Genomic DNA, 72,089 nt, shown 5'->3' with positions numbered 1-72,089 from the left:
GGGAAATGCAGGATTCAGTCCCACTGTGAGTCATGACATGGCAGGTAAACGACCTGGACTGGCTGATTCTTTCACTGTGGCAAACTAACTTTAGGGTTCAACTTTGGTCTTTGCCCTGCTGATCACCTGCAAAGTGTGATGACGGTGTTGATCTTCAGACGAGCTGAGAGCAGAGCAGGGGAAGCTGTTGTAACGGTGTCACAAATCATCGATCAGGATCAGTTCAATGAACGGCCGTGGGCTCAGGGTCAGTTTCAAATAAAATTTATTGCATTTACAGTTATTATTATTTAGGTGTTGTTTAATTGATTTGTGGCAGGCCGCTGACTTGAATCAAACGGAAATCATATCGTGGCAGAGTTTCTATCCTTCTATCTCACTGTTGTCCAAAGAATCAATTTAAAGTTGTGATGACTGATGTGTCAGGGTGATGATTCCATCCTAAAACCGAAGTACCGAAGAAATCTGCACCAGAACCAAGCAGAAACAAGCCGAAGTTTAGGGAAGATCAGTGGAACTTCCCTCTGAGGTGAGCAGCAGTGCATCATGGGAACGCGTCCGGCGACAACGGGCCTCTTTCAGCAATCCTCAGCCAGTGTGTGGGTCTGTATCTGTTTGTGTGTTTGCACTCTGATGAATGAAGTGATCGATACGAACACAGAGGCTGCTGACACAGAGAGGAAACGTTGTGGATTAAAAGGATGTTTTCCGGGGTGTTCTGGTGAGTCAGCAAACGCAGCGCCACACTCCGTGATGCCTTCAGTGGATGTTCCTCTCAACTTTTAATTACACTGCATGATGACTGGTTTGATTTCTCAGCTGAACTCATCCCTATAAGACATCTCACAACGTTGTTCCTGCTGCATCTTTATGAGCGTGTTTTCTGATCAAATCTTTCCGGTCGGTCATGTGACTCCGGGGTTGAACTTCAAGAGTCTGTGAAGCCTGACGTAAACGCTCCCACCGACACGCAGAACCAATCTGGACAAGGCTGACATTTAAGTAAGAAAAACCGGTCAATCCTGAGACAACTGTTAAACAGTCAGCTCCCGTACGACTGAGAAGCAGAAATTTACGTGTCCTCTCATCACAGACCTGTTGTCTGTTTGCTGCTGCTGATGCTGATGGCAGTTCACCCCAAAATAAACAATCAATATTTTCCTGATAAATGATGTGACGTCTATCCATCCAGCTTGTTTTGCTGTGAGTTGCAGAGTTTTGGACATATCGGCCTGAAAAAACAAAAATTTTTATTCAAGATTTTGGGGTGAACTATCCCTTTAAGGCTTTGCAGTTCATATAATTAAACACTCACACTGTACTTTATAACCACCACAATGCACTGACTGCTGAATGCAGTTTGTACTTGTGACATTTCTTTGACTCCGAGAAGAAAGCTTTTCCTCGCAGGAGTATTTCCCCCCTCCTCTTTCCACCAGCAGGCTGTATTTTTATCCACATTTGTGTTTTTTGGCCTTTTTACACCCTGACAATTTTTCTTTTAATAATGCATTGACTCTGAGGCTACCTTAGGAGACCTGCCCGGCGCCAAACAACACCTCTTAATTCACATTGTGCTCACACACAAACACAAAGAAGGCTGCAGGGTTTTTAACTGGCCTCTGCCCAAATTAGACAGATTTATCCCTCTCACACATTAGCCGAGATGACCGGCCTGAAAAATCACGTTGCTCAGGCGTTTCTCTGGGGCTTTCTCTCACCGCGCACTCATCTCGGAAAAATTCGGCTGAAACAGCAACTTTGACAGTTAATTAGCCTCGTTAAGGAAATCTCTGAGGCCAAATCTGGAAATAAACATTCTTTGTTAGAGAGCGGGTTTGTTTTCCAACGCAGAGAGCAGACCTGCAGATGCAAATGAGGCTTTGGAAAGAATCATCAGGAAAGTCATCAGCAGTCGCGGTCTCCGTCTCTGTTTTGTGGCATGTAAATCTGATTGGATGACAGAGGAAATGGGTGGGGCTGAGAACAGGTATGGAGCAACAAACTCACTGGTCGTGACTGACAGAATTCTCTACAGAAAATATATGCTACAACACCAACTCCGTGCTGTTTGAATAACAGTCATTCAAAAAGCCAACATTTGGTTCCATTTGCTGTTGGGAAGCCACAATATCCAATACATTAGAGTCAGCTGAAAACTAATTTTCAATACATCTGCACTTCACAAAAAAACTGACCTTTTGTGGTAAAGCCAAATGATGTGGATAAGCTGCCTAAATCCATCTGACATTTCTGAAACACGTCCCTCTTCTTGTCCATCACTCTGTAAGCACAGATTCAGTGATTTACAAGCCTGGAGGCATCTGTGTTAACTTGGCTGCGTTCGTTCGAGAAGCTGTGTTTATTTTAGACAGTTAGGTCACACAGCTGGTGTTTCAATGAGTAAATGAAGCAGGTCTAAATGTCTTTTGTCTTGCAAATCACCAGGTCAACGAGGACAGCAGTGCCCACAATCATGCCACTTTCTCCAGAGGATGTTTCCTGTTCATTTTGGGGATCATCTAGTGCTGCCTTCAAATGAAAGAAGTATCCCTTACCAACGGTCGCCACTGCACGAGCAACCACAAAGCCATTAAGCTGCCAGCAGCAACCATTTCAAAAAGACAGATGTATTTTGTGGTGTAAATCACATCATAAAGGAATCTACAGTGTGTTTCGGGCCACCGTACCTCAAGGCGGTCAGTGTGCAGCACGATGAACCGCGTGGCGTTGACACACTCCAGCTCGATGCTGACCTCTCCTGAGAAGGTGAAGTTGTCCATGTAGACGGCGAGCTGCAGGTCGTAGTGCCGTGGCCTCACCGAACCCGGCAGACGGGAGTTCCTCCATGGTTGGACTGCCTCCTCATCCCCCCTGTCCCCCGTCCTTTCCCCTCTGCTCCCATTCAACTTTGCAGACCCTCCGCTGCCTCGTGAACCGGGCTCTCCTGTCACCCCGTCACGATCTCGTCCGCCACACTCCTCAAAGCGGACGCTGAGCACCACAGCCACTGCCGTGACTATAATCAGGGTGAGGATGGACAGGGCGAAGCCCAGCACCAGCCGTTTGTGCACCGTGATGTGGCGCTCGGTGGTCCGAGGCCGGACCACCACCGACTCTGCCCACTGGTCCGAAAGGCCACGGCCATTCCGCATGGCGCCGGGGCTGCTGTCGTTTAGTCCCATTTATGTAGAAGTGTCACTCTAACAGCGAATAAATGTGCTCAAGGTTCAGGGTCTGGGGTCAGATTTGAACAACATTCATTTAGGCTCAGGTCCTGTGAGTGTTGTGATGGTTGCTGTTGCAGATTGCAGGTCTCAGTCTGTCAAGCCTCCAGTCCGTGATGCTCAAACTACAGCAGTTATGTTCTGAAAAGCTGAACTCTGACCTCGACCGCCGCTGGAATGTTATGAACGTCCTTCAGCTCTGACTCGAGGTGGAAAATCAACACCGGGGCACATCTTACATTTCAGCCAACAGAACTGACAAACCAGAAAAAATGAGATGATCGTGTGCGTTTTGGTTTTGCGGTGAAGAGAAAAAGAAAATCAATGCTGCACGGCTCGATTTCACGTTCTCGTGGAGACTGAAGAGGAGGAGGAGGAGGAAGAGGAGGAGGTATGCTGTTGAGGATGTGTCTATACAGTGAGTGTACCATCCATAGACTTTCACTGGATATCAGCTGGGTAAGATAAACTATACAAGGTTACAGTTTAGCCAGATTTGGTCATAGATCGTGATCTAAAATCACTTCCTCATTTTGATCTTCAGAAACAATCATCTGGTCCACATGCATCCAAGACGGAGATCTCAAATGGAAACTTGAATCAACACAGGAGATTCAAAGCAGCAGGTTATTGTCCCCAGGTTGTTGTAAAGTTAATTTCTTCAGAGTTAAAGCTCTTCCAGACGTGCAGTGAAGCATAAATAAACCCCGATCGGACTATTATAGGATTATTATTATGATACAGTGGGAGATAAAAACGCCTTGCAGAACATTAAGGTCAGAATCAGGAGCCACAGATGCACTATGAGGACCTCTAAGATGATTTTGATTACATTTCAGTTTGGAGTCAGCTGAAGACTTGTGTTCTTCACAGGAAGGTCGAGAGGTTACACAGGTCGGGATTTTTGTAAAGAAATGAACCAAATCTGCATTAAGAACCGAGTAATGTTGACTTTTAACATTTAACGTTGACAAGTTGCCATTTTTTAATCATTTTTCTACGGGAATTAATTGCCATATAATAAAGAATTTATCAAAAGGTGATTTTGTAGAGTTAGTTTTTTTGTTTATACATCAAATCTAATCTGCTCATCAGATTAAATGTTAATGCTGAAAGCTCCTGCACGTTCAAGACTGACAGATTTCGAGTCAAAATGGGATTTTAATGCCGTTTCAGCTGACTTATCCTCCAAAAGGTGCCGTCTAATAAAGGTAATAAGCCTCAGCCCGGTCTCGGTCTATGTCCCCGTCCCGCTCTCTCTCTTGGGGGGGTTAAGTGGATAATTTACGGCCAGCATGTGGGTTTATTTCACCGTGGAGGGGATAATTCACTGGGCTGCTCCACGGGGACTAAACGATCCCAGCTTTACAGCTCGGGAGGCTGATGGATGAAAAATGGATTAAAAATGATCGCCTGCTCCGAAATACGTTGATCGGGAGGAGAACCCAGCAGAAAATGGGAGAAAAGGTGGAGTTTTTTAGCCGTGGAAATCCGTCACTCAGTCCATTCCCTTAATGAGATCTTTCTGGTGGTAATGATGAAGGTTCTCCGATCATTAACGGTCCGTCAGGATGTCTAATGTAGCCGCTAAAGGTCCGCATCAACTCCTCTCATCCTCCGGTAACTTCTCTCCTCTGGCCCCCGTCGGGAGGCGGTGAGCCCCGGGTCCGTTTCCGCCGGCGGTCGGTCTCCCGGGTTCAGGGAAACCTCCCCTTTTTTCCGTGAATTTCCCGGTGTGAACCCGGCGGAGAGCACCTGCCGTGTACCTTCCTCTTTATTACTGAGGGAGGGGGCTGTGGTTACGGGTCGTCATGTCCACCCGGGACTGGCCCGGGATCCGTTACAATAACGACAGAAATCCGGCAGAATAAAAAGTCAGCTGAAACCCAGAGAGAGTTGGCTGTCATAAATCCGTTATTGATCCATTTTATCACCGGGGATCCGTTACAACAAACACCTGGGGTTCATGTTGAAAACGTCACGGATCAGTTCAAAGTGGCTCAGTTTGAACACCGGGAATCCGTTAAAAAGCAGACAAACCGGGGACGCCTCCGGAACACACCGGGGATCAGTTTCAGCACCTTTCAGAAAGCGATCCTTGAAAGCACCGAGAGCGCTCCGTTAAATACACAGCAGACCCCTGGCACAGCCACCCGATCCGTTTCCATAGAGTCCAAAGTAGAAATGAACCGTGTCAGGCGGATTATCCCGGGTTAACGCCGGGCACGAGCCCCTCCGGTGCTCCGCTGTTAAACCGGGTCGTCCTTAACTTTTTAGCCCAGGGAGAGCTGCAGCTCCTCTGCCGCCCCGCTCCCGGCGCTGCTGAGGAGGACGGTGATGATGATGATGATGGTGATGCACGGAAATGAAGATGATGATGATGATGAAGCTCTCCTGTTAGCATCCCTCCATCCGACGAGGAGGAGGAGGAGGAGGAGGATGGTGAGGAAGATTCTCGTGCAGTCCGTCCAGCAGCTCGCGCGGTGCGTTTGTGTTTGAGCACAAGCTGCTGCCGCTCCAGCCGAGAGGCACGCGCTGACGGAGAGGGGCGGGGGGCGGTGGAGGGGAGAGATGGAGTGAGAGAGAGGGAGGAAAAACTGTCTTGCTGAATGAAAGCTACACCCACCCACTCTTTTCTACCCTGTTCTGCTCTCCTCTGTTCTCTCTGGGTGTATTCCAAAACAGACAAAAGAAAATTAATGATGAAAGACAAGTGAGGCACTGAGTCTCTATCTCACACACACTCACACACACACTCACACACACACACACTTATCTCCAGCAGTGGTGGAGAGTGACTGAGTAGAGTCCAGGCTCTCTTTCTTTGGCAGATTTCTCCAAATGACATTTTTTTATGGCCGTAACTACACGGACATTCAGGCTCTGTGCTGCTGTGGGTGATTTCAGGCTCGAGTACGTTGGAGGAAATGTTGGTGAGCTCGCTGTATACTTTCAGGGACTGCGTCTGCATAGCTGAGAGGAAGCATGTGACATGAATTTCAAATCACAACAATACGGCCCAGAAACAACACGTGTGGACACACTATGGCTGTTGTCCCGATGGGAGTCAGGGACGAAGGACGTTTGGTGACCACAGAGCTTCCCGAACCTCAGCCTGTTTTTCCCTCTGTTGTCAGCAAATCATGATGTGTTGAAGATCTGCTCCAGACCTGTTTGAATTCTGAATCCGATTGTGTAAATTTTTCTCATTTCAACAGTAGACCTCTGCTGCTTCTCTGTGAAGCCCATCCTCACTGCAGGCTTCGAGACTCGACAGTGAACATCAGACCAGGTTAAACTGGGAGGTCACAAAGCTCATACGTTCCGCCTCTTAAAACCAGATTTTCAGAGAAAATTTACAGTTTGAGCAGATGGGTGTGAAAGCAGCCTTAAAGCGTCTGAGTCTGCCCTGAAGCTCCAACATTCAGCTGGAGGGACCAGAAGAAAGAAGCGGAGGGGGGCTCCAGCCGAACCTGCACCACCACAATGTCGGATCGTAAAACTGATTTATTTTCCAGCTGTGATTCATGAAGACTCTGCAAGGTTGTCCTGCAGGGTGGGGACAAGCAGTAGGTTTTTGGGGTGTTCTGGGTATCTGCAGGGCTTTATGATGTTGGTCCTGAAGGACAACTGGTCATCCAGTGCCACAGGGTCCTCCAGCTCCGAGTCGGGGACGCCTACAGGACATGCCCTTGTTTATTTGAAGAGTATCTCGCCCTTTAACCACAATTTTTTAATCAGCCTTTTTTAAAATTTAGAATAATTTTGTCATCAGACGCATGCAGGTTAGGTGATTTGGAGAATCTGCCTGTAGATGTGAATTCAATTCAACTCAATGTATTTATGTAGCGCAAATATCACAATAAAAGTTGTCTCATGGGACTTTCTGATTAGAGCAGGACGAGACCAAAGTCTTTAATCAGAAGTCTTTTATTTATCCCCGAGGGAAAATCCTTTAAATTCTTTAATGTGCGTGTATTTAATTAACCTGAGACTGTGAGGACGCGTAACCACATAGAGACCAGGACTCATTCACTTTGAACAAAGAATCAAAGTCAAACTCACAGTCTTTAATGTCCAGGAAACAGTTCAGTCCAAAAGGCAGCACAGGTCCAGAAAGACAAATGAGTCAAGAAAAACACTGGACAGGAAACCACTGAAGAGCAGAGACAAAGAGGAAGCAAAGGGGACGAACAGGACAGCTTAAATACACCACAGTAATGAGACACAGGTGAAACCAATCAGGGCGGGGCATGCTGAGTGGAGGGGAACTAAGCAAAGACAGGAAGTGGAGCTAGAGACTATACAGACTACTGGAGTACCAAAATAAAACAGGAAACAGACGGGAAAATGTAGAGATGGCTGGAGGTTTTACTGACAGCCTGAATCGTCCGCTGAAATGAAGTAAAATTAGTTTGGTAGTGATAATAATGACTGATTATATTCAGAAATGATAAGAAATAATGATAAAAAAATAGAATTTTTTGTGAGAATAAAGTGTTTTTTACGGTTTATTTTTCATTTACAAGCTATACCCTTTATTCAATCAGAGAGGGAGATAGAAACTGACATGTGACACACCGACTGACTTCTACAACCAAACACACACACACACACTCACACACACACACACACACTCACGGCTGATTTCATGTAAGTGAATGGCATCCACAGATTATAGAGTGCAGTGCAGTGAAAGGTATGTCTATAATCTGTGGATGTCACTGTCTCACATGAAAGCAGCAGATCCTGTGTGTGTGTGTGTGTGTGTGTGTGTGTGTGTGTGTGTGTGTCAGCTAAATCCTACATGATCCTGTGATCACAGTATGAGAGAAAATGCTTTTAATGAATACAGAGAGGGAAAAAAAGACGTTTGTGATGTAGGCAGGAAGACACATGACAGTCGGCATGTTGGTTTTAACCAATCACATCCTGCTGTCGTTCACAGCCTGCATGATGTCACAGGAAAGGAGGCGGCACTGGAGACCGACTTCCAGGAGCGAGAAGGTGAACAAACATGGCTCCCAAAGCGGTGTGCATGAAGCAGGACTCCATGAAAAGCATGTCAGTTGTGTGTGTGTCGCTGGTTATTGTTAGCGTGTATTGACGGATTAAACCTGACTAAACTTCACATATGAGATGTTTAAACCAACTGATTCAAAATATTTGGCTTTAAAATTCCACAAAATATGCCGAAGCTGTTTGTTTGATGTTGTATCTGTTGGATGACGTTAACAAACCAGTGAAACACGTTTCCTGCTTGTGTTGTTAAATCGCACCTGGTCGTGTGCCGAAGGTCAGGTGTTCCCCTGCTGTCGCCAAGGTGACACTGACAGACCCGGCTCATCAGCATTCACGCCGCCAGCTGTTTGATTGGCTATTGACACAGCCTGCCGAGCGTTTCATTGGCTATCACATGAGCCATTAATTTTACAACAAACTAGCTTCTTCCCGCCCGTCTGTCTCAGTGTGTGTGTGTTTGTGCGAGTGTGTGCTTTCAGCGGTAAAAGTTTTAAACCAGCTGTTATCTGACACGCACGGTAACAATATGTGTGTGCTCTGTCAGATTTATGTCATGTTCACTGAAGCTAACTGCTAGCTTTTATCTCTCCGCGTCAGATGCTTCAGTGGTCAATGCTTTTGTCCAGCCAGGGGCTGCAGGACGGTGATGTGAGTCATCCTGTCCGTCCATCTAGCAAAACTACTCCACACGGACAAAATTGTATGGACACCCAAACATTTCACCAGCATGCGATTGTTGATTTCTGCTGTTTAGTCTGTACAGAATACTACAGGTCAGCAAAAGGCTGAAAACTACTACTTTTGCCTCCTGTAATGTAAATACCTCAAAACTGTACTTAAATGCAGCATTTGAGTGAATGTACTATAGTTACTTTCCAGGGGCAGAAGCAATGCAATATTAGACTGTCTCTTTAATGGACAAAGTCAAGACACACTCTGTCAAACACACACACACACACAGTCTCTCTCTGACATTGCATGGCCAATTAGAGTCCTATTTCAGCCAACTGGATCAAGGTGGAAGACAGCAGAGAGAGACAGAAAGAGAGACAGAGAGAGACAGACAGAGAGAGACAGAAAGAGAGACAGAGAGAGACAGACAGAGAGAGACAGAGAGAGAGACAGAGAGATCTAAGTGGGCGGCACACTCTTCTGCCTCAGGGTAGATTGGTGTCAAGTGCAGAGAACACACATAGTGGGCAGAAAATGTAATGAATGTGTATCACTTGTTAGGAAGAAAGACTGTGTGTGTGTGCGGTGTCTGTGTGTGTGTGTGTGTGTGTGTGTGTGCACTTGACACCAATCTAGCAGCAGCAGCAGCAGCAGCAGCAGAAGAAGAGAAATAGAAAAGAGAAGTGAGTGTGTTGGAGGGAGAACAGACTTAAAGCTGAACACACACAGATCCAAACATCAATATTTAAAATTCCTTGAAAGCACAAATCCATCCATGATTCATAGTCACCCTGCATGAAAGAGACACAGATGTAGATACAGACTGACGGAGCGTCCTGTGGTCAACACACACACACAAACAGAGGCTCGCTGTGTCTGTGCAGAGCTGGATCACTGACGGCATGTGTGTGTGAGTGTGTGTGTGTTGATGTGAACAGAGTCTGATGAATGCCGAGGTGTAGCTTGGTGCTGCGTCGGCTTTCGCAGGCAGACTTTTAACTACTGTTTGCACTGCTGTGTTTTATTAGAGTCTCTGTTGGCTTTAGCGGCTCAAAGTGCACCACAGCACGTGTTCAACATGGCTTTCTGTCAGCCCACCTCATCACATACTTCACACCTGCCAGGGGAAGATGGAGGAGGGACGCCACCGTTAGCCGTTGGCTTCCAACTGAAAGTCACAATTTGCCAACAGCGGTCACACAAGAGTTTTATGTGGCAGGTCACAGTGAAGTCCACATCCGCAGAGACAGCTGGTCCTGTGGCGGCGTCCGCCATGCTGCACCACCATGTTTCAGCACCTGCTGTAGTTACTTATTATAGTTACAAAGCAATACTTTTGAGAGTCAGTCGGACGAACATCTCAGCTTGTCAGCCCTGCAGCCAGCGAGTCAACTTCACCACAGTGGACTAAAGTCTACGTCCTCGACCAGACCAGCAGCAGGTTGTCCTCAGAGCCCGTCCTCTGGGTCGATGACGTCCGGAGAGACAGCAGATGCTGGTTTCTGCAGACGTTGTGTGAACGGCACGTTGACTCAGAGGAAAGAAGCTGAAGACAAACTTTCTTTGGTCTTTTCTTCTGTTTATCGTTTGTTTTGTTGTCTTCCTTCTCATTTGTCTTCTCCCTCGTTTCTCTCTCACACTTATTTCTCCTCTCTTTTTGTTATCTCCCTGTGTGTGTTGTGTGCTGAAGGCAGCAAACCCAGAGCAGAGACGAGACGAGAGCTGTGACGTGTGTGTGTGTGTGTGTGTGTGACAGCTCACTTTACAAATGTAAAACAGATTGCTTCTCGCCTCTCTTTGATAACTGAATCTGTTCGTCCTGTCATTTATTTCCTCATTTATCTGCACAGCAGCATGTGTATGTGTGTGTGTGTGTGTGTGTGTTAAACATGCAGTAAGTGTTCGTATGTGTGGTTGTCACACTGTTTTCGTGTCATGCATCCATTTATCGGGTGTGTGTACGTGTCGTTTCTCTCACTGTTCTGCTGCTGTCAAACTGGCAGTTAGTGTGTGTGTTTGCATGTTTGTTTGTGTGTGTGTGTGTGCTGCTCTGTGTGACACTGATTGGAAGTGAGAGGTTTTTGATTGCCTCGACCCTCCATGGAATTATTAGCATAGCAGACACACACACACACACACACAGGAGTAATTGAGCATTTCTCTTCTACATTACATATAACAGGATCCAATCCAGGAGCTCGATGCTGCACTAACAAACTGACGCTTCACTGTTTACTCTCCATATTTAAATTTATGCAGATGAGCCAAAGTGAAAGATGAATGAGCTCGTTTGTGTCCCGTCGTCTCCCAGTGAAACCCGTTCCAAACTGGGACTCTGAGTGGTGCCAGTTCTTTAAACCAGCAGCTGCTATTGGGGAGATGTTACATCAGTGTGAGACTGGTGGACTTTCTTTCTGACTCTCTGATCGTTACAAACCACCAAAGATTTACAGGCCGCCTTTAAAAGACCAGTAAAGCGCAGCTCACCTCATCTGTGAAAAGTGCCATGAAGTGAAGCGGCCTGTCCACCGTCCTCTGACCGCGTCCACACACAGAAAGACAGAGCTGAACAACACACAGCACCTCTCAGGTTATCTGGGCAGGAAAAACTGCTTCTGCACATCCCAGCATTAAAGTGAAAACAGGCAGACCTTTAGTGTGAAAGAGATTATCTGAGTGTAGTAATCTGCTTCATCAGGACTGTGTGTGTGTGTGTGTGTGTGTGTGTGTTTGACTGAATCCACGGTGGCTGATAAAAGAGGCCTTAAAGATTATGTCTCAAAAACGAACGTCACTTTATGCAGTGCAGAGACGTGATCAGGAGGAGCAGGAGACGACCTGCTGAGGTGATGAAACATACAAACACCTCAAAGCTCGCTCCTTTTCATGTTGTGTCTCTTTCCACTGAAGCGTAAAACTTTCAGCTGCAGTTAGCTTTAGCTAAGCTAGCAGTTATCAAGACTCCAAACAGGATTAAGAGCTCGCTTATTGCACAAAAGGCACTCTTGCATACGTTTGATTCTCTGGCAACCCGTCAAACCTTGCAGAGAAAATCTTTAGAAAAACAAAACCTTTGTTTGATAAGGACAAATAGCTTGAGGGAGGGAGTAGAGTGCTGAGACTGAAGGACAGGGTGTAATACAGTCCCAGATCACTGCAGACCTGAGTTCATTAGGGTCCAGTCTCTGGCCTGGACTGGGTGCACACAGAACAAACTGGTCCTGGTCTTCTCTTGTGACTGGAGTGGTGAAAAAGGAAAACACCACTGAACTAAACACAGTCCAGAACTAGAAGAAAAGCAGGGTTTGATGAATTAATTGCCACTTAAGGCCTGTAGTACCATTAATCTCCTGTCCTTTGCCCTTAGCAGGAAGTGCAGCTCTCACTGAAGCTTTGCATGGAGGAGCTGAGGTGCCACAGGTGTGTGCCGACCACCTTTATGTTTCTGTTTGGAGGAAACTAAAGGAGACAAACAGACAGTTTGTTCATTATTATAATTTCCTCCTAATGACTGCATGTTTGATGCATCACCATCTGGCACACACACACACACACACACACCGCTGTGATAATGCAGCCATTGAATCTAATGACAACGCGCTGCTTGTCGTAATGAGACTCCAGTTTGTTTCACACGAATCCAGAGCAAAGCATGATGGGAAAACTGGCTCGTTGGCGACAATTAGCTCGTCACCGTGGAAATGACTCAAGTGTTTGTCCTTACGAGCGCGGAGGATGGATGCTCTGAAACAACACTCGGTCGTGGTCCAGCTTCTCCTGGGCTCAGCTGAAAGTAAATGTGATGCTGGGTTGCCAGATAGTAAATAAAGACACCGCCAGGTTGCCAGGTCATCAGTGAAACTCTCCCTCTGAAAATTGGGTGGGAACTCGGCTCGGTGAATCATGTCAAGTGTTCATGTGGGCGTGTGTGTGTGTGTCATGCTCACACAGAGGCACTTGAGCTAAATTGCCCCCCTGGTACCCACAATGCATCTGGAGCTGGCAGGAGTGTCTGAGTGGCTGCCTGTGTGTTTCAGCCTCAGTGAAACACACAGCTGCCTCATCGTTTGTGTGGTAACCAGCAGCCCTGATGCTGGATAAACTACTGGCTGCTGGGGATCACAGTCGCATGGACGTCCTGACACCAGGTCCTCGTGTTACCATGACAACCAGGCGACCACAGCGGCCTCGTGTCAAACGGGCAGAGAGGTTCCTGTGATGAAGATCACGACTTACCGTCAGGTGAACGTCTGTGACATCTCTGTTGGTCGTGGCAACAGAACTCACCTCTGACCACACCTGACAGGTGTGAAACAGGGCTCAGACTTTCAGCTCTTTAAATACCTCTTTAACAAAAATAAACAAGCAAATAAATGAACAGATTGTTATTTTTGGTCTTGTTTGCAATTCCGAGATATGACTTCTTGTCAAACAATTTGTACATCTCATTATCTTCACTCATTACCTTGAGATTTAATCTTATTATTTATGCCCAGACGTTTAAACAACAGCTTCCTGCCCTTTGATTCCGTGTGAACTTCAGGATGTTTCTGACTGTGATGGCTTTGATTGGCAGGTTTTGTAATCTGCCGAGCTGTTTGTCACTTTTCACTTTTGAAATCGTCTCTTTCTGCTCCGTCAGTCAAAGCCATCGACAGCAGCTCCGCTTGCTGTCGCTGCAGCCGTCGCTCGGCTGAAAGAAAGAAGCTCCTACCTGAGCAGGCGCAGGTCATGTGACGCACAGCAGAGCAGCCTCGGCCATATGAAGCGACACAGAGAGAAATGAATACATTAATGCTCAGGGTCGTTTGAACACAGGGAAATTTCAGCAAAACCACACACACACTCTTCTCTCCTTCCTTCAGGCAGTCACGTTGCCTTTCTTGCTTAACCTCTATTATATCCCTGCACACACACACACACACACACACACACACACACACACACACACACACACACACACACTGCCTTGCTGTGAGTGGTAAGGCGTGGGCTGTTCCTTCGGGTTACATCTCTCTGCAAAGATGATGGATGGAGGATATAAAAACCATCCCTGCAGGCCATTTAGACGAGAAATGAACACAGATGCTGATAGATAGATAGATAGATAGATAGATAGATAGATAGATAGATGTTTGTTTCATTTTTTCTACTTTTACACATAATACAGAATATTAAAGATAAAATGTAAAACCCACAACTAGACTTTCCATTTAAAATGTCAGAACTTCATCCCTGCTGCTGCTGCTGTGTTTTCAGCCTGCACAGTACTGATGGAGTCACCATACAGCATACATCAAACATCTGGATGCCCCCTGGTGGCTGGCTGCAGGACAGCTCATAAACTCCTCCCCCTCCATGTTAGCAGATGGGACATGAGCCAAACTAAAAACTCAAAGTACACATCAAGTAAATTTTTCCCAAAGATGTTTTCATTCAGCTGAGGTTGTTCTTATCACACTAATGTCTGCTCAAGTGTTGATTTCTCAGATTAGTTTGGTCCTAATGATTGACAGCTGAGTGCTGCTCCTGATTGGCTCAGGTGTATTGCGTCTCATTTGTTTTCTTTCGATTGAGAGACCCAACTTAAAGCACATTTAGCTGATAATTCCATCAGACTTTTACCAACTCGAATGCAGGACTTTCAGATCGTCTTCACAGCATCAGTACTTTTCCTGAAGTCAAGTCTTGTTCCTCTTTGTGTCTCCCTGCTTTCGTGAAGCTGAGTGAAACAGCTTCAGGACATGTGAAGATGATTTTCCACTGAAGTCGAAACATTTTCCCTCTCAAGCGACATCTTAGCCTCTGACAAATCTTTTTGACCCTCTGTCAGCTCGTGCTGCTCCTAAAATTCATCTCTTTCACGCGTGCTGCTGGCGTGCTGCTCGCGCGTGGCGTGTCGTGTTGTCTACACGTGTTGGGAAGCAGGACGGCCGCTGCTGTAATGTTGTCTAAAGCCTCTCCGGGCAGCTGGAGTGATTTTCACGTTACCTGTGCAGGTGAGAGACTGATCCCATCCAGAGCGACCGTGGAGGTGATGATTACAGCTGTCGCTGGTCCTCCTGTCATTTGCATCCCGTGCTGAGAGACGTCCTTGTGCTCTGAAGTGGATCCCTGAGCTTCGTCCACATGAAAAGATGTTTGTCCTCGTGCTTTTCTTCACCATCTCAGTGTGCGATTTGACTTGTGGATGTCGAACATGTGGTGGCTCTCTCTCGATTTGTTATAAGACAATACCAGTTGATTTTTATATTTCAACTGGAAACCAGTTCCTTCAGTGGAACATCAACTTTACTTGGGAATTCAATAAGAAGAGAAGCCCACAGTGTGCTGTTGGTCTGTTAAGTTCAAAGACGACCCCGTCTGTGACAGATTTCCCATTGGTTAAAATGTCACCCTCAGTGATGAGTGAAATTACAGCGGAGCAAAGTGAAGATTTCATCCGTCATCTCCTGCTGTGACGTTAATCCTGTCTGAACGAGCAGCCAAAGTCATTAATTTAGCGCACACTTAAATTATACTCCAGTCAGTAACCTGGCAATTTCCACGTCGAGTTTCTTTTATCTGACAGCACATGAATGCATCTTTAGCACCAACAGGACGCAGCCCTTCCCTCAGTGAAATAAAGCAGTTTCACTGGAGTAGAAACTACTTCAGCAGAAGTCTACAGTCAGATTTATGGAAATAATGAGATCATAAAATAAATATTGCTGAGTTTTGCTGCAGGATCTGGAGACGAGCCTCACAGTTTATGTTTGAGACGTTCCAGCAGTCCAACGTGGAACAGTTAATGCAGCAAATGAACAGCTTTACTCTTTACTGAGAGACTGGTCACCACCGCAGTGTGTGTGTGTGTGTGTGTGTGTGTGTGTGTGTGTGTGTGTGTGTGTGTGTTTCAGAGAGTGAGAGAGACAGATCAGTATTGGATTTTGAGTCGTTTATATTCAGCAGGGGTTCACAGAAACTTACTGCTACAGTACAGCAAACACACACACACACACGCACACACACACACACACACACACACACACACACACACGCACACACAAACACACACACACACTGCCCACCCAGCTCCTATATATAAAATCTATTAGGAGTTATTGTTCATCGGCATGTTTCTGCTGCAGCTTTTGTTGAATAAAAACACCTGATTTGATTCAAAACTTTATTGTCCCACGAGGAAGATTTGGTTTGCAGAAACAGTTTGTGATGAAAAGACAATAAAAACACATAAAAGCAGCAGCAGCAGATGCAGAGCAGCGGGACGTGATCAGAGCTGAGTGGAGGAGAGTCAAACCTGCGGAGTGAAAATCAGGTTTAACAGAGTGCGGCGAGCGTTGAGCTGAGACAGGAAGCCTGCTGAAATAACATTTAAACATGATTTGAGAGGCGGACGCCCTGCTGCAGAGCCCCCTAGGGACCGCAGAGGTCATTACACACAACAATCTGAAAGATGAGAGGCAACGGGATATAAACGTTCTCAGAGACGGCTGCTGCAGCGCCAGCATTAGCACAGTGGAAGCTTTCGCTCGTGCAACTCTCAGTGAGAGGGAAGAACGCAGTCAAAAAGAAAGAGAAAGACAGATTTAAAACACGCTGGAAGGGCGGCTAAATTGAGCAAATGAATCACTTCTAGGATCATGAAGACATTTCTTGGAGTGATGTTATTTTGAGTGCAGGTAGGCACGTTTCATTGTCAGGTTCACACAGAAACGACAACTCAGTGATCATCTACTCATCCTCATGCTGATGGACGGTCAGTGTCCATCAGTCCTCTAAAGCCTTGATGTCAAAAGATGTTATTTAGACCCTTTTTAAAGCTGAAATCTTTACTGTAGCCGCTAAGCTACGGCGGGTGCGTGAGCTTAGCACAAAGTCTGGAGACAGAGGGAAACAGCTGGTCTGGCTCGGTCCAACATCCACCTCCAAGTGCACTGATTAGCATGTTAAATCATCTCTGTCTCAAAGGCAAAGACACAAAGAGGAGAGTCTGAACCGCACAATCGTTTTCTGGTTTCCTTCCCTGTTCCTAACTTACACTCTGAGACGTTTTGACTTTATTTATTAAATTGAAAACATGAAATCATTCAGGTTATTAATGATGCTCTGACTCCAGTGTGTGTGTGTGTGTGTGTGTGTGTGTGTGTGTGTGTGTGTGTGTGTGGAACAGAAACAGTAAATAGTGATGAAGCAGCAGGGTTTAGTTCAGTCAGCTAAATGCTAATCACACGTCCAAACCAAAACTGCACTCATCAATCCTTCCTTCATCCCTCCATCCTCACTTCCTCTCCTCTTTCCTTTCTTCACACTCCCTCTTTCCTTGTTCCTCACAGTCGTCCTCTTCTCTTCTCTTCTCTTCTCTTCTCTTCTCTTCTCTTCTCTTCTCTGCAGCCTCCCTAACTTCTTCCTTCCCTCCTTTTCTACCTTGTACCTTTCCTTTCTTCCCTGCACTTTTCCTCTCTCCTTCCCACCTCTCTCTTCTTTCTTTCCTTATGTTCCTTTTTCTCCTCCTTTCCCACTTCCCTCACTTCCTTCACTCCTTCTCTCTGTGTGCTTCCTCTCATTGTTTTTCCTCCTTTGCTCCTCGGTCTCCTTCTCTATTTTTACTGATCTTCATCTGCCCTCGTTCTTTTCTTTCCATTCTTTCATCCTCCAGCTTTCATAACTCTCTTCTTTTCTTCCACTTCCTTTCTTATTTTTGCTCCTTGACTTTCTTCCTTTCCTTTCATTCCTCATTCCCTCGCTCCTCTCCTTCTGTCTGTTTAGTTTCTACCTCCTTTGCTTTTTCTTTTCTTTCCTTCCTCCCTTCCTTCTCATTATTCACATCCTTTGTATCCCTGTCTTTCCTTATTCTCACCTCCTTCCATGCTTCCCATTTGACTCCCTCCTCCTCTTCTCATCTTTCCGTCCTCCCTTCTCCGTCTCTCTTTCCTTTAATTATTTGCATCCTCCAGCTGACGTTCCTCCATGACATCATGCAAACAACATTTTCTGCTCTCCGTCGTTTCTTTTCCCTCTAACATTCCCTCCATCATCCCCATTTTTCTATCAGACATTTAGTTTGGCATATTTCCCTCCTCCCTGCCTTTTCCCTCAGCCTTTTCCTTCCCTCCTCTCCTTCCTTCCTTCCTTCCCTCCTCTCCAACCTTTGAAGCCAGAAATTGATTTGATCACTAATTGTGCTGAAACAAACAGAAGTTGATTAATTCATGTTTGCGCTCTCTCGTTCTGATAAATGAGTCAGCGTTTGGAAAAACAAACTTGTTAACATGAGAAGAGAGAAGGAGAGAAAGTTAAACTCTTTGCATTGTGAGCAGCGAATGGGATCACTGCCTCGTTTAGCCCTCTGGCTAATTAGAATTCACCGTGTGTGTCCATTTGTTGGTATTCACTGTGTTTGTGTGTGTTTATTTTCACTGTGTGTGTGTGTGTGTGTGTAGTCATTGATCAGGCTGACAAAGACTTATTATGGTGTCACTTTTTGTGACCCCGTTTGACCCCTGTGGCGGCCTGAGTGTGTTTATGTTCGCTGTGTGTGTGTGTGTGTGTTTGTCCTGCTAATGACTTGTCAGCCTCCACCACAAGTGCTAAAGGTGACGCTTCCTCCCTGGAGACACACACACACCCACACACGCACACACACACGCACACACAGTCCACATCCTGCACAAATATCAACACCTGCTGGGGCAGCGAGAAGAATTTCTATTACAGGAAGAAGTTCGCACACAATCCAGGCCAGGAGTTGGACACCTGCAGCTGAGAAAACAGACGTGTGCTCCTGAACACAGCGATCACTTTCACGAGGGGACCAGGAAGCACACACACACCTGAAAGCTTCACTTCATGCTCATAATGAGTCCAAAAAGGTTTGAGCACATTTCACTGTTTGGTTTGGTGTTTTATCTCAAGGAACTGACGCTCCAGTAGATTTCCAACAATTACCACAATGACTTTAACTTATCAATGGAAGCAGTGTGGAGTACAGCCGCCCTGTGCTAACTCACACACACACTCACACACACACACACACACACACACACACAGCTATTGAACATTTTCATGGATCCAGTTCTCACATTACATTCATGCATATTCATTCTGTCCTCTCTGTGAGCTCTGAACAAACTTTTCCCCCTCTGAGAGTCTCTTCACATTAAAATACACGACAAAGCGGAGCCACAAAATTTGTTTAATAACCTTTCTGTTGGCTCCAAACCGAACTGACCCACAAAGCAGCCTGGAAACACCTGACCAGTTTAACTTTTCGCCCTCCAGCAGTTAGATCTAAATAAAACATAATTATTAGAACAAAACGCTGTGTCTTCCATCCAGCCGTTGTTTTAGTGTCGGCCGAGACGTTTCATTTGTTTGCAGCAGCAGAAAGGCGAACTGTGCGATTGACAGAACAGAAAAGAATTGAACTCGTTGGACCTGAACCGAGTCCGATCCTCCGCAGTCTGTTCTGCTGCTTTCCCGTCAGGACCTCCAGCGCTGCGTGACGACCTCCGACCTCCTGACGGCCGACCCCTCTCCACCGCTCTCCTTCTCCCGCTCGCTCGGTGACTTCCACTCCTGTGGGACTAACCTTGTTAAATAAAGCCTCATCCAATAAAACTCCATCCTGCCAGTCTGCTCGGCTTCGCCATAAATCCTTCATCAAACACGGAGGGGAGAGCCGATCGATAACAAACCACCAGCACCGAGGAGGAATCTGAGTGTGTTCTCCTGCCAAGGTCAACGTGCTGTTTATTCTGTGAATTTGATTATCTTTTAACCAACCATTGACTGCTTATCTTATTATTCATATCTGTCTGTTTACGGACTTTATGCGTCTGTGGGTACACATCAGATGTTCACAGCAGTGAATTCTTAAAGCACCACTGCTTTCTTATTCTTGACCAGTTGTCTTCAGACTGGGGTGACTGGAGCCAACGGGCGGGGAAAACAAACATCGGTCAATAAATACGATTTATTTTATTTATGCTGTCATGCTGACTTTTATTTCACTGAAATTCAACTTGAATCTTTTGTACTGAAACCGCCCAGACCACAAACTCGTTAAGAAACTGTTTGCTGAGGTCATAAATCAGGAGAGAAGTGGCCTCATTTTCTCATGAGCTTACGTACAACTGAAACCAGTGGAGTCGCCCCCTGCTGGCCTTTGAGGAGAACGCAGACACTTCTGTCCACTTTCTACACTGCAGTAAAACCAAGCGGAGCTGCTGATCCAACTGAAAAGAACACGATCACCTGAGGGATCCACTGAGAGAAGCTGAGTCAGACATGATGAAGGTAGAAACCCGTGAAACTCTGAGCACGTACTTGTATGTACTTGTACTGTGTCCTCTCCAGTAAAGCTCAAGCTGCTGTAACCTGTAATGCAGTCGTAAAAACTGCCATAAACTTTATTATTATTTAGTAACAGCAGTAGGAATTTCATATGGAAAAAAGTGAAGTAATGCTAATCTAAAGTTGATTTTTCCCGTGACTCAGTGTTTTATTTCTTCAGTTGTCCTGCAGTTTAATACACAGGAGGGCGGAAACAGAAGTTTAGGTTTATTGGTATATAAAGTACAGATTGATGCCATCCCATTAAAGCTGCATGTGAGATTATATGGACAAAAGTTATTTATTACCTGTTCAGTTCATTATTCATGAGAACAGAGAGAGGAAGACGAGCGCCCATAAAACAACAAAATAAAAGTCTCAGTCTAAGATATGAAACATAATAAAAGCCTAAAGCAGTCCACTCATGCAGAACACATTAAAACATAAGTGCAACAGCATCTCGACTCCGGTGCGCGTTCATCTCGCAGACGCAGTGCAGACACGTCATTGGCTGCCGGAATGGAAACCAGCTGGTTCACCGTCTGTGATTGGCTGGTTCAGTGAATCTCAACAGGTGAACTGAAGCCAGAAACAAACGTTCAACACTAAATTTACATTTTCTCCCGAGTTAAGACTCCTCGTCTGGCTGTCACGCCCCCCAGGAGTCGGGTCGCGACCTCCAAAGAGTCAAAACGATCAGTTCGATTAAGATGTTCCACCTGAGCTGAACTGCACAGACGGATTTGAGGAGGCTCAGCCACATTTCCGCCGTACTGTCCCGTCCAGGTTGAGGTGTCTTAAATCGGGATCGAGGTGTTCTGTCCGGGGCGAGACGCTGTGTGAGGGAAAAGCGTCCCGGCTGAGGTCATGTTGTTCCCAAAGCCACTTAGTTTTGATGTTTTTACTGGAGTCTGTCCAGAGATAACAACTTAATCTTGGCAGATAAAGTGAGTTTAGCACCACACGCAGAGGAACAGAGACAAAATGCAGGAAGCGAAGGTGCTGGCGTCAAACCAAGACAACAAATCTCAAAGAGCGTGTGCTCCAGAATCAGCTGCGGGTAATTAAATGTCCCTTCCCTTTGTTTGGCTGCATCCTGTGAGTGCCTATTGGTACGTTTGTTAATTAACTGCTGATTTTTGTACAGCAGACACAAACATAATTACTTACCAATTGTTATCAAAACAGATGAACACAAAAGACAAAGAGAGAAGACCAGAAAGGAAGGAAACAGATGCTGACGGAGGACGAAAAGTTGAGCAAAGTAGAAAAACCGAAAGTAAAAATCGACTCTCACTTTAAAATCCTCCTGTGGCCCTGCTGTCGGTCCGAGTCGGTGACATTCGGCAATATATTTGAATTGATTCTTGTCCAAAAAGCCCTATATTACTCATCGTCATGGAAACGGACACACCCTCATTATGGGATGTTCCACCTCAAATGGACCCAGCAGTATCTGAAGGCCAGGGCGTGTGTGTGTGTGTGTGTGTGTGTGTGTGTGTGTGTGTGTGTGTGTGTGTGTATACTGAAGTTTTTAGCTGTGGTGGATGAGTAAATTAACTCTGTGTGTGTGTGTGTGTGTGTGTGTGTGTGTGTGTGTGTGTTTCCTCAGGCAGCAGACCAGCTCTCTCATCCTCACTTCCTAATGAGATTTAATGCCGACTTGTCCAACTAACACACAATCACACACAATCACACACAATCTCACACACACACACACACACATAGAGTTCATCCCCCACATTTTTAATAATAATAACTTCCTGCCTTTTCCCAGTTGCCCGTCTGACCCAACTGATGAAGTTATTCTGCTGTTTCACACTAACCCTGACTCACCTGAAGGGGGCGCTGCAGGCGGCTGTGGAAAGTTGACAGATGTTTGACAGATAACAGATGTTTGTTGAAATATTTCTAACCCAAACCATTTCATACATGACTGCCGTTTGGTTTTATAAGCATCCAGCACAGCTCACACATCAGCACGTACACATGTTAGCATCGTCACTGGTCACACGTTTGCATTCCATCGTTAGCGTTTAGCTCTGCGGCCTCGTCAGGATGCATTCATGTACGGCATCGAGTGTCGGTCATCTGTGTTTTGGCTGAGCTCAGAGTCTGGCTCACAGTCACTGTAGATGCACACAGAAAAGGGAAGAAAATGAAGCTTGATAATACTCTGTGGTAGAAGTTGGTTAGCCTGAGAGACACTTTCAGAGACCTTCACGCTTTATGTTCGGATGCTTTGGATGTCTGGAGGTTAACATTTAGACCTTGCGGATGTTCCAGACTCTCCTGGTGATATTAAATATGAAACAGCATTGACCAAACTTTGTGGTTCGTGTTGTAATAAACTTAGATATTCAACATTTTGGAGACGTTACACAGTCTGTACATCACAGTACACATTCCTGAACAAAAGCAGATAGTCAGGAAACCTAACAGGAAATGATGAATCTCCTTTAATTTGCCAATCCAGTCCATCGACTTCTCTGCTTTTTCCAAAGAATCTCAAAATCCATGAAATAATTAAAGGGAAAATGGACCCCCAGACTTCACATAATAAACTCAGACTTCTCGGAGCCATCACTCACTCCTCCCCTTCAGCCGTTCACTTCAGATTTTCCTCGAATGCGGTCGAAAATGTTGAAGATGTTAAAGCTTTAAATCAGCTGCTGTGGCGGCTGGTGCGAAACCCCTGCAGTGTCACCAGTTAGACGTCTGAATATTCAGCGTCTGCATTTTCATCCTCTGAGCCGCTGGGTGGAAAGCAGAGAGGAAGTGATGAGAGGAATCCTTCACTTCTGTTTGTTCAGCGTACATTTTGTGTTCTTGTCATGTTAACTTTGTGTTTTACAAAAGACAAAGGACTCATTGTCAGCAGGTATTTTTATGCTCTTTACAGTTTCAATATTTTCATCAAGTGTCTTTAATTAAAGTCAAACATTGCAGTGTTTTAACACCGAAAATGTCACCAAGCACATTTATTTTTTCCTCTGCGTGTTCAGAAAATTGTCAGAAACAAATGCTGAGTTTAAAGTGGAAAGTTTAAAGTAAAAACCTTTTCGTTTAATGCCATCAGGCGAGATCTGGCTGGTGTCCGCTGAACTTTGGGCCAGGATTGGCTTCCAAACTAATCGCACTCACAGACTCCACCTCTTAAAACCAGACTTTCGGTGAGCTCGGAGAAGATTTCCACTGTGAGCAGATTGACCTTTCAACACGCTGAAGGCCAAACATTCAGACACACTTCTGACCGGAGGGGAACTTAACTGGTAAACACACGAGTCCACGAGTTCGTCACGAGCTTTTCAGGAGGACAGCAGGTCTTTGTGCTGCACTCTGACCTGCAGCAGACTGACAGAGTCTGACTGAGGTGAATCATGTGCTGTTTGGATCAGCAGTCTTCAGGAACTTTTCTGAGACAAACACACAAAAAGACAGAAAACAGTTCACACATGCTCAAATCAATGTGTGTCCAAGCCCACTTCTTCACAGGTCTTCACTCTCAACTCACTGTGGTTTGCAATCAAACTGTGCACTCAATGGGGACTATCTTCCTCTGGGGATTAATCCGCATTTGGTGTTCTAGTGAGTATTCATGTCAGCAGGACCGTGTGTGTGTGTGTGTGTGTGTGTGTGTGTGTGATCACAGTAAAATAAACTGCAGTGTGTGTGTTCATGATGATGAAGGAACATGTGATGGTGAATCGATGAGGAAAATCATCACCAGACGTCTCCTTTAACCTGTCGACTGTTGATTCTGTGTGTGATGTGACTGAAGCTGGACACCTCTGACAGGTTGATGAGGATGAGGAAGGATTCACTGCGTCAGGGAAGAGAAACAAAGAGCAGACGTACAGTAAGAGAGGAGGAGGAGGAGGAGGAGAAGAAGAGCCTGACAGCTGAGCTTCAGGGATCTACCCTGAGGAACTGAGTCAGCTACCACACACACACGCACACACACACTCAGAGAGTCCCGGATCACCACAGGGGGTTGACAAAAATCCATCATGACACAACCGTTGACTCAGAATGGGCTTTGAAGCAGAACCGGGCCGTCTGCACACACACACACACACACACACACACAGTGCTGACAGTCCTGACTGCTTCTCCTCTGCTGTCACAAGTTTATCTCGACACAAGTTTCAGAGAGACGAGAGGAAACGGCAGCAGGAAGCACAAAGAGGGAGGCAGAATTAATGAAATGAGGGAGCAGAAGAAGACAAACGCACGGTGGATTATTGATTGAGCTTTAAATTTAAACTTTCTCCTCTCGTAATGTGATCAGGAATTTGTTTCCCTGCAGGTTCAGCCTAACGTGTGGCCTCTTCATAACATCGGCTCCCATTAATTCAGACTACGTGACGTCAGCCCCACCCGACAGGTGGGGGCGTCCAAACTGAGCGTCAGCAGGTGTTGGTTTCATCTCTGGACGACAGCCGACGTCTCAGGACGTCCCGACAGCCAGACGCCATGTTTGTTGACATTCTTGGTCCTAATGACATCACCCAGGCGGTGACAGAAGCTATGATTGGTCGGGGCACAGCGTGTGTGAACTCTTGTTACAGGTGAGGTGAGCAGTGGACTGAGGATCTGAGCAGCGTTCACATGCATGATCTGAATTTGTTGAGGTGTGTTTAAAAAGCTGACATTTCCCCTGTCATGCTGACTCTCTCTCTGTTTACGTTTTCCATATTTATATATATTACGGTATGTATATTAAGTGCTTCAGGTGCCACAGGCTTTACAGCACGGAGATTTTATTTTCAAGCAGGCGGATGAAGTGGCAAAGAAAATAAAAGATGTTGTTAGCGAATGTTCAGCCGATGTCTTCCCACACGCTAAATACTGTGGTGACGTTACGACGCCACATTACAGAAGCACGTTTGAATGCTGAGTGATGCACAGCTTTCCATCCAGATGGTTCAAAGGCGGTTTTTAAGTGTTTTTTAGATGATCTTCTGGGGCCCTCAGCGATCATGAACACAGATGCTGACTCTGTGTTCTCGTTCTGGGCTTTAGCTGCTGCTTCGTATCTTCACCTGATCTGTCCTGGATGGGACTGCAGTGTGACTGAGCGCCGCTCAGCACATGATTAGACTTTGTACAAAAACCAAAGTCTACTCTTTGACCTGCAAATAATGAAAGAAAACTGCAGGCGCCCTGAGTGCTGGATGTAATAAAAAGCCTTTAATATTTCATTTATTTTAGCAGCAGCAGCAGCTGTGATGTCACTGGTAGTCGTTGTGGTGGTGGGAACAGCAGCTCAGGAGGGGTCCAAAAACCAGACGATAAGCAGGAAACCAGTGAAGGAAACATCAGTTTCCGACTTGTTCCAGACATGTCAGTCGGTTTGGGATTGATCATGTGATCTGAAACGTGACGGCGGTTCAGGACTCGTGAGGCGATTTATTTTGTCCTCCTGTTTCTCTTCTTTTGCTCTTCACTGCAGCAGCTTTTAGTTGTTTTGAGCAAACAGCTCAGTGCATAAGAGGTCACGACCACAGCTGTCACACTGCAGAGAGATGCACTGAGTGTGTGTGTGTGTGTGTGTGTGTGTGTGTGTGTGTGTGTGTGTCAGATATAAAACAAAGTGAGTTTAAGGTCACGAAGGTCATTCAAAATTTAAACTCCATTTACAGTGCTGTTGTACTGTCACAGAGAATGTGATCAGGAAACACCCACACACACACAGACACACAGACACACAGACACACACACACACACACACACACACCTTTTAGCTGCTGTTGTATAGAGCAGATATTGGGGCTGACAGCTTAAAAAGGTTTTAGTGTCTGTGGCAATACAGGAAAAAGGTAAACCTTCAGAAACCCACTGGAGCACACACTCTCTCACACACACACACACACACACACACACACACACACACACACAGATCACAGTCTCAGCCGTGTGCCAGCTGTGTTCAACTCTCTGGACGCTTTTCATAGAAACAAAAGTCTGCAGCGTCTTCATGTCCTTTGAGGTCAAACACGAGATGTTTATGGTGTGAGATTCAGATGCTGCTTGCTGCACTGAATGTTCTGTTTTTATGCAAAAAATGAATCCAAATGACTTTTGGATGAGGTAGAAAATGATTTTGCTGGTTTATCGACAGACTGAGGGGGGGGAAAAAAAACCTCCATGAACTCAAGTGACCACTGGAGGGACAAAAACTGATGAAAACATCCAGTCTGTGGGGGCCGATGAGGACTGACCTTCCTCACATTAATACATGGACACAAACAAACTCCAACAGGTTGTGGTTAAACAGGTGTGTGCCAGGTCTCAGCTGATCGTCCCTGCACGAATCAGACCAGCAACAGAAAGTGAAAACAGCATCAGGACACAACTGAAGGAGAATAATTCCGTTTCCTTGGAAACCAGGCGATCGTGACAACTGCAGCAAAGAGGAACTCTGACTTTGTTTTTGTCTCGCCATCATTTGTCTTCACTGAAGCTTCAGATCCTGAAATCCCCAGCGTTTCAGTCGGCCGACTGGAAAGCAGACGAGGCGGGAGGTCAGAGCTGCCTGACTGACAGACGGAGCATCACAAAGTGGAAGCATGAAAAGCACAGGATGTTCTGCTCCGCTGGCTATCACAGCAGTGTCACATGTTTGTAAAAGCAGTCTGCAGCAGCTCTGCGAGGCTGCACGGAGCTAAACGCTAACGTGCTCACATCTCATGAGACACAAGGTGCAGCCGAGGCTCATCAGGTGGACACAAAGATCACCGTGTTGCTCTGAGTGGATTAGCTAGCAGGTTAGCTGTGGCAACAAGAAAAAAACAAAAAACTTCAGTCAAGTAAAGTTTGGGCTTTAGTCAGTGCGGCTTTGGGTGATCACCTTGTTCGTGTTTATCAATTTGTAATCGGTTGTAAGTATTCACAGAAAGTTTCTAACTCCTCGAGCCTCCTCAGTTCTCCTCCTGTCTGTGAAGTTTTAATGAGGACTGCTCAGGAAGTTCTTGGTTCACCATATTTGCTCCCACACAGGCTGGAACTGACAGACTCTTATGTGCTGGTGGGTAAACGAACGTGATGGCTGATGATTTAGTTGGATCGTTCGGCGTAGGCGTCCAGTTCTCAGTAGTTTTTATTGTAGAGGAGAAGAGTCGAGAAAAGAGCCGAGGCCCAGCGACAAGTTAACTGACGGTTAACCCGACCGGAGGAGAGCCTTTAATGATCCATATGGGTTGTGGATAACAGCAAGAAGCTCATTTTGGGGTGAACTGTTCCTTTATAGAAATAAACAAATTGTCAAGTTGCAGGAGGGCAGCGCTGAGCTCCGTGTCCCTGTGAGGGTGGAGAAAACAGGGAAATACTCCTCCTGATGAGCAGGACCAGGAGTCTGAGTCTTCGTTTGGCTAAAGCTTCAGTCGTGTTTGCTGTCTGCAGCAGGACACGCTCAGATTCTTCGAGTTTGTCCAAATAAAACTGTGCTGCTGGAACATTTTCACAAGAATCAGCTCCTTCTATCAGTCGGTGCTTTCACGAGTTTCAGTGAGAATATTTCAGGATTTACTGTATTTGGCCCGCGGTCGTTAACCTGCCTTTTCACTGAGCGTTGTGACTTATAAGATCAGCTGGAGAGATACTCATTAAAGTCATATCAACTCCGGACCCGCCGTGAATCACCGAAGAGATCAGCTCGTCTCTTCAGGGCCGGGAGTCGTGTCCTCTGCAGGACTGTCCTCGACACGAGCTCATGCGAAGACCCTGCACACATATGAGACAAGACCAGGACCAAGACTGGACGTGAGTCTGCAGTGGTTTTGGCCATCTTTTCAGTCACTTTGAATCTTTCTGTGGTTGTTTGGTGCAGAGATTTGACACATTGTTATGAAATTGTAAACCACGTTGTGTTTGTAAGCGGGTCATGATTTCCGGGAAGGGACTTTGCTGTTGTGTTTTTGGCACTTTGAGCACCACAAGTGAAGCGTCAACTCGTTCCACTATGGTGAAGAGAAGGCAGACGTCTGTACAGCAGATATCTCCAAAACTCTGTGAGGGACAAACAGCAGCACAGGGGAGAGGAAGCACATGTGTTTATGACTTGGGGGTGAAATGTCCCTTTAAAGATGAAGCGTGATGCAGCACAGCTCCTGCAGCTCACACACACACACACACACATAAACACACATGTTTCCCACACCTTGAATGAATTAAGTTGTGTGATTTCACTTCTGTTTGTAATCACTGCTTTAAAGAAGAATGAACTGAGCTAACAGTCAGCTGTATAAATGAGTTATTAGCTGAACACACACGTACATGCCCACACACACGCCCACACACACACACACACACACGCACCCACACACACACACACACTCGGTTTAGGGAGGTAATGAATAATTTATGTCATGTGAATGTTGTGGGTTGAACACAGTTAAATGTAAGACCAGCCTGCGGGGAAACATTTCCTGTCTGTCTGTCAGCCTCTCTCTCCCTCCAATTCAAATTCAAATCGACTTCATTTGCATGAACGAGTATGAGACACGACGTGAAAAACAGGAACACGCACAGCGCAAACTCTGTTTAACCAAATGACACATTCAAATTCAATATTCAATAAGACTCAGATCAGGTCAGATGAAAAGGAATTCCAACATATGTGACTGCACGCATGCACGAATATTTGCATATGTAATCACACACACACACACACACACACACAGACTGAACCATATGTTCTTCTGATGAACTTTTCAGCAGGAGTGTGAAATCTCTCTTTGCCGTGCAGTTTGGTCACATCTTAACTGACCTGTCCTGATCACCAGCAGGTGGCGCTAACCCTGTGGCTGATGCAGTGAGCTCCTCGTCCTCCTCGGGTCGTTTTCCCTCCCACGTGCCGACGCTCGCTCCTGACATCACCTGACCTTCCCCCGCCCACCTGCTCACCTGCTCACCTGTCTCCTCATCAGCCCTGCGGTGCATCACTCGCTGTCTGCTCCTATCAGGCTTCCTGTTTCTCCTGCCTGACCGCTGAACGCGCGGTTTTCTCAGCGTTTGTGTGGTGAAAGAAAAACGTGCTTCATGTTGGTTTTGACTGCATCAGCACGGCAGCTAGCCGACCGCACAGAACGGCGCCCGGCGTCCGACCCGTCAGCGTCTCAGTCTCTGCTGTGATGGTTTCTGTCTGAGGCCCTGCAAGCTTCTCCTTCACTTTCTCGGTTACCAGGGCGACGCCACAGCTAAAGTGATTGGCTGCCTGAATAAAGAGCGACGTTAACTCAGCTCAGTCTTCAACCAGAAGTAGCGAAAAGGCAAAGCGCTGTGAAAGAAGACGTCCTGAGGACACGAGTCCCGGGGACGAAGGTTTGTCTCGGCCTGCGTGTCTTTCATGGAAGGAACATCGATTCAGTTCTCTGCAAACGCTCATTTCATGGTGTCTATAATGGATCCTTCCGTTATCCTTCCCTGCTTATGCTTAGGGTCACCGGTTCACCCACCACTCAGGCTCTCATACGCACCTACGGGCACTTCGAAGCTGCTGCATCACCAAACCTGCATGTGTTTGGAATAAAAACTTCCTGTTCTTTCTCAGTCAGACAACCTTGATGAGATTATTGTTGAAGTCGAGTGAAGCTCGGCGGCGCGTTTCCTTCAGCGGCGCTTGGCTGACACCTGAATCTTTTTTGATGAGACTCTCGTCTTCTCTGTGTTTATTGATAATCTCCAGGCCCTGCGGTAAAACCTCCTGCGAGCACAGATTTGTGCCGCAGTCCTTGTACAAGGTCGCCTGCATATAACAGACGTTTTATTTGTCTGTCCCCTGCGGCGAAGTGCAGCGCTGCAGACGACTGCGGGGTTGTCGCCGTCTCATTCGGCTTCATAAATGATGAATCAGGTGGAGCTCGGTGGGCTGACTCGCCCGACGAGAATTTTGCTCATTTGTGGTCAGATGGAGTCAAATGTCTCTGTGAAAGTCTCAGAAATGAGAAGACGCTGCTGTGGACTTTTCAGATGACGCTGTGCCAAGTTCAAATGAAGAGTTTCGAGCAGTTCGATCAACCGACGTGAACGACAACACAACGCGAAGCCTTCATCTGTCCTTCATTTCTTTTCTTTTCACTCGACAAACTCTTTCCCACCAAAACATACAGCTGGAACACAACAAACAAGGAAAAGGAAAACAACACGTCACTGCATGAAACATCAGGTGTACAACTGAAAGGATGAAACGCAGAAATGTAGAAATGAAGACTAAAATGAAAATGAGGTTTTTGCCTCAGTGTAACCTGAGGATCGAGATAAATCATCGAGGAAAAACTTTTATATTCAAATTCAGCTAATGTTTTGGTTTTTTTGCCAGAAGTTTGGTTTGGATTCTTGAGCTTTGATTTAATTCTGTGTTAAATGTGAATGTTTTTTATGGTTCAGTTGTTTGTTTGTAATGAGACCTCCTGGAATGTGCAGCGTTTCTCATTATGTGATCCGCAGACTTTCTTTCCTTCTTTCTGTTGATTTTTATTCAAACCTTCTCAGTTGAACCACTTTCTCCTCACTTTGTCACCTTCTCTTCAAACTGATGCTTTTGAACGTGACTCTCAGTTTAGCAGCAGCTGTGTTCTCTTGTTGTGTTCGAGGGCTCTCCAGCTGGGATGCCTGCATGTTCCTCGTGTTAATAAAGCAAACAAACCCCTGAAATGTAAAGTGTTTTCTGTGCTGATTTGTTTTTTGTCTGTCTGCCTTGACTTTTTGGAACAGAAATAATACAGAGAATAAAAATAAGAATAGTAGTACTGGGCGTCAAGCAGGACCACAGCGGGACGTCCAACCACAATCCACAGCCACCTGTGAGACACGACAGCACAGAGACGTGCAGTCAAGGGACATGAATGTGTGCAGAAGCAGAGGGAGAGAAGCTCGGTGCATCATGGGAAGTCCTCCAGGGCCCATAGGGGCTAATGAAAACCAGCTCTGACTGTAAGTTTGGTCAGAAAGGGAAATTTCATGTCTCTTCATGGGGGTCGTGACACAACGTTACACGCTGGGCTTGCGAGCTGCTCACCTCACGCCAGGCCGAACGCCGTCCGTGCGGTCTGCTCAGGTGTTCGGTTCAGCTCAAACTGATGTCAGTCACTACACATCAAACCCGAGCTGCGACAGACAAACTGCAGCGAGAGCTGAGGAAAGAAAACCCGTCTTCGATTCGCTTCTTCTCTTCTTTCCTTCCTGTCTTGTGCCTCATAAAGACACTCAGCCCACATTTCACTCAGTGTTTTCACAGCTTTGAGTGTGTATTTGTGTTGTGGTGTGTGTGTGTGTGTGTGTGTGTGTTTCCATGTTCGTGATTTTCTAACCAACCACCCAACCAACCGTGTCTCCTTTTAATGCATTCATACACATATGAAAGTGTGTGTGTGAGTGTGTGTTTGATGGTATTTCTGCTTGTTGCATCATAGCTCAGCCACAGGATGGTCTGATGGACACTGAATCCATGAAAAGACCTGTCTGTCTGCGTCTGTCTGTCTGCCTGTCACCCATCACACGTCAGGGTTCTCACGTCCTCGCCAACACCGACCTCAGTATTTTCTTGTCCCTCAGTGTTGTCTGTCAGGCCAACATACTCGCCATTAGCCGCCCTTCCTGCCTCAGGACGTTCAGCACACATGAAAGAGCCGCGCCGTTGTGTCGCCGGTCGCATCCTGAACATTTAAACCCGTGTTTAGCTGTGCCAGGTCCATTTTTAAAACGCGACTGTCCTGAACATTCTGCAGCGAAAACGTCCCCGTGAATGTCAGGTTCAAACCTTCTCCTGCAGCAATCATTTTCTTTGCCGCTCTTACAGAGGACGCCTGCTCTGCGAGTTCAAAGGAACATTTCAATCACCGCCGAGAAGAAATAAGACAGGACACATAAGGAATCGTAACCTCCGCAGAGCAGAGAGCTGCACAGAACCGCTTCCAAAAAAATGTGGATGAGTCATGCAAAAGAAAAAGTTTTTCCTTTGTAAATTTGAAGAAAAATGAGGTTAAATTTAAAGAGGAAGTGAGGGAGGAGAACATTTGTGTGCTTGTTGTCTTTAAAAAGTTCTTGTAGTGGTCTGATCTCCAGGATCTCACTGCTGTTGTCTCTGGTTTTGTGCAGTTTTGTCGCTGCCTCGTTCAGTTATTTTGGTGCATCTTGTTGTGGTTTTTGTCTGGAATAAAGAACGAGAGTAAATGTGTCACATCACTGAAGCCGCTGCTTATCAGCGTGGAGTCTGAGCATCGAGGCTTTCGATCCCCCTGACTCCCAGTGTTTCTCGTCTCTGCTCTGCATTACGTCTGATTACAGCATGTGTTCGAGTGCAACGAGAGCTCGTCATCACCGCCTCACCGCCGCTGTGAAGCTCTTTACATTACAGGTGTATTGCTGAATGATTGCACTAAAGTGCCAGGATCAGTGTCTCGCTCACTCGTGATGTAAATGTTTCCTCCCTGAACATGCAGAAGGTCTCATTCCCGTCACGCATTTGTCCTGACCTTCGATGTCTCATCCAAGGTTAGCGTCTGTATGAGATGATCAGATCTCCTGCCAACGTCGCCTACAGAGCGAGACAGCCTGGGGTGGACCTTCAACCAGAACACATGGGCTCACATCCTGAGTGAAACCAAGCGCCAGCTGATCTTTTCCTAAATTTCGCCAAATTGCGGTGCCATGTTGCTCACGTGTTGGAACGGCGTTGTGGTGGGAAGGTTTTGGGTGTGGCACACGGACTCTAAAGGGTACCTGGAGAGGATGAGGACTGTGCTGAGCCTGGGCCAGGGAGGTTTTAAGGCTTCATCCTGAACCTGCTCCAGTCCAAAGGGAGCGGGTTCACACTGAAACCAAACTTCAAGGTGAGCTTTCAACTTTCAGCAGAGCAGATCATTTAAAGTTTATTGTATTGCTGTTTTATTCATGTTAATGTCACTCTTTGGGAATTCACGCAGCTGCGCATTGTGTTGATTTGCATCTAAATTTGGCACGACTACTTTTAAACACATGACGACAGCCCTGCTGTTGATCTGCAACCTCAATACTCAACCTCAGTTCCTTTAAACAAACAGCAGTTTTCACTTTTTCGTCCCTCACACACACACACACACACACACACACACACACACACTCACACTCTCACACACATTCAGTTTCTTAATAAATTGAAGTGATATTTATATCCCGATGCTTCATTAGATCTGAGAGCTGTCAGTGATGCTCACACACACACACACACACAGTATGCAGAGTTAAAGTGTGAGTGCAGAGAGGTGGAGGGCTGTCACTGTTAACAATGAGACAAACAAGACGGATTGAAGACTGAATCGCCTGAAGGAGGGAGAGAGACGGAGAGGCAGAGGGCTGCAGTAAAAACACAGACTGAAAACACTTCATTTGTCATGTGAATCACAGCCTCCATTCGTCTCTTCTTCCTCCACTCCTCCTCCTCCTCATCTTCATTTTGTCTTCATTATTGAGTGTGTGGGATGTCTGACAGATTGGTGTCAGTTCTGCTCTGTTGAGACACAAACTCCCTCTTTCTCTTCCCGCTCTGAACTCGCACTCCATCGTTCTGTCATGTAAATTTCTACAATACGAAGTGGAACTCCTAAAGATTCTGTCTCGCTCTGATTGTGTTTCTGTGCCCAGCGGCAGCCCTGCAAATCCCCCAGTTTCCTGCCGCCTCACTGTTACTGCTTTCCAAAGTGAGAAGTCAGCAAGAGTTTCTCAAAGTAAGAGCCTCCGGTTTCTTTAAAAAACCTGCTGGACTAAACTGGTTAAACGTGTTCAGGATGAAGAAGTTCAAACTGAAATTCCCCCCCAAGAGAACCAGTCGGCTACGTAGCAGGCGGAAGGTCTGGACCAATCACAACAAGCCATTTTGCGTCGGCCCAAACACAAAGGCAATCGTTCATCAGAAGAAGAAGAAGAAGAATCACTTTATTGACAGTATATATATTTTTACATACACACACTGAATTCGTCTTCTGCATTTGACCCATCCTTAGTTGAACACACACATGCAACACCCAGAAAAGTACATGCAGTGAAACACACACAGGAGCAGTGGGCAGCATCAAGCGCCCGGGGAGCATATTGGGGGGTTAAGTGCCTTGCTCAAGGGCACATCAGCCAGCTAATGGAGGGGGGGGGGCATTTTTCACATCAATCACTCCACCACACCCAAATTTTTCCTGCCTGTCCTGTGGGGGAATCGAACCGGTGACCCTCCGATCACAAGCCGCATCTCCAACCTTTAGGCCACGGCTGCCCCCCAATAATCAATAATCTCTGCGCACATTCATGTTCCTCTCAGTTTTGATTGTGATTTTGGTGCCGTATAAATAAACTGAATTATGCCAATAAGAAATAAATAAACTGATTTATCAACATCCTGCCTTACTCTCTTAAGAGACTCACACAGATTCACAGCAGTTTCCCGCCGTGCAGAACGCAGATGCAGTCATCGTCTAATTTTAGCTTCAGATGCGTCTCCTGTTGAGACCAGACGAACCTGGAAAACACTGCAGGAAACGAGGAGGCAGAGCTGAAAGTGCGTCTGATCGTCTCTTCAGCGTTTGATTTCTGCATTCCAGCAGTCAAACGCTGGTTCCACAAATGTTTACGTCTCTGCTCATCAACAGTGACTTCAAGTATTAAAACAATCCCATCCAGCAGCCTGGTGCTGACATTAAAACGATGGAATCATTTTAAAGATGTGAAAATGTTTAATCCTGACGGGGGGGTCAATCAGTGATTAACTGGAGCAAACTTTCTGCAGATCAACGGGGTTCGTTTACGCGGTCACGATGAGATGAGGCCTCGTGTGCGGCTCCCAGCAGGATCGAGTCCTGAGCCGCTCGTGGACACGATGAGTCCCGACGTGGATGAGCTTCCTGCAACATGTAACTCAGTGTAAAGGTCAACATGAAGGTCAGCTTTCACCCGCACACACTCATCGATCAACTTCCACTCAATCACGCGGATCCATAGAGCGCAGTCACATCGCTGCAGCACGAACACACACACACTGAGCAGAGGGATTGAAACAGCGCTGCGGCGACTCACGTGTGGTTCTTCATCTGCTGGTGATTAATCTGTCGTCCTGATCGATGAAACGTTTTTCTCAGCCGCCGCTTTTAATTCTCACATAATTCGTAAAAATCTGTCGCATTTGTGTTAAAGTGTGTCACGTTAACGGGACAAATTCACACACATTCACTAAAGGCTGCGACCTGAAGGTGTCATCACCTGAGAGACAGAAGTGACGAGACAGAAAAAAGGAAGAGAGGAGGAGAGCGAGACGAGATTCACATTACAGAAACCTGAAAAGTCTGATTTACCTGATAGACCTAAACTAAACACATCAGGGAGCCTCAAACACACACACGCACACACACACACACACACACACACACACACACAGACTGTAGTTTATTTTGCACCAAAGCTGAATCAATCCTCCACTGAAAATAGTCCCCAACAAGCGCACAATTTTATCCTGACAGGAAGTGAAGACGTGTTAAGAGACGAGCCGACACGTTGTTGGTTTTAGTTGTTTCCTGTTATCTCCTGACACAAATAAAAAACATACAGAATAACACCAACCTCAAACTTTTAAGAATCGTTTCTAAATGAGCCACAGGCTGAGGATTTAATGATTAATGATACATTTTAAGAAGGCTCGGAAAAAAATATGTTTTGATGCTAAAACATGTGGACAAATACCTGAAAAACACACAAGAAAACAGGACCTGAGAGAGAGAGAGAGGAGCCCCAGATGCCAGCAAGCCCCTCCTCCTCCTCCTCCTCCTCCTCCTCCTGCTCCACCCGGCTCCCAGTGCCCTGAAGGAGGCAGCAGAAGGACAAATCCAACGCACCATCTGAGCCTGAACAGCCAGGGGGCGCTTCATTTACGCTACAGAGACTCCCTATTTACACAACACCCTGCAGCACACACACACACACACACACACTCAGTGGATTAACATGCCTGTGAGGACTGGACCTGAACCACCTGAAACCTGATGTCCAGGACAGTCCTGTGTTTGAGTCCAGTTTCAAACTGCTTCACAGTTTCGTGGCGAGTCAGTCGCAGTACAGCGAATTGGATTTCTTGCACCGATTAGGTCACAAACCGATGAGTCACTGACCCGACACACATTTCGCCAGCTGCATCTTCACAGTCCGGTCGGGTAAAACAATAAGAAACTGTTTCACACTGAGCGCTAACAGCTACAGATCTGACCAAATGTCACACCGGAGGATCATTTGCAGTAACAAAGCGAGCGCGCTCGGCTGTTGGTGTCCATAAATGACCTTCTGGAATCATCTTGAACATGCAGACCGTCGCCTCACTGAGAAACACGTCACGATGTGGAGGCTAAACGCGCTCAAAGTGCTTTGAATGTGGACCAAACTCTCCAAATTATTTATCGCTTCTCTCCTCTTGTTTTGTGGCTTCGTGAATCTGCTGAATATGTGCTGATGGAGTTTTCTGTGTCGGTGGACCACCTGCGGATGAAGCAATCAGTGTTTCAGGTGTGTGTGTTTCCCCCATCCAAACGACAAAGTAATTAAAAGGAGCTGAAGGAGTCTGCCCTCAAACGGAAGAAAAACACTCTTCATCTCTGTCAGCAGAGGAGGAGGAGGAGGAGATGAAGGAGTAATAGTGGTTTTATCGCTGCCGGGAGATGGGGAACAGAAGAAAAGGTTTGGAAGGTGAAAAAGAAGTTTTTGTAAGTGGAAAGTGAAGCCGGACTGGAGGAGAAGGGATTAAAAGGAGGAGGGGGAGGAGGTTTTATGACTGTGTAAAGGAGAAGAGATGGACGAGAAATACAAGCTTTATCACTGCTGAGGGAGGATTAGGAGAAGAAGGGGAAGAGATGGAGGAGAATAACAGGTTTTTATTACGTCTAGAGGAGTATGATAAGGATAGAGGAGAGAAAATGGAAAAACTGCCTACTGAAAAAAACTGAGAATTAAGGAGCAAGAAGTGGCCGGGATGAGAGGAAATGAAGGAAAGGAAGAGCAGCAAGAGAAGAAAAGAGACATGAAGAGGATGAAGAAGAAGAAGACGAGCAGAAAAACGAGGAACAGCTTGGCCACTTCAGCACATGGAGATGGATTTCTTTCTCTCTGTATATGATCAATCGCCTGATCAATTGTTGTGATTGGAGCTCTGGACAGCACCGAGTGCTCTCATTGGCCAGCTGTCCTGAAGCTCCGAGCCAGATGACCTCACGGGTCGGTCGATTGATCGTCTCGATCGGGGCCCGTCTGTCGGTCAGCTGACGGGTGGATCGGCTATTGATTGGTCGGCCTGGTCACTCGGTCCTGATCAGATCGATGGACCTGAGGCGGAGACAGAGTCCAGAGAGGCCGACGCGGGTTCAGTCCAGCAGACGCCGTGTGTGGACGTACTGACACACGTACTGAGTCGCTCTGGTCTCGACCAAACTGAGCCCACTTTGGCTTCAGTCCGGCTGGCATCCGTCTGTTCTGAACTCGCGTCTGTGCTCGTGAAGAGCTTTGTTCAAAATCACAGAACTTTATTTAAAAGAGACGAGCTGAGCTGCTGTGACACATCAGCTCTGATCGGGTTTCAGTGCTGATCCATCAGATTTACATGAAAACAGTTTGAACTCTGGAACTGAGTCTGTGTAATGAGGCTGCATTTATGATAACACACACACACACACACACACACACACACACACACACACACACACAGATGTATATGTGGCCCTATGAGTGTGTGTGTGTTCTTGTACTTGCTTGCAGTTTCTCCTGCTGTGAGTCTGTCTGCAGACGACACTCACTCGTGTTTTCTCCTAATTATATGTGTTGTATCTGAATGTGTGCGTGTGTGTTGGTGTGTGTGTGAGCGCGTGTCGTGCATCTTATCAAGAGCTCATGAATTATTGAGTTCCATTTAGAACCCTTATCACCGTCCCCATGGCAACCGGCCCCATGGGGCACACACACACACGTGTACACAAACACAAAGTATTACAGTGATATCACATGCAGTACAAACAAAAACACAAACAGGCAGGTACACACACACGCACACAGAATCCTGATGTGTGTGGATGTCGAGTGTTAATGTGTGTTTGTTTGTTTGTTGTTGTTGTACTGGAGCTCCCAGCAGCCTCTGTTTGTCCTCGTCCAAGCTGGACATAATGTATGACTCATGTTTTATTCATGTTCACTAACTGTGTGTGTGTGTGTGTGTGTGTGTTACGCAGCAGCAGAGATCGGGACGTCCTGCGGCTCTCTGCTCAGTGGACTGTGGAAGAATGAGAGACGGGAGGAGCGGCGCCCCCTGGCAGCTGGAGAGGTGAAGTTCAGCTGCGAGAGTTTCAAACTTTTCAGGCCAGTAATAATGTTTGGAATTAAAAGAAAGAAAACTGCCAAAGGCTGGTGGTGCGAGGCTACGGGAGCTGAAGGGCAGATGACAGGAGGACGTCGGCGGTTCAAGAGAAAATGTGACAGTTAGACAGGTAGGTCGACAGGTAACACAAAGTCCAATACAAGCAAAAGCAAACCTCAGCAAAGCTGCTGCTTCGAAATGGCAAAGAGTCTTAGATGGAGCAGAGCCTGGTTCAGTATCCACAGGGCTGACCAGGGAGGCCAGGGACCTGTGAGCACAGGTAACCGACTAGGTGTTGCAGGTGTGGAGCAACGAAGGTGACTTTCATGCAGTCCAACTGTTACTGTTTGTCTGAAGTGGAAGCACAAAGTCGCATCAAGTTAAATCGGTTTCCATCACGGAGTGAAGTTCTCAAACACATGAACGTCACTTCACTTCAGGTGGTGGCTGGTGGAGGAAGCTGCACACGCCAACGAGAACGGCTGCACTGCACACCTGCGCGAATACGACTGGACGCAGCGAGTCAGCTGATGAATGAGCCTGAACTAACACACACCTGTGTGTGTTTCCTCCTGTCAGCTGCTGACTGGGTCCCGTCATGATTTAATACTGCTGTCCTTTTTATTGCACACACGCACACACACACACACACACACACACACACACACACACACACACACACACACACACGCACACACTCCATCTTCATTTTGTCATTCTGTGACTCTGCTCTTTGATTCTTAAATTTGGTCTGTCTTTCCCCTTTGCTGAGCTCAGCAGCTTACTGCACAGATGCACACACACACACACACACACACACACACACACACGCACGCACGCACCACAGTGTAGTGTTCATAAGAGACGCAGTTGGTGGTTTTATAACTCCTCCTAAAAGAGATTTACAGAGTCAGAGAGAGAATTAGAGATGGAATAACTGTTATCTCTCATTTCTCTCTGCTCGTGTGTGTGTGTGAGTGTGTGTGTGTGTGTGAGAGAGTGTGTGTGTGTGTGTGTGTGTGAGTGTAAATGCTGAGAAACCACTCAGTCATGTTTATTCAGCACCATTTGTCAAATCCTGAAATCCTGACTCTTTAAGAAGTGCATAAAACAAAAAACTACTGCAGGAGATCACATGAAAGACAGGAAACAAAAGCCAGGAGACACAATAAACATAAAATACAAATAACACTGGAACATTGTGTGAAGCGCTGAAGGAATAAGTAAAGAGAAAAGAGGACAAAACCAAACCATTAATAAACAAAGCGGCGGAGTAAAGCTGGAAAAGAGAAAGTGTTGAGCCTGATTTCAGATGGTCTCTGCAGAGACGATCTTCATCCTGCCCTCCTCATCGCGACCTGCACAGGGTCAAACTCAAACCGAAGCCCCGGAGCCCGTGAACGTCTGCATGCTAACATGGCTAAAAACACACGCCGCAGTGTCGTACGAAGTCGTGTGATTTTCTCTGTCCTCCGTCAGACCATCAGCTGCCATCAGTCCGTCCACGTTGCGCCTCCTGATTGATGTGGGAGTGTCACATGGTGCACCTGAGAGGCTGACAGCTCACCTGACTGTGGCTCCAATGTTGTCATGGAGGACCTACTGTAAACCACATTTACATAATTAAGATGCCAGGCTGACTGTGGAGGAGCCGTCAGCTTCCACACTGCATCAAACTGTCGAATGTCTCCCACGTTGGACAGGACTGTCATATCACAGCTGAGGAAACGCGGAAGTGATGTGTGTTTACTCCACCTCCTGCTCGCTGAGCGCCTCCAGATTGTCCAGCAGGTGTTCAGGCAGGCTGTGCGTGACACACCTGCAGGTGTGAGACGACGCCTCCACGAACGCCACAGCACCTCAGACCGCAGGATGCTGAAGGCTCGTTTCCTCCGCGTGACGTCGTGACGCTTCGTTAAAACTTCAGCCTCATTCAGTGCTGCTTGAAAGCTGAAGTCTTGAGCGAAGGTGTGTGTGTGAGTGTGTGTGTGCGCACATGTGCGTGTGTGTCTCAGCGCTGAGCAGGCAGATGAAAGCAGGTTAAAGGGTAACTTCTGCAAAAACAACCGTGTCAAATGGATGTACACAACAAGGAGGGAAATCCATGACCCTCCCTCCACCCTAAACAACCTTTATTTACATTTATATTCCCAGTTTATATTGGAGTTAACACCAAAACAAACACATCATTCCTTTAGCCAAACACACACACTCCTCACAGGCTGTGTGTGCACCTCAGCAGAGTAAAACTCATCCTACAGCACAAAACCAAAGAAATCTAACACATCACACACACATCACACACACATCAGAGCCAGCATGAGCCACGCCTGCACATTAAAGCGTGTTACCTGTCAGCTGGTCTGAGTGAAAGTCTCCGAACAACAAAATCATGGAGGTGAAAGGGTTTTGGTCCAAGCTGCTGTGAGAAGCTGCAGGTGTTTCATAAGGAGTGTGACTGACGTCCAGCTGTGGGACATCAGACTGAGCTTCGGTGCTGTCCAGGTCTGAACTGAACCGAGGGATCACATCAGAGGTGGACTGTGGCCCCGTTTGGCCCCACAGGAGACACATGACAAGGTGTGAATTCATGTGAGCTTAGGCTGCATGTTGTGATGCACCAGTCAGGCCTCAAAAACCTGAAGGACGTTTGGCACTCGGCTCCTGGCTGTCGAGTCGAGGGGAAATAAGTCGCGTCTCTGGAAAACGCTTTGATTTCAGAATAAAGAATCACGTAACTGGAGAACATAATCGATGATCAGCTGCAGCTCCGTCATTCATTAACATCAGCTTCTGTTTGGCGCCTCATTTAGTTGTGTGTGTGCGTGTGTTAATTTATGATCTTTAACTGAACTTTAATACCAGTAACCTAAAACAGACACTCACACACACACACACACTCACAGGCCTGACCCTGTTTGGTCAAATTAAAGTCATAAATTGTGTTTCCATTAACGTCCTATTGACTGGATTTTAGTTTATTCCAGCAGAGCGGAGGCTCAATCCTTCAGCTGCTGTTAAACACTCTCCACCCGAGTGACGGAGGGAGACGGAGAGGAAGAGGAGGAGATGAAGGAGTGGGAAGAAAGGAAACTGGACAAAGGAAGAGAAGGAGAGAGACAAAGGAGGGAGAAAGGAAGCAGAAATCTGTGAATATTCTTCCTTCACCTCCATAAATCACCGTCCTCACACACACACACACACACACACACACACACACCCTGCAGTCCAATTATGGGTGTGTTATCAGAGCAGCAGACGAGCTCTTGATCTGGTGACCTCCTTCTTGAAGTTTCCCTCCACACTTTGCTAAACTGTGATGGCGAAGGCATCGAAAACTCTTCAGACGACAGCTTCCTGTCGCCAACCGCCTGAAGAAATGCTGGCTCTGCGCGTTTCTGCAAACCACGGACACTGAAGCTTTCACCTTTGTGAATCCTGATCCTGTTCTTCAGGTGAGGTTTGCAGAGCGAGGAACAGCATGAGGGGCTGAGCAGAATTTGTGTGGTCCGAAATGTTCATTTTTATAAGTTGAGAAAGTTTTGTGCACATGCATGTTAAAAGCATCAGTGGCACATAAAAAATGTCTAAAATATACAACAACAATAATCACAAAAAATCGACTCATAGACTGATTCGTTAAGGCGGCCGATCGGCCTCGACGGGCTCGTGACCTCCAGCGAAGGCAGCGACGTCAGCCTGACATTCAAAGGCGCCACGTGTGCGTCTGAAGTGGTTTAATCCTGGCTTCACCACATGTGTGAGGCTCACCTGCGGGGCCCTGAAACAGGCTCACCTGCGGGGCCCTGAAACAGGCTCACCTGCGGGGCCCTGAAACAGGCTCACCTGCGGAGCCCTGAAACAGGCTCTGACAGCCTTCACGTGGTGATACCAAAACAGTTACACGTAACAACAATAATCCCACCATTCAAAGCTGCACAGACTTGAAGCAAAGGTTTGCAGGTTGGCTGACCCTGAACCTGCTCTCATGTGCTTCCTGTCTCATCGTGAGGAGGGTGAACTGTGGTCATGTGACTGATGTTGCTCCCGGCTTCCTGGAAACCAGCAGCTGAGTTTGCTGGACACGTTTCAACAGGAGCATCACATCCTGAGCTGCTGTCCTCCCTCCTCATCACCGCTGAGCCTGACCTCACCAGGCTGAACGGGAGATTAATGCAAAACTTATTGAAATTAAGATCACTTTGTTTTTTTCATTAAGCAGCTGGTTCCCCTGGTGCTTTAATGAGCAGGTCTCCCTATAGATCCTGCGCTGAAGCCGAACCAACAGCCAGGAGCTCATTGATCACCCGAGCTACGAGCCAGCAGCCCTCTGAATTTACATATTCATTTCTGCTGGCATTTAGCTGCGCAGAGACAGATGGAGGGAGGGAGGAGGGATGGCCGTGGAGTAACGTGACGGAGAGAGCAGAGGTGGAGGAGGGAGAGCATGAAAGAGAAGATGAGACCCAAGTTTAATATCTCACTGAAATTATGTTTAATATGACAGAGGAATTAAAGAGGAAGGACACATTAAAACATTTTCATCTGCTTCATCTGTCTCTCTCTGTATGGCAGTAAATGCCTCAGTGAAGCAGTAATACTACTGTCAGTACTACGACTACTCTAACAGTACAACCAGGGTGCAGTCTGTCTCTGGGCTGAGAGGCGTCTGTCCAGTCGTTTAGACACTTTGAGCTCCTCCTTGTGATGCTAGAGGACGAGGTCCCAAACACCTGGACAAAAAAAGATTCAGTGTTTCTCTCTCTCGTCCAATCAGACGAATTAAGAGGCGGGGCTTCTGTGGTGACAACAGTTTAGAGGAGAAACTCGGATTGTTTTATGACTTCACCAAGCGTAATTACTGAATAAGAAACAGCAGACCTGGAGGCAAATTAAAACTGTTCTGTTGCCAAGCAACTTTAAAAAACTTTTCTGCAACAAGCAGAGCTTCAGTTATGGAGCCTTTAAGGCCTCAGTGGTCGCAGTCACGGCGCCACCTTCTGAGGAGACTGAGGTCCTTTGGAGTGTGCAGGCCCCTCCTAAGGACTTTTTATGACTCTGTGGTAGCCTCTGCTATTCACTACACTGTGGTCTGTTGGGGACCGGGCAGCACAGACCGGGACAGGAAGAGACTGAACAAGCTGGTCAGGAGGGCCAGCTCTGTCCTGGGCTGCCCACTGGACTCCGTGGAGGAGGTGGGTGAGAGGAGGATGTTAGCCAAGCTGACATCCATCATGGACAACACCTCTCACCCTCTGCATCAGACAGTGGAGGCTCTGAGCAGCTCCTTCAGAGGCCGACTGCTACACCCTCAGTGTAGGAAGGAGCTACAGCAGCTCCTTCATCCCCACTGCTGTTAGACTGTACAGCTCAACAGTCTGGTCCTCTTTTCCTCCCTTATGAGGACTTGTATATAGCTGTACATTCATGTTTATTGTAAATTGTTAATTTATTATCTCTGTATTTTCTGCAACTGTTTTTGCACACTTTTTCTGTTCTTGTGAGCTGCCACAACAAGTGAATTTCCCCACTGTGGGATCAATAAAGTTTCATCTTATCTTAAAATGGACAACTTTAATGAGCAGTTGCATCTGAATACCATCACAACAAAACACAACAAGTCACGAGTTAATGTCGTCAAGTGAGAAGTTCAATGTTTCCAGCTGAAACACAGCAGAGTACAAGTACCTCAGAACCGTACTTGAGTAAATGTACCTCCTTTCCATCACTGCGTTCACTCTTCAGCGTCTTTATTACGAGGTTTAGTGCAGAAGTCTGAACGGCGGCAGAACAAAAGGCGAAGATAAAGAACGAGTGAAGTTTGTGAAACTGCTGCAGGAGGTTTCCAGGAAACAGATGGAGGCTTTAAATAAACCCACGAGGGTTTCGTTAGGGAGACACAGGTAATGAATCAGCATCGATAACGATCAGATGGATCAGATGGATCAGATGATTGGATGAATTTTACCTGTGGGGATCAATGAAAGATTTAGTCTCCCTCAGCAACATTCATCAAAGTTCTCTTCAAGTGCACTTTGAAAAAGGTGCTTTAACTTTCACCTGAGGGCTAATTAATAAGCACACACACACACACACACACACACACACACACACACACACACACACACACACTGTTTAGTCTTTCTGCTGACTCATCGCACCAGGCCACTCAGTGAAATCTGATCAAACCACAAACACACACGATCCCGATCGAGTTTTTCACTGTTAAACAGTTAATATACATTATTATCCCACATGCAGAGTGGGATTCATCCAGATTATGAGACCACAACTGATTACCATGTTGGCTTTCGACGATTATGAAAGGAAAATAATCAGTATAAAACAGATAATCAGAAGATAACTGAGATAACTCTGCTCTCTCTGCCGACGAGCCGTCAAACCTTCAGTCTGGAGAATCAAACTGGACTTCCTGGACCGGATTTCTGGTCTCACTGGCACCTCGAGGTGAGCGCTCCACCAGCACAGCTTCCTGTGTGGTTGTCAGTCCGAGAAGCCTCGCGGCGTGGGATTTGACTGGTGCAGCGCAGTGCAGAGGGCACATTTTCAGGGACCTCCGGGCTGCTGATTGGTGGATTTCATTCTTTGAAGACGGTCAGACAGCGTTATGGAGAGGAAAGACACCAAAATTCATTTTTTGGTGTTGAATTTTATGTCATTTATTTTTCATTTCTGCTCTTATTTCAAGCGACTAAGCTCTGAATATCTTTCTTTATTTCTTTTTTTGTTACTGTGTGCCTGATAAAACTGACTGACTCTGCTCTGCTTCAGTAAATCCAACCTTCTTTTCCTCATTTAATGTCAGCAGCAACACGTGTGCCGATGGGAGGAAATTGTTTGGGGAGTTTCTGCATGTAAACGAGCCCAGTCATGCACGACGGCAGCCGTGTGGACGGCTGGATTTATCTTTGCTAATGCGCATATGTGACTAATCATCCTCTTGGGTTTTCTGGTGTTGGACGGCGATGTGTTTGTGCTGTCCATGCTAATGTTCAAGTCAATGTCCCCCCAGCTTATATGTGAACTCTGTGCCTTCAACTCTGTGCTGCATCAGTTGACCCTCAGCCACCAGGGGGCAGTGCAACAAGCTGTAAACACAACACGGACAGTTTGATTCCTCATGAGGTTGTCATGGTGACTGTGACACAGAGGAACAGGATCATCGTATTGTTCTCCACCTCCTGAGGGGAACGTCTCTCCAGCTGCTTAATGAAAAACCAAAACGATCCGAACGGCACCAAAACGCGGCACGGCGGCGAGAAGAAGTGCAGACTGACTGACTGTACAGACTGTACTCACTACGAGGGGCCACTTTGAAGGATTCAAGGATTCAAGGACCAGTGTCACAGTCTGACTGTTTGTTGCTGCACAAATGACTGATTAGTTATTTTTTTTATTATTAGTTTATTAGTTATTCATATGAATCAACAGTTTATATGACATACTGAATATAATTGGATACTCATTTCAGTGTTCAACCAGCCAGCAAGCTGCCATACATTTATTTATCACGGTTATTTAAGGGACAATTTATCATCTCACTAGTAGTTATCAGTCCTGTTGATTAGGACCTGGAACTGGACCTGAACCTAGACCTAGACCTGGACCTAGACCTGGACCTAGACCTGGACCTGGACCTGGACCTGGGTAATACAGACACAGGACCAAAGCTGCAATGTCTCAGAATTCTGACAACAAGATGGAGGCTGATGTCCACCTGAAGCCATTAGTTTCACACCTGCTGCTGAATTTCCCGCCTGGAGTCAGTGGGAACAAAATGAGAGCTGAAATGAGTTTTTGTGTTTCAAGGACTGATGTTGCTTCTCAAACATAAAAAACCCAAATGATTTACTTTCAGAATATTAAAAACCAAAGGTGTCAGCAGCATTGAAACTCGTCGTATTCACACACATTGTGGTTGACAAACAGCCTGTAAAGGTTAAAGTGAAAATGAAAAAAGGAAAGGAAAATGAAGAAAAATCAGCTGAGAGAAACTGAGAGATTCAGTTATACCTGACCTCTTGTCTCCGAGGGTTGCCACGGTAACAAGGACACCTGGTCATGAAAATTGCAGGCTAAACATAGACTGCTGACACACACACACACACACACACACTCGTCTCCCACTCAGGCTCATGTGAACAAAAGCTCAGAGTGAAGCAGCTGAGGTGAAGCTTTCATGATTCCTGAGGGGGAAATAAATAGTCTTTTTGTGTGATACCCATAACTACACACACACACACACACACACACACACACACACATAAACACAACTAATACACACAAATACACGGACACAACACACATAGCAGACAAAAACACACAGACCAGGTCCTGTGGGTTGGTGGTGGAGTGTGAAGGCTGTGATGGTTGAAGCCCTTTTAACATTTAAAGCCCATTTAACAGCTTTTTGACATGAAATAAATCCAAACCAACATGTCCATGATGTTACTGTGACTCCAAGATGTCTACAATTCATGTCACACTAGTCAAAATGTCAGCAGCAGTTCTCACTAAAGCATACACATAAATAAAACAGTCACATAAATTGATTTCTGATACTGATATCCCTGCTTGGAATTATGAATGTGATTTCAGATATCTGAGATGCAGCAGTAACTGGTTGTATTTCCTCTAAAACGTGTTTGAGAACATAAATGAGGAGTGAGAGTTAATCTCATTGAGGACAGTCACAGGATACGAGCCCACCTGTTCGCGCTGCATCTCAACGACGTCTCACATCAGAGATAAGAAAATCTGTGTCTTCATTAAACTTACGACAAATTTCATCACTTTTCATGAGAGTGCAACACTCTGACTGCCTTCCATCTGAAAACGAGAGCCGTAATTCACACTGAGTGATTGTTGTGTCTTTCCTCTCTGTGAGCGTCACCGTCCAGGAAGGACACTTTGTCTCCAGATGTGCAGGTGACAGAAGCTTCTACAGCATTTCTGTCACTTGTTTCTATCTTCTGATTGGTTATTTCAGTCACATGACAGCAGGAAAGAGGAGGTGGTGTTGATCAGTGACCTGATCATGAGTGATCCAATCAGCATACTGTGTAGACAGAAGTATTGGGACAGCTGCCCATCACACCAACAGGGACTTTAATGACGTCTCATTGTAATCACACAGACAGCTTTGCAGCTCTAACAGCTTCCACTCTTCTGTGAAGGCTTTCCACAACATGTTGGAGTGTTTCTGTGGGAATTTGTGTCCATTCATGCAGCAGAGCATTTGTGAGGTCACACACTGATGTTGGACCAAAAGGCCTGGCTCACAATCTCCGTTCCAGTTCATCCCAAAGGTGTTGGATGGGGTTGAGGTCAGGGCTCTGTGTGGGCCAGTCAAGTTCTTCCACACCAAACTCATCCAACCATGTCTTTATGGAGCTTTGCTTTGTGCACTGGGGCACAGTCATGCTGGAATAGAAAAGGGCCTTCAACAAACTGTTGCCACAAAGTTGGAAGCATAGCATTGTCCAAAATGTCTTGGTGTGCTGAAGCATTAAGATTTCCCTTCACTGGGAGTCAGGGGCCGAGCTCAAACCCTGAGGAACAGGTCCATAAAGAGGGGTGTCTGTATACTTTTGTCCATATAGTGTATATCAAACCCAAAAATTAAACATATGTTTCTACCAGAATGGTGAAGGAGTAACTGCATCAAGATCCTCATGACCCAGTGTGAAGCATCAGTATTGTTGCTATGGTTACCTGCAGATTAAAAGCAGTGGTTAAAACTGTTGACCAGACGTCTCCCAGGTGCCTCCACATGTGATTCTACCTGACAGAGAGCCAGATGACACGATGTTCAGTGATATCCACACACACACACACACAGGAGCTTTTCTCCATGACAACAGAACTAAAGTCTAAATCTTTTCAGGTGGCAGGAAACCTGTGACGTTCCTCAGACAGGAAGTGAAGCTCGGAGCTGGTTGATTGACAGACCTCATTCATCTCTGTGATTGTGTTTCAGCTCCGCCATTAAAAAAATTACCTCAGCCTCAGTGTGTGTGCTGGCATCAGTAAGCAAACCTCGCCTTGAGGTATTAACCGAGTCAGGCCTCATTACACACACACACACACACACACACACTCCCTCTTTTTCTTTCTTTCACCTCTCATTCCATCTTTCATTCCTTCTGTCATTTCTTCTTTCTCTCAACCATAAAATTCCATTCCATCTTTTTAGTCTGCAGACTTTCAGGCAGTACAGTCGACACTGAACACAACTCAGCTCGTTCACATGGAAAACAAGCCAAATGCAGAAATTATACATCTTTATTATTCCCACACAGAAACACGACTTCTGCACATATTAAATGTAAATGTGAATATCAAAAACAAATGGAGACAAATGGAGACATTAGGAGCAACCTTCAGGCAGCCCTCACGTCGCCCACGCAGTGTGTGTGTGTGTGTGTGTGTGTGTGTGTGTGTGTGTGTGTGTGTGTGTGTGTGTGAGTGTGTGTGCGTTTCTGGGCAACATTTCATCCAGAAGTCAAAAACTGAGGGCTTCAGCCTGACATTAAAGGATTTGTTCCACTCAGACGAATCAAACACAACTGCAAAACAAAGAGAAAAGTAAAATAATTATGTGCTGAACACAAACGGGAGAGAAGCCCGTCGTGTCTCGGCACACTCGGTGATGCTGAAAACGTTATCGTGTAACTTTGTTCCCGCTCTGCTCAGGAGGTTTTCATTAACGCCAGACCAAGACAAAAACGTCTCAGTGTCTGTGCTGAGGTGACAGAGCCCTGCGGCGGCTGTCGTAATGATGCTGGGAGCAAAGGTGAAGTCAGGTGAGGCTGCAACACTGAACGCACCTGGGCGGATCAACAGCACGCCGGACTCGACGTCTGACGACGAAGGTGTCCTTAACGAAGCACTTACATTATTCTGTTTGTTTGTTTGTTTGTTACTGTACTTCCTGTTAGTGCCATAATGGCAGCAGGAATCCATCAGTCCAGCCTGTCTCTGCTACGTGTCCAAGTCCGAGTCGTGTTGATGGACAAAACATGAAGAGACAACTGCTGAACATCTGGAAAACATTTCTGAATTATTAAATAGTTAACGATCAGGGAGCTGGAAGTGTGGAGCTGTGGCCGTCCAGGTCCGCCATGAAACGTGCTTTAATACTCCCACATTTTGATTATTTTCACAGAGAATACTTGTTGCACTTTTGACAGCTTTATTTCTGTATTTCGAGCTCCGTCTGGGTGTCTAAGCTGCTGTCTCAAACTGATTTTGGTTGTTTACAACACATCCTCAGTGTGCTTATCGCAGTCCCAACACAAAGCTGGTGGCTGCTGGTAGGAGCTGAAAGTAAACCAACTTGTAAATCTGCAGATTCAGCGTCAGGCTTCCTCTTCACCTCCATAATCCGGTGCAATGCCGAGTCCGCCTGCCAGCCTGACTCCAGACCAGTAAATCACTGCACACTCCTCTAAATCAGTCCAGCGATTTCAAGTAAGTCAATCGACCAATCAGACATTTGTGGGTGGGATTAAGAGCCAGCAGGTAAGTTTTGTAAGTCAGCTCAGTGAGATAAAAGCCCTCCAATCACTGGATTCGACAAGCGTTAGCTGGCAGGACGGATACAACGCTCTGATTGGTTAGTAAAGTTTAAATGGACTGAACGTCTATAAAGCTGAGAAACGCGGACAGGAGGAGGTGGGGATGGAGTCTGGGACTGACAGAAGCCTTAACTTCCTTCAGCAGTGTTCACCTTCCTCATCCTCTGAAGAGGAGCTCAAACAAACACACACAGTCACAAATCACGAATCCCGTGATCTTCCTCTCAGCCTCTCTCATTAGCGCCGATGTGCGTCAGCTAGCGTGGCGGCTCGATAGCCAGTAGCCTTTGGTTACAAGTGCAGTCTGAAGGAGCTCATCCATTTAAAACCTATCACACACACACACACACACACACACACACACACACACACACACACACACACAGAATGCATTAAAGAATATATTGGAGGTGTTGATGCTGTTATAAATGCACAACATATCAGAGAGGCCATTAAGAAATGTGGGTCACACACACACACACACACAGGAGGTTATTAATGGCATTCATGAGTAAGACGGACAATCCAAAATGACTACAGCAGGATCTGTGTGTGTGTGTGTGTGTGTGATGGATAGACTCAGGTGTGTGTGAAGCCCTACCTGCCCACTCTATAATAGTTTTTTAGAATGAAATATCATTCCAGCAGTAACACCCTCACTGACTTCACATCCTGACTGAGCTACGCTCCTTTCTGCCCAACCTGAAAGAGTTTTCACCCAAGAACAAGCAGAACCAGCTTGAGAAGACCACAGAAACATAAGACCTGATCCAAAAGTCATGCAGACCCAACAGTCCCAAACAGAGAGAGCACCAAACCGGCTCACATCGTGATGCTGCTCTCATCGAGAGCAATAAGAAGGGACCCTACCCAGGCCAGATCGGACCGAACAACACCTGGACCTGGTCTGACTCGAGTCAAGTCTCATCCACAAAGAGGACACGTGAAGACTCAGCCTCTTTGTGGCTGAGACTCGAGTCAAGTCTCAGAGGACACGTGAAGACCTTTCACACACGTGAACACGTTTGACTACTGAATCATGTGATGGTGATGTTGTTGCGTTATGCTTTAAGTTTTGGATTCAGAGTGTCAGCATGACGGCTGCCAGCTGTCTGCTGACGGAGGACCCGCTTCCTGTTCTTCTTCTCAGCAGTCAGCCGATCTTTCTAAAAGATGATTTTGCGTGATGTGATCTTCTCCTATGAAAACATAAACCTTCAGGCTCTCTTCTTTTTGGTTTGAATCTCTTATTTGCTTTTGCTTTGCGCCTGAAACACACGTCACCTTTGAGAGAAGTGCACTCGTTGTCAGATCCGTGTTGAGTATGATTTTGATGGATCCACGTTAATCACACCTTTATTATTCACACCTGTGCTTTGACGTCTCAAAGGGCCTGATGGTCTTAGCGGAGGAGGAGGAGGAGGAGGTCCAGGTGACAGCTCTCACTGTCCTACATATCCTCTGCAGTAACACGAGTCTGTTTGTGCTCGCTCTTTTGTTCTGCCTAAGCTGCTGCTGCTCTGCTCTGCACTCAGCGTTGCTGCTTATTACTCTTACAACAAGCTTTCACGCCTGCAAGTCTGCTTGTGCTCTTTGTGGAAGGCGATGAAGGATTTGCAGCAGCTGCCAGCTCTCATCAGCTCCATTCTTCGGCTGCCATCGTATTGTCGTACACTCTGAGTCGTGTAACAGACTGTTTTGTCAAAGTCAGAACGTCTTATGTGAAGCATTTTATCCTTTTCGTCTTTGACAAACAGGCCCGGTGCGTGGTGCGTATTGTGGGAAGGTTTAAAGCGCTGTCAGCTTGCTCAATTACTTGGATTAAAATTACACGATCATTTTTAACGTACACAGCCAGTCATTTTTACGTCACTGTCTAGAAGTGTTCAAGAGTTCACATTAACGAAGAAATTCAAATGCAGATTTTCAGTGACCAGTCATGTCTGAATATCCTGATGACACACCAGGCAGAGACAGTTAGCGACCTCCGTCCCCTCCGAGGCAGAGACACACAACGGATCAGGACACAAAAGAGCCATGTGGGAGACAAGCCGTGGCGAGGAAACGCCACCCCGAGTTCATTAAATCTGGTCTCATAATGGCAGGCGGCGATGCTGAGCCAAAAGCTCTGAATGTGTTGAGATGCTGTCACAGACCAGTTTATTCATCCTGCCTTTTGTTGTCATGTTTCTCATAACGCTAATAACTGAACGCAGATAAACCGACTGTGTCGTCATGAACTTACCGGTACATGAGGTGGTTCACTTCACCCTGAACAGCAGTCGGCCGTTTCTCCCTCCGTGCACAAGCAGGATCCTGCGATCCGCCCGACGCCTCCACAGCAGAACCGACGGCAGCCCGCATGCAGCAGCAGATGCACCTGAAGGCCACAGACGAGAAGACGACGCGTTCAGGTGACTGCATGTCGAGTACAGGATCCGTCTTTGTGCTGATCTGAGTGCTGGACCAAATGCTCCTGGGTGTATTTGTATTCAGTATCTTTAGTACGCCGATGATATTGTGTCGGTTGCAGTAAAGGAGATCAGCAGATGAGTTTATGGTCTTGAGCCTCAGAGCAGCCTCGTTATAAATATCTCCGGTTTGTTTTTCATGGAGTTTTTCTGGTGGGAGAAAAATATTGGAGTCTGATTTCTCAACCTTCTCAAAACTTTCAGTTCAGTGCTTGGGTCATGAGGTTTGGTTTGGAGGACGCCCCCCCGAAAGATCTGCAGCGGGGATGGAGCACACAGTCGAGAGGCGCCTCTTCGACATCCTCTCTGTATTTTCACAAACAGTTGCTGACCACAGGCCCCCTTCAGGTGCTGGTTTTACTGGTGACCACCAGGACAAGCCAAGAGCCTGCACTTCAAACCAGCACACCTGCTGGTCTTTAAATGCTGTCAGATCAGTTCAAGGCTGCATCAGAAAAGACACGTTCGAGGCTGAGGTGCAGACGGTTACCAGAGAAGGCAGAACACATGAACTCATCTGTCAGAGAAAAGGTTTGACAATTTAATCTTCGTCACCTTCACACTTTGTGTTTGTCTCCAGCTTTTAGCAGAGCAGCCTGTCACTCGCTGAAAACGCGTCAGCTTCCGTTTGTTGCAGCTGCGTTTGATTACCTGACTGAGCTGAGGTGCGTTCACTTCACCTAAGCAGGGCTGAACAGGATCCTCAGATCAGATTTCTATATTTAGGTTTGGTTTTGTCACAACAGAAAGACAAAGTGTGTGATTACTGAGACAGTAAAGATGACTTGAGTGAATGAACACACGGCCTGAATTTATTCATTTATTTCATTTTTACTCAGGCTGTGCAGTTTGCTTTATTCTCTGGTGTGTACTGCCACCTAATGGCTGCTGGTTCATTCTGAAGCACACTGTGGCCATAAGTATGTGGACACCTGAACAGTACCCCCGCAGGTGACAGAGGACGGACAGCAGCCTCCTCTGGCTGCAGACCCCCCACCACATGTTGACAACCAGGCTGCGAGTCATCAGGAGGCTACGGTGGCCCTGAAAGCTCAACGCATTCGGACCGGGAGGGGTTTCGCAGGGCCACGCCCTCCTCATTCGTCACCTGAGCCACACACCTGTTCCCAGTCAGCTGCTTTCTCCTCAGGCCCGTCTTGTTTCTTGTTTGTCTTCCTGTTTCTACACTGTTTTTCATGAGTCCAGCCTGGTTCTGAGCTGTGCGTCACACTTCAGTGTTCACACGGTCGGAAATCAGGGATCCAAACCGTAAAAAACAACCATAAACACTGACAAGGAGGAATTAGAACAGAACAAAGTGAGACCTGCTGGATATTCAGTCTCTGCAGTTTATTCTGAAACAAAATGAGTACAGATTTTACAACAGAAAGACTCCTCTCACAGCACCTGTCTTCTGTTTAAATCACCTGTCCTGTTTCTTGTTGTGATGGGATGTTTATTGTCTGTGGGAGATGTGAGAACTTAACCCTGAGCTTCATCCACAGTGTGTGAGTTTTATATTCTTATCTTCACTTTGCCTCACACACAGAATCGTTTTCATTGTAGATGGGATTTTGTCTGATGTTACCTGCTCTCAACAGATTTTGTTGTAATGTGATTTCTGCCCTGAAGTCCAGTGGAGTGCTCTGTTTTTACAGGACTGAAGTGCTTTACGTGGACATACACATAGCTTTGGAGATAATGAATATTTGCTGTTCTTTTTCTGCTGCTGCTCTGCTTTAACCCGAGGAGGCTGTGAAGCTTTTTCACGCTTTTCCAAACTCCAAATGTTGGTAATTCCTCCAGAAATACAAATCCAGGTTTAGAAGAATTCATCTTAGACCTGTTTGTGGTCATTAGTTACTGTCAGTAAAAATTGAAAATCTGGATTTGGCAGCTGGTGAAGACATTAGCTGACAGTCACAGGAACTTAAAGCTACAGACATTTAGCTGGAGGAGCGCGAGGCACCAGCACGTTCCCGGACAGCATTAGCAATTAGCTCAGCAGCTACACCCCAGCGTCACATTTTCCCAAACATGCTTTAAGAAACTTTATTTTCTGGTGTGCCCGGAGCTTAAGATGAAAAGCAAGAGGATTTTCAAAAGTCTGCCGCTAATAACTGATGTTCTGACCTCCTCGGGTTAATTGAGCTGTAGCCAGATGTGGTGAAGGCTGAGCATAGCCACTGTTTCTACATAATATCTCTGTTACATAAGGCTGCTATATACTGCACACCATCAAAGAACACAAACAGATAAAATGATTCACAAAAAAATAAATGTTTGCAATATTTTCTACAATAGAAAGCCGGAAGAGAAAGATGCCGCAAGGCAGCACTTTCGCTCCCAAGTGAAATCTTCCTGCAGCGCATCACATCATCATCATCATCATCATCCCTCTGCCTCCTGCTGCCTCCGTCGCTCTCAAAAGACACCGATGTCATAAAAAAGTAAAGAAGAAGAGGTCACGTATGGACCACTATAGTGCAGAGGTTAAGAGTCAGGGGAGGACGGCTCCTCTCAGTAGCCCTTCATAGCCATGGACGATCCTCCCACGCCGTCGTGGCGTCTGACCTGACGGATCATCAGGAGGGAAACCAGCAGGCCCAGCAGCTGTGAAGACAGGAAGCCAATTAGAAAGGTGGACAAACAGACCTTTGATGGGTACAAGACAAACTGTAATCACCCAAAATACCAGTGCTATTCCTGGAAGCGTTTTTCACCCACTTTTGGTTTAAGTAAGAAAGCTTTTGCTGAGATCGTCAGTGTTTCTCAGTATAGAAAACACTGGAAGATGTAAAAGTTTCCTGAATAATCTAACAGGTTCGTGTCATGGCCTTCAGATTAATTCTGTTTCGAAGCTGATAAATCATATATTTTCCCAGCGGTGTATGGAGGATTTGTCACGGTTTTAGTTGTTTCCTGTCATATCTTCAGAGAACGCGATAAAAGCAACATTAGCGGCGCTTACTGCCGTGACAGCAAATCCAAAGAGGAAACCCATGCTGATCTGGAAGACGAGGTCGATCCAGATAAAGATGATCTCACTGCAGGGCTGCAGAAGGAGAGCAGATGAAGAAAGAGTCATGTTGTGGAAACATCACTGACTGGTAAACACTGGCTGATGTTTGGATGGTGGATCGAATACCTTTGCAAAGACTTTGTCGGGGCCTGTGGTTCCCTGCAGGGAAAAAAAAGACCAAATGGGATCAAAATGAGAAAAGCATTCTGTCAAACACCACTAAATAAAAATACTGTGGATAGTAGGGATAATAGAAGATGAAATTATTTAAGAAGAAAGGTTTTGTTGTATTTAGTGACGACAAACCTGCCGTTAACTTTAGAGCACCAGCTTTCCCATGACATGGGACTTCATTCTCAAATTACATCTGATCTCAAACTGATGCTCCTGGTTCATTTTACAGGAACCAACCTGAGGTCTGGCTTTGCATTCAGATCCTCCATATGATCCAAATGATCCATAACCACTTCCAGAGCACCTACAGGACTGAGGGATTGTCTGACCCCAGTCGGTCGGGCCCACAACTCCACAGCAATGAACCTGCAGCCACATGGAAACCAATATTTCAACAGGGAGGCCTAAGGACAGCGGGAGCTTGCACTATCAATAACAGTAAGTGAAGATCACATAAGTAATAGTTACATCAAAGCACAGATCACAAGCGGAAACCTTTTGGAATAACTGTAAACCCTCACATGAAGGGTTTGTGTTTGTTTGTCCTAACTAGACTGCACTATAAGATTGTGTCCATACACAGAGAACCTTACAGTTTGCTGCAGCTCATCAAGCGCTGCTCTTAGTTCCTCATCTGCCATTAAGGGCTTCGCAATCTCAGCAGCCACGCTGTCCAGGCCGGCCTTCAGCTGAAAGACGACAAGAGACAACATTATCATCGAGACAGCTGGAGAGTAAAGAGTCACAAAGACAGAGGGACCGTGGGGACATCGATTTGTTAGCATTGAGACAGACGCAGAAGAAGGTAGACAGAGACAGTGGTAAGATAGAGGGACAAACAGCGTTAGCATTAGCAGGGAAAAAGAACATCATGGCAGGCAGATTCTGTGTCTGAAATGACCTCCTTCGCTCATCCCTTCAGTGATAAATAAAATCTGTAGTGAGTATAAAAATTCACTGAGTGAATTTAGACGCAGCTTGAGAGGACTTTAGTGTACAGAGAAGAAACGGTTGCAATGTTGAACAGAACGACATGGTAGACATGGAAAGAAGATTAGGATTACGCTAACAATTAGACGGGAGAGAGAAGATGCTAACAGCTAAAGACTGTGAAGTGTTAGCAGCAAGAGAAAGAAGGAAAAAGATGGACAGAATGTTTACAATGAGAGGAAAATAAAATATTAGCATCAAGATGTGGACAGAATGTGAATCTGGATGGATGGATGGATGGATGGATGACCTTGTTCCTTGTGACAGCAACAATGATGCCAAAGATCAGCATGATGATCATTCCGACGCCCATGAAGCCTGCAAACTGTACATGAAACAATGCAGTCAGTACCCATAATGACACTTCCTGTTTGGCTGATTGTGCGTGTTGACTGTGAAACAAAGTTATCAAATGAACTGGTACGCACTATTTTGAGGGCGAGCTCCTTCTCTGAGCTGCCTGCATAGATTCCCAAGCAGGAAATACCAAGAATGCCGATCGCAAACACCCAAATCCATCCCAGGCTCGGGCTCCCAACCGCCGACATCTGCAGGAAGATTACACAACGCAAACGGTGACTTAAAGGTGCAACGTGAGAGGCGCTTAGGGTCGGTGGCCGACCGAACACCAAGCGCTGATCCCAGTTGTGCTGATTATAAGTAAGATTCACAAAAATCACAGTTTATGTACTGATTGTGTAAATAAGACAATTTCCTTCCACATTACTCTGTAAACTGATCTGACTCAAGAAATCAGGGATTCAAACGTAGTTAACTCATAATAATCTGTCACATCAGCGGAGGCCAGACAGAATGGTGTGATTTTCTCCCAAAGTCTCCACCATAACCACTCCCATTATTGTTTAACATTGTGAAATGGACAGCAGCTGTTGGAGGATCTTCTCTCGCGGTCACTGAACAGGAGTTTGGTCATTAAGGCTTTGGCTCCGCAGAGCAGGATCGTTTTCAGTGCTCACAGCTGTCAAACTAGCACGTTAGCATCGGGAAATCTTAGCCACACTTTCTCTGACAGTCTGCGTGATGGGAGATTCGATAAGAGTCCAACAGAAAGAGAGAAAGGACATCAGTTTTCTCATATGGAGCTTCCAGACAATGTCTGCGGTACGAGCTAACAGCACCCAAAGTACCACGGCTGTGGGCATCAGGTTACAGCCCACTAACAAGTTTAAATGCTGCATCCCACAAAATGGACGCTGGAATGCAGAAACCTAAAACCTGATGATGTGTTTTGGAAAATGCCCAACAGAAATGGAAAGTGAATTTGATTAGTTAGAAACAATGAGCTAAAAGGCAGCAGTCCGTGCCAGAAGTGCTTTTTTCTGCTCTGTCACGCAGCCCACAGTACTTTTAGGTTTCATAACTTTGCCTTCCTGTTTTTCCTGTGCTGAGAAAGTCGACAGTCAGAATGGAAAAACTCCCCCCGAGCTGCATCTGTTCTGCATTAAAAAGTACAAATCAAAGCCTCTGCTACATCTTGTCAGCTTGGCCGCCTCTTTATAAACACTCGCAGGCCTTCACCCCAGCTTGCTGTAAACATTACGTAACAGGTATTCTGTATTTTCAGATGTGTACAGGATGTGTACAGAGTCTTAACCAAGTCTGAACCAGCATACTGTTAATACTGTAAGTGCTACAAGCTTCTTTCAACACTGCAGTAAAATATGAATCCCCTCCGATTAATGCGGATGTGTGATTGATCTAGTTGTATGCACACGTCCCTGACTTCCCTTTGAGTCCTTTTACAGTAAATCATCAGTTCATTCTGCCAACAGGCATCCTGTAATAGGAAGTTGGAATTGTGTTTGGCGCTGACCGCTGACCCAACGAAGAGAGTGAACAAACCCTGGATGATTAACACCATTCCGAGTTGTTCAGACCAGTTTGATACGAGCTTCAAACACCACATTGAGCTGGTAGACCAAATGTCACCACTAGATGTCGCACTAACGCAGTAGCTGCCCTCATTGAGCACATAAATAAGAGTGTAGCATCTCCACATCTGGACAGCTGTGACACATGGTGTTTTTGTTCCTCACAACCACCACTCAGTCGAACTTTTCTCCTTCTTCATCTGAGCTAAGCTGAGCTAATCAGCTAACATGGGGCTCCTGCTAGCTAGCCGCATGCTGCTACCTTTCCTCACCTCCACCTGACAAGTGACAAGCTCATACACAAGACCGGGAAAACCGGAAACCCCCCCAGCTCCAGTGCTTAGCGTGGCCTGTGTATTCATCGGGTTTTCGTGGACGGGGACCGCGTTAGAGTGGTCTGAACTGGATCATCCTCATTTTGCTGAGGTTACTTTTATTAAATTTAAAAAATGCAAAAATTGGTCTCTGAAGCGGCCAAGTAGCAGCCACATGTTCTTCACACCTCTGAAGTTCAGTTATCGCGACACAACACGCGAACGTCTTGATCTGCATTTCAGAGCCACCGTGCAGACCATGAAGTGGATTCAGCGGCGCTGCTGCTGTTGTTGTTGTTGTTGTTGTTGTTTACCTGGTGGCTGTAGGTGCTGACCTTCACCGCCCCGTAGACCAGAACGCATCCCAAGATCTGAGGACACATCACATGAGTTAGTTTGCACTCAAAGGAAACGATGGGCGGGATTTGCTTTACAGGAAGAGATTTAGATATTTGGAAAATGTGCACATCCAGCAGGTAATAAGAGACAGATGGACAGTTAACACAAGGACGCAAGTTTAGGCCTTAGAAAATGATTTAAATATAAAAAATAATTTCTAACCACCAGACTGTGAGGATGTGGTTCTCACAACATCGAATATGTCTTAAACTCTCTCAAATGTCTGCTGTACGTATCAGGCATTTCGGTTTGTGCCAGTCAGCTCGGGCCGTTTGCTCTCTGTAGTTTCCGCACTGTGGCACCAGGGGGCGCCAGAGCCTGACAAAGTGAACGGCAGAGATCACACACGCAAACGTCTAATCTAAATGAAGCTCATCTCATTCAACAAACGATATTTCTCTTTTATAATAAGAAAAATAAACTTTGAACAGGAGCTTGTGGAAAAAAATGGTGTGAAGCATGAAAAAGAGAAAATAGATTTTAAAAATGACTTCAGTGTCGTACAGCTTTGTGTTTTATTATTATTCTGAACTGAAATAAATGAACTTTTCATGAGCTGAAAACATTTGCTGCACGAGGGAACGCAAGCTCGTTATTAACGAAGGGGCTCCGAGGGGGAAACGGAAACATGAGCCTGATGCACACATTTCACTCTGCGTTTTTTCTCCTTCTTACTGGAAGTGATTGTTTACAGGACAAAACAATAAAAAAAAATCTGGACCCGCTTTTCATTCCGGAAACACGACCCTTCACACCTTTAATGGTTTATCTCCTCCCTTCAGTTTAATCAAACTTCCTGAGGTTTTTTGTTTTATTTTCGATAAATAAACTTATTTTACGAGTTTGTTGATATAATGTTAAAGTATTTAATTTCTTTCCTTTAGTTTCGAATCCTTCGTTTTCTTTTAATCACACTTTTTTATTTAGTTTTTTATTTTTACAAAAAACTGTTGTTTAAAACTTTTCTTTTGTTGGATTTATTTATCGTAAGCTCATTTTTTAATCTTTTCTGCTCCAAACACAAATTGTAAACCCATGAAAAATAAGTCAGACGATCACACAAAACAAACAAAAGTTAATTAAAAAATAAAAAACAAGAGGAGTTCGTACTTACTGCGAACAGCACGTTGAAGAAGATAAAAAGGCACTTGAGGCATCCGTTAATTTTTCCCATCTTGTTTTTTTCCGTCACTTTTCTCTGAGAGATGAAGAAGTTAAACTGCGTGTGTGTGGGAGTGTGTGTGCTGATGTGCTGCAGTGTGTGTGATAAAGAGGCTGCAGAGTGAAGCGTGCGGGGAGGCTGAGCGCAGAGCTGCGTCACTCAGAGCTGCTCTGCTCAGGCGCATCACGACGTGTGACCCCTGAACGCATCACTCCTTCTGCTTTTTAAAAGACTTTTAACATTTGGAGGATTCACCTGATGTGTTTTTTTCTTCTTTCAGAGATCGCCTGAGGACTCATTTTGACTGTAAAACATCCTGAAGCCACAAGTTTCCACATTCAGTTTCATCTTTTACTGCAGATCAAACTCTGGAGACGATGTTTCCAGGTGATCTCATATGAAGACAAAAGTTTTTGACAGATGAGAACTGGAGGTTTACACACCGCTTTAAAAGATAAAGCTGCGCACATTCTGACTTGCCCATGTATTCATATTTTTCATTGTTTACTGAAGACAAACATCTTGGCATGCAAAGTTTCGTTTTTGAAAAAGGGTCAGTGACTGCTGCCTGCTGGAGGAGCAGACGTCCTGTATGATAAGCTTTTCTCATTTTAGTCTTGAATATTTTGGATAAAACAATGTGACAGAGCATAATGTAAGTGTTCCCTCAACCGAACCAAACTACATGTAAAAAATAAGTAAAAATTGTAGGGGAAAAAACTCTACAACTTGTGATTTCTTATTAAAATGCAATCATTTCCTGTTCTAAGTGCCAGTGTAACTCTGACCATGAACTGTCTGACGTGAGCACACTTTGATTGATAACCCTCTCTGTTATGCTCTTAGTGCCGCCAACTGAAATCCAAACAATCGTGTGGCCTTGTTGTTAGCTTCATATAAAAACGTTACTGAGGATATTTCTTGCTCTCCTTCACATGTGCTTATTGTCACTCTGTCAGAGTTTTGTGTCAAATCTTTTCCTCCAGAAATGAAGAGAAAAGTGAGGGAAGATTTCTGTCGTTCAGCAGAGTTTGTTCACACTTCAGCTGCCCAGATTATTTATGCTTAAAGCTTTAGAAAAAGATCCAAAATAAAGTTTTATTTTGCTTCTTTTTCCTTTTTGCTTCAAGCTCGTAGACAAATCCGTCAGTTCCATGAGTGAATCAAGCCGTGTGCAAACTAAAACCAAAAACCTGAAGCAGAAAAGAAAGTTCGCTCGACTGGACAAAAGCTTTCAACATGGAGGGAAGAGATTTCACTGCAGCTCAGCTCAGAGTTCCTCAGTAACTCGTCTCCAGTTTCCTCTCTCTGCTGCCCTCCAGGCTCACGCAGCAGTTTCATTATTTACGGCAGCTCACGTGCTTTTCAGGGGCAGAGAAAGGCAGCAAAGCTAAGACGTGAGGAAGAATTTAAATCTGCTTTAATAAGAATATAATAATAAAGTCAAAATGAAGGGCTTTAATGTGTGGGGGCCCATGTTCCGTGTGGAGCCGCAAACCCATTTGTTCCGGCCCTGTTCCACTTCCACAGGGAAACTTACACAAAGTTTATTCAGGAGTAAAACACCAGACAGAAGACGAGACTCTAACGTGCTGTCCTCTCTGACAGCTCTGGATCTATGAAGTGTTTTCGTGGGTCTGGAGTAGGCGACCACACCCTCTCACACCCCCGTCTGAATGAGTGCGAGATCGTGGCTCCATCCTTCCCACAGACCTCAGACAAAAAAATGTGGAGGTCAAAGAGAACAGAAAACAAAACAAGAAGCTCGTTGTTGCCCTGTGGCTGGCAGCTGACATCCTGAGTCTGACACCCCAACGCAGGGTCCCGCTTCGAGCCGGGATGTCAGAACCTTTCAGGGCTGACTGAAAGAAGGAGGGAAAGTGAAAACAGGAAGAGACGGTGACGCCCACCGAGCGTTACAGCTGGCACTGGAAACAAGAACCAAGAAGAAGAGTCTCGTATAAACCGCCTGAAAGGCAGCAGATCAGGTTACATCAAAACACAGAAGCTTAAAGGAACATTTCACCCCCAAATCTAAAGCACACACGTTACCCGAAGTGCACTTTGTCTGTCACAGAGTTCTGGTGCGAGCTGCAGACAAACCAAAGCCTGACGATGATTTTGTTTTCGTCCACATATTTTGGCCAGAGGAGTGTCAACGTTATGACAGCACGTGAACCATCAGCCAGCTCAGGTGGCCTGCCAGAGTCCAAAACTCGCAGTAAGTCTGTGTAAACACTGAGCTCAGGTTTAAAAACTTCTTCTTATTATTTAGTAATTCTGGCAAAACCCACTGAAACGCAAAAAGCTGCGACTGATGAGATCCCACGAGACGCAGACCTGAAGACACGCCATGAATTGTCAGCTGTCTCACAGCTGCACTGAAACCGAAGTCAACTTCCTGACACGGAAAGGTACGTGACCTTTTTCAGTTGTTCACCAAACAGCATCGTCGCCCCAGGCTTCTGAGGGCCGTTTTCAATCAGTGTCTCGCCATTTGAGGACCTGCGCTGGTTTAAATAAGACTTTGAGGGCAGTACTTTTACTTAAGTAAAGGCCACACAAACCAGAGGCACCTGAATGCACCGTAAGCGGACTCTCATGGTGGCCTACTGCCTGTGAATTATCTGCTGGATCAATCACATTAGATTAAGATTTACACAAAACTCAAAGAAGGCCCATCAGGGCAGGACCTCCAAACCTCCGCTCCGTTTACATGTCAGCCTGACGAGTCAGGAAAGCCAGGCCTGAAGCATCGGTGCTGTTGCCATGGTTACCTGCAGTCTAATAAACCCGGAGGTCTGAGCTGACGTGTGCATCGGACACCTGTCGACCAATCGGGAACCGGGATTGGTGCAGAGGAGCGCGAGGTGGAAGCTGTGAGTTTCTCTGCGCTCAGGAATGTGCTCAGAGCTGTTGGGATTTATGAGACTTATTGTTAAAGTGTTTACGAGGGGAAAAGCCACATTCCCCCATCCTCACCAGCTCCACAGCTTAACAGGATGGAGCAGGCCAGCCTGAGTTCTTATTGTCCTCTGGAAGACGTTAGTCCTCAAGTAAAAACCTGCAGATGTTTGATGGTTTCAGCGCTGAGGGCCAACATGAACTTCGTGTTCTGCTGAGGATCATCATCGTCCCCTGAAGAAGCTGCAACCATTCGTTTGTTTGCAGACTTGTTCAGCTCAGCAGCATCAGTTAACATTTCAGCTTAAGAAAGGATGTCGTCTTTTCAGAGAACCTGGACGTCTGATCTCATTATGAGGCTCAGTGGCTTCAGCAGAGTGTGGGCGGAAACCCGAGTCACTGGGGTTTGGGGTTTGAGTTTAGAGTCTCTGCGTTTCCTCTCAGCAAAGCAGATTAAAGGAAAGTTTCAACACTGAAAAAAGTGCAACTGCTGTGTCATTGGTTTAAATCACATTTTTATACTGGAGTAATCTAAAACTGTGGTTTCTTTTTTAAAAATTGTTTTTTTCAGTTTTGTTCAATGCAAATAGTACACCATTTGCAGTAAACTGAAAATAACATTTGGATTAAAGTAGTTATTTTACTTCAAACCAGAGGTTTTCGTGTCACATGACAAATCGTCACATCACTTGCCCGCTGGTGCATTTCATGAACCGTCATTTGAAAGGCTGCTACCTCCCGCCATCTTGTAGCTACTGTAAACAAGAATTTGAATTTGTGGCCACATTCAAAGGTTTTGTATGAAATAGCACTCAGCATTCAAATTTAAAGCACTATTTTCAACATATAGCACAACATCTGAAAAACAGTGAAACAATTGTTTGTGTTTTTCAGGAGTGTTGATACAGAACAAATATTTATGGTTCATTTCTTAAAGTGTTTGACAGCCCATTTAGCTGGTTTTCTGAAAGCTTTTGTAAATCACAATTAGTTTAAGTGTTCATTTATGTATGTGCATTGTGTAATTAATGTTCATTGTTTAAAGTTAAGTTGCAAAATTAGATGTGTTCTCTGACCTACAGAGCCACGAGGTGATTTTGAAACGAGAGTGTCTCTTGAAGGCCCTTGTTGTATTCCTTGGGGAAGATGTGGACAAACTCTTCAAGGAGTATCTGGTAAGTATCTCATACTCATGGTGTCAGACTAAAGGCTTACAGTACATTCATATACATTTACCTGTTCCGGTTTATTGTGGAGTACTCTGTCCTGCAGTGGTCTTATAATGAACACGTTTGTGTGTTTTATCTTTTTTGTATATAGTCTGTCTAGGTTTTTAAATTGTTGACTCAGATGCTGATCTGCCATCTCTTTTATCAGGTTGGTCAGAAGGATGAACAAGAGCTGGAGAGGTGTACCATGGCAGAGGTGGAGGATCCTCTCCATCCCCCATGTGCCACTGGGATTGTTATCGATGGTGTGGAAGCCCTCAGTGAGCTGCCGTCACTCACACATGGTTGTGCCCTGTGATTTGGCCTCATCTATGCTCTAAACCTGAGCTGTCCACGTGAGTTAAAGCACACTTTTGATGCACTGCAGAAAATATTCATGGAGATAGAACCAAAGACAATGACACGCAGAGTGTTCAGTCTGACTTCCAAGCTCAACATACAAGACTGATGAAAACTTCTATTTGTACACAAGATCTCTATGTAAAAAATACTGTGATGTGTTTCACATGTGGTTAAGGTTACAAAAAGTTGTTACAGAAGGAAAAGAAAACAATAAAAAGTCAGTAATTGGAGGCTTTTATTTTATTTTGCTATATTTATTTTTATTTTATATGTGATGTATGTTTTAAGATATCACAATAAAGTTATTTTGAAGATATTTTCTGTCTTAATTTATTGCAAGTTAACTCAATGCAAGTCAACATGCATGAAGTGACATTTTGATTTGTGACTAAAGAAAACATATTGATTAATGTGGAAGTAAAATAATAGTTTACAGTACTGAATCAAAGATTTTAACTTGAGAGAACTTAATTAAATTGCATGTAACAAAATTACATCAATTTAATTAGTTTTATCTGAAGTAAAAGTATACTTTGATGTATTAGTAAATATTAAGTTTAACCAAAGTAAAAAATATTGAGTCAGAGCAAAGTAAAAAATGCTGTGTGGTCATTAGAATAACTAATATTTTCACTTTGAGTGAATGTAAATTTTTGCTTTGGTGGAATTAATATTTTTGCTTGATATTAAATCAAACTTTATGGTGTCAACCAAGTCATAAAATTAACTTGGGAGAAACTAATACATTTAGGTGTAAGTTAATCCAAAGTATCACTTTTCAGTGAACCTGCTCAGTGTGAACAGACTGATTCTTTTGTGTTTTGAGTCACACGAGGCGTTTGAGGCCCCACACTCAGTAATTATGGTGACACAGCAAACTGATCAACAGCGACACGTAAAACACGACACTGCGTCAAATTCTGCTTGATTTACTTTCATTTGGTGTTTTTAGTCATGATGACAAGTTTTAGAACAACAAACACTGAGCCAGTCAGAATATTTCAGTCCGTGTAAGTAGTTTCAGTAGTTTAAACTGTTAAAAACACGAACTAACAGAAAAGCCACAAGATAAAAAAACGATTGATTAACTGGAATCACAAACTGGAGCCAAACCCGTAGACAAGATGATTCAGCAAACAGTTAAACTAAAATAAAAAAACCCCAGTGTGATCAATGAGAAGTGAGAAGTGAAACTAAATTTCAGCAAAAGTTTGAACTTCACTTCCGTCGCACTGAATTTGTCTCCTCAGACAGACTGTGTGCTTCTCTGCAGTGTGAGGATGCACTTTATTTACTACGAAGCCTTTAGGAGCCTTTAGGTAAACCTGATCTTCAGCTCATCGGCGCCGGAGGAAAGCGCTTTGTGAGCAGATTGTCCTCAGAAACGCTCTGAGCTCAGAACGTCTGACTGTTGAGCTGGCAGCAGTCGTTCTTCTGGGTGTTCAGCCTCGTCTTCATCACTTTACTCAGCTGCATTTTGCTGAGGTTCAGCCTGTGTTACAGAGGTCTTCATGGGTCTCAGACCTCATGGCTGAACCCAAACAGACTCTGAAATGCACCCGATGTTGTGCAGCGCAGAGAAATGCTGGACCCAAGCCTGTCCAGGAGTCCCAGATCTGAATGTGGAGCCTGTAATCCGGCCTCGATCAGGCGAGACTGAAGCAGCTCCTCTGATCCGCTCTGTGCTTCAGCTTTAAAGTGACGGATGACAAACACGACTTGTTTACGAGCAGGACTTCCCCTCAGAGTTCTCTGGGACTTCGTCAACCAAACTTGTCCTGTTCTCAGGTTTGTGGTCTGGCCTTTCTGCTGTTGCTCTGTGCATCCTGTTCTTTTCACAAATGTCCCCTCAGACTCGAGACAGGCTGCTGAGGCATCAGTTTGTGTTCTGTCAGAAGCGGCTTTATTAAAAGCTTGAAATGATTTATCGACATAAAAACATAAATCAAGTACTTGTTCCTGTCATTTTCATGTCCATTTCACCACGTACTGTACTTAATATGTCTTCAGTCAGTGCATACTTTATGAGTCTGAGTTTATGGAAGGTTTATGAAGGTTTCGTGACACCAAATGTTAACTTTGTCATGCTATCAAGATGACAAAATTTATTTAGCAACCTTACTGACCTCTTAAATGTGAAAGTGAGGCGGATGACGCGTTCTGTGTGTTGTGGAGGAAAATGAAAATAAAGAGACTGTAAACCATCTAAATGTCTTCGTGTCTTAGCTCTTGCAAGAGGACTGAGTGACAATAAGCACTGCTGAAGGAGACAGTGAGGAGTGTGTCCTTATCAGCAGCTTTATATGGAACAGCTCACAGGAAGGTGAGAAGGCCACAGAGACCGTGATTATCTGGATTCCTGGGTGACTCCCCACTCCGCTCTTATAATTCACAGCACTATGAGCACAAAGAGGGAGTGCAGGTGCAGCGGAGTGTAGTACACTCACAGAAGACAGCTCACGGTCAGTATTATACTGCTGCATTTTAATACAAAACCATATGTGGCATAATAACTTGTTTCCCCTACATGTGTGGTTGAGTCTGGTGTCCTGCGGCCCCGGCGAGATAAGGGCCGCAGTTGAACCGTCACACTCGGATTATCTGAGAGTAACTGAAAGTCACTCAGCTTCAGTAAAGGTGGCAGCAGCTCCACTGACACCACTGCAGCTTTTAGATACTCTGAGAACAAACCCCAGGTGAACCAAAGTTCAGGAGCAGAAAGTCTCTCAGCTGAATATTCAGGTCGGATTTGTGTTCTCAAACTTATGCTAAAGCTTTTACTACAGATTACACTCACTTTGCATCCCAGCTGAGGACTTTTTAAAGGCACGCAGTTGGCTGCATGTTTAAAGAAACTCTGGCCAACATCCTGTGTGTGTAATTCACCACAGCTGAATGTGCTTCAGGTGCAGGCTGACACACCTGTGGGTGTTTGGGCTGACTGCTGATTGATTGGATGTAAGTAAAGTGTGCTCGTGGTGCCTTCCATGTGGACTGGGACGTCTGCTTTTTCAAATTCTCAGTCCCAGAAATTTAGAATCAGAATCAGCTTTATTTGCCAAGTACATGTGACCATACAAGCAAATTTGACTCCGTATTTTTCCCTCTCCTGTGCACCATACAAAATACAAAATAACAAATAATAATAATAAAAAATGAAGAATAAAGTATTTACAAGAAGAAAATAAACAAGATATAAATATGTATGTACATGTAGTGCAAACAGTGTGGTGGTTCATACAATGGCAGGTGGATTACGGGGAGATCAGGGAGACAGCCTGGGGGAAGAAACTGCTTTTTGGGGCTAAAAATGCCCCCTGAAGTCAGATTTCCTCATGAACCACAACTTTACAACCCGAGATGGCTGAACTGAAATCTGCAGAATATCCTGCTTTATTTGTGTCTCATTGGGTTGGACAGAAACGCAGCAGTGTCCCTCAACAGGCAGTTTCATTGATGTAAAACAGAGACTTGACCTCAGGCCTGTTATTGCTGTGAGCCTGAAAGTCCCAGCATGACGGCGGCCTGACTGAGCCCTGCTGTGCTGTCTTTCTCTGGAACCTCTTTTAAAGGAGGATCAATTGTACCTTAACATGTCAGAAATAAAGGAGTTAACCTCAGAAATGCAGTCCCAACACCCACCCATCTCCTGCCTCCCCAGCTGAAATCTGTTGGTTCAGCTCAGCTTCCTCTGTTCCTGCCTTCACAGAGAGCATGAAAATACTCTGCTGTAATCAATCAGGATGCGCTCAACCCGTCCTCTGGATTAATCACGTCTGATATCAGCCACAGTCGGTCGTCAGCTCTGTCACAAAGGGACTTTACGCTGGCTTTGAACTCAGCTGTTATGTTTCGATAAGCATCAGCTCTTTGGCAGGCTCATCATCCTGAACTAAAGATTATCTAAAGATATCGATCTAATGATCGAGCACAATCGTGATGTCACGTGCTCAGTAAATACTGAAGTTCTTCCATTAGATGCTGAGGTCTCCTTTTCTTCCTGGTGGGCTGAAGGAAAGATCCAACAGTCGCTATGAAGATTTATTTTTCTTTTTTATTCTTACTTTTCTAAAGTATTCATTTTAAATTTTTTGCTGCTATTTTTATGTGTGCATTTGAGTCGAGAATCTTTACAAAATTTCGTTATGCTTGCATAATGACAGTAAAGACTCTTGAATCAACATGGTTTCTGTCAGTGGCCGTCTGTAGTTAGTGGACTTGGTGAGGACTGTTTCTAACGGGTTTCCTTTGGGCCAACAACAATGTGACAGTCAAAGCCACCACAGTCCCTGTGGGGATCATAAAGACTCAGCTCTGTGTGCAGGTTTGTTTCCCCTCACAAACGCAGGATTTCTCCTGATGTGAAGGAGAGAGGAAGTCTTCCTCCTCTGCCGACCATGAAAGTCTGACACAAGCTCAGTGAGTTTCTGTCTGCTGGTGTGTTGCCGGGTCACCAAGGTGTCAGTGCTGAGTGTGATTCAGGACACCTGCTGCTCCTCCTCCAGGTGAGTGAGCGCAGCTTGGTGCTTTCACCTCCCGGCCAATCAGTGTGCGCCGACGCCCTTTGCCGAAGGCTTAAGTGGGGTGGGGATCAGGCCGCCGGTTTCACTCTGATCCTCCTTTGTTAGACTGCAGGCCTGAACACAGCAGAGTCTGTCAGGCTCAGACCTTGCTGAGGCTGCTGTTGTTCCTCCTGGCTGCCTCGTTTGAGTTACCTGCACTGGGGCTTTTCTTTGTGCTGTTTGTGCACCTGCGGGTTTCCTTCATGTGGTTAACATGTAGCAAACCCCTGAACACGCCTGTCACTTTGTCCACCTCCTCTCGGGACGTCTGGGGAACCAGAGCTGATAACTTCATCATTTGGATGATAGAGAGAAGCTCACGTGTTCAAAACAAAGTCATTATCAGAGCTTTCACAGGGCGTTTTAGTGATGTTGGGACATAATGGAGTCAGTGAGGGGGTGGAGAGGAGCCGCAGACTCCGGACTGGCTCGGTGGTCTGCTCAGATTAACCATCTCAAACCACAGCCGGCTCAGTGTGTTCACAAGCGATTAACGATTAAAAATCAAACCGTGACAAAGCTGTTTCATTACTTTCATAACAGCATTTCTCAGTTTTCCTGAGTCCTGCTGTGACCCCAGGAGTTAAATGTCATGTTTTAGTGATGGCAGTGTCAGTTTGTTTGTCCAGAGCGAGACACAGCAGTCAGTTTGTCTGACAAAGTCCCATGAAAAATGTCGGCCAATCTGGCAATACGCTCTCATGTCTGAGGCTCCAAGCTCCAATTTCCTGCTTACTGCAGAAAAAAGACATTTAGATCAGCATCCAGAAGAGGAAATAATGTGGGGGACAGTTGGTGCTCTAGTGTTTGTCACAGTGTGTGGGACTTAATCCAAATGAAGTAAACAAAGTGTGTGTGTTCAGTTTAATGAAGGAACATCAGTGACAACAGTGTGGCTCATTGATGTACTTTTAGTGCATTCTGGGGTTTTTTTTGGACAACAAAGGAGCTCTGTGGCACAGAGGAAGATGTTATCAGGATGTTATCTGGATGTTATTTGGATGTTATCTGGATGTTATCGAGGCGCCTGCTTCCAATACACCAGGTGACCCGGTAACCAGGCTGTAACCAGGCTGACTGATCTGTTGCCTGAAGCTCAGAGAAAAGCTGAACCTCAGCAATGTTTTCTTGGTTCTGGTTTCATGTGATGAGAGACGACAGCTTGTAAGCAGTTATCTCTGCAAGTAAAACAAACTGAACTGAACCTGCTTTCATCTGTGAAGAGCACAGGGCGCCAGTGGCCAATTTGCCAATATTGGTGTTCTCTGGCAAATGCCAAACACCCTGCATGGTGTTGGGCTCTAAACACAACCCCCACCTGTGGACGTCGGGCCCTCATACCACCCTCATGGAGTCTGTTTCTGACTGTTTGAGCAGACATATGCACATTTGTGGCCTGCTGGAAGTCATTTTGCAGGGCTCTGGCAGTGCACCTCCTGTTCCTCCCTGCACAAAGGCGGAGGACGCGGTCCTGCTGCTGGGTTGTTGCCCTCCTATGGCCTCCTTCACATCTCCTGATGTACTGGCCTGTCTCCTGGTAGCATCTCCGTGCTCTGGACACTACGCTGACAGACACAGCAAACCTTCGTGCCACAGCTCACATTGATGTGCCATCCTGGACGAGCTGCACTACCTGAGCCACTTGTGTGGGTTGTAGACCCCATCTCATGCTACCACTAGAGTGAAAGCACCGCCAGCATTCAAAATTGACCGAAACATCGGCCAGAAAGCAAAGGAACTGAGAAGTGGACTGTGGTCACCACCTGCAGAGCCACTCCTTTACTGGGGGTGTCTTGCTAATTGCCTGTTGTCTGTTCCATTTGCACAACAGCATGTGAAACTGATTGTCAGTCAGTGTTGCTTCCTAAGTGGACACTTTGATTTCACAGCAGTGTGATTGACTTGGAGTTACATTGTGTTGTTTAAGTGTTCCCTTTATTTTCTGAGCAGTGTACATTGGCTGAAGTGTCCTGAGTTTCCATGAGGGTGGTGTACAGAGACATGCGTGTGTATCAGTATTGATGGATGTAGTTGTGTATGTAGGCATGCGTTTGTTCTTTGTTTTTCTTTTCTTTCCTGAAGGGTCATTAGTGACGTGTGGTCAGTGTGTTCAATATGTGGGGGAATCGATCCAGTGACCCTCCGATCACAAGCCACTTCTCCAACCTCTAGGCCACGGCGGCCCCTCACTGTGTTGCTCTCTATGTACTTCATGTTCTGTTTACAACGGGGCCCTAAATTAGGGACCCATGGACCAGAACCCCCTTCAAGACTCGCATACCTGTGGATACAGTTATTTTGTTTTGTTTTACTGATTTGTGTGTGTATAACATGTATGACCGCACTTGGTAATTGCCAATAAAAAGAAGTTCCAAGTAAATAAATAACGAAAGGAGGGTGAAGGTGGTGACAATCCCACCCAGT

The 72,089-nt window shown here is 45.7% G+C and overlaps 2 protein-coding genes and 1 long non-coding RNA gene across 6 annotated transcripts in view; 1 reads left to right on the top strand and 2 right to left on the bottom strand.

Annotated features, from left to right (window-relative positions):
* LOC124053792 (thyrotropin-releasing hormone-degrading ectoenzyme-like) overlaps positions 1–7,419 on the bottom strand; it is a 97,392-nt gene extending 89,973 nt beyond the window's left edge. For 3 of the 4 annotated variants that reach the window (XR_006842231.1, XM_046379285.1, XM_046379286.1), the window contains exon 1: positions 2,691–4,390. Coding sequence is in view for 2 of the 4 variants with exons in the window: in XM_046379285.1 (XP_046235241.1) it covers positions 2,691–3,185 (495 nt within the window). In the remaining 2 variants the exon portion in view is untranslated. Of the gene's footprint in view, positions 1–2,690; positions 4,391–7,292 lie in introns of those variants that run through there. The other variant, XM_046379287.1, reaches the window with a different exon arrangement.
* Positions 7,420–54,004: 46,585 nt separating this feature from the next.
* LOC124053815 (23 kDa integral membrane protein-like) lies at positions 54,005–60,760 on the bottom strand. Its single transcript, XM_046379339.1, has 9 exons — positions 60,581–60,760; positions 59,382–59,438; positions 57,290–57,409; positions 57,112–57,186; positions 56,465–56,560; positions 56,109–56,237; positions 55,824–55,856; positions 55,647–55,730; positions 54,005–55,288 (listed from the first exon to the last, which is right to left on the bottom strand). The coding sequence occupies exons 1-9, from the start codon at positions 60,638–60,640 to the stop codon at positions 55,196–55,198; spliced, it is 747 nt and encodes a 248-aa protein (XP_046235295.1). The 5' UTR covers positions 60,641–60,760; the 3' UTR covers positions 54,005–55,195.
* A 43-nt stretch (positions 60,761–60,803) lies between these two features.
* Positions 60,804–65,357, top strand: LOC124053816. Its single transcript, XR_006842235.1, has 3 exons — positions 60,804–63,042; positions 64,615–64,707; positions 64,910–65,357. It is a non-coding gene; the product is annotated as an uncharacterized LOC124053816 (long non-coding RNA).
* The last annotated feature ends 6,732 nt before the right edge of the window (positions 65,358–72,089 follow it).

This window comes from Scatophagus argus, chromosome 22 (genome assembly GCF_020382885.2).
Source record: "Scatophagus argus isolate fScaArg1 chromosome 22, fScaArg1.pri, whole genome shotgun sequence".
Taxonomy (NCBI): Eukaryota; Metazoa; Chordata; class Actinopteri; family Scatophagidae; genus Scatophagus; species Scatophagus argus.
This window is presented reverse-complemented; position numbering and strand designations above follow the sequence as displayed.

Excerpts from the sequence above, each read along its gene's own strand:
- LOC124053815 (XM_046379339.1), bottom strand. The coding sequence starts at position 60,640 with ATGGGAAAAATTAACGGATGCCTCAAGTGCCTTTTTATCTTCTTCAAC. Across the intron at positions 56,561-57,111 it reads TTGCTGTCACAAGGAACAAG|CTGAAGGCCGGCCTGGACAG; the intron begins GTCATCCATCCA and ends GTCGTCTTTCAG. Across the intron at positions 55,731-55,823 it reads CCGACAAAGTCTTTGCAAAG|CCCTGCAGTGAGATCATCTT; the intron begins GTATTCGATCCA and ends CTCCTTCTGCAG.